This window comes from Musa acuminata, chromosome BXJ1-8 (genome assembly GCF_036884655.1).
Source record: "Musa acuminata AAA Group cultivar baxijiao chromosome BXJ1-8, Cavendish_Baxijiao_AAA, whole genome shotgun sequence".
In the NCBI taxonomy this organism is placed as follows: domain Eukaryota; kingdom Viridiplantae; phylum Streptophyta; class Magnoliopsida; order Zingiberales; family Musaceae; genus Musa; species Musa acuminata.
The window spans coordinates 41578336-41650424 of NC_088334.1; the positions used below are offsets into that span (position 1 = coordinate 41578336).

The window sequence follows — 72089 nt, forward strand, 5'->3', positions numbered from 1 at the left end:
CTTATTGGATATCCAATAAGCCCATGAATTATTGGATCCTATGAATGAGATCCAATAAGAGCTAATAAGATATTATTGAGTAAAGACCCACTAATCTAAGAGGCTTGGGTAATTGGGGAGATCCAGTACCCAATAAGGCAGGATCCATTAGGGTTAACTGGGGACCTCTATAAATAGGAGAAAACTAAAGGCCCATAGGCTGAGGCTTCTTAGTGGTCACCTCCTATTCGTCTCTCCCATTCTCCTCCTCAGATAGTAGGCATGGAGATTTGAGGAGCGTCATCGTAGTCCTATTGTGTCGATCATCACTAGAAAGGAGGATGCTTGACCTCCTTCATCTTCTCCAACAGATCTATAGAGATTTAGGGATATACGATCTCCCTAGTTAACACAACTATCTCACACGTGATTTTCTATGTCATGGGTTTTGCGCACCAATCTTCGCACGACGATGAACACCTTTTGGAAATTTAGAATTTTTATTTTTCTATTCTTCCGCTACACATATGATGTCACATCTAGATTTTCCTATAATCTAGTACCTGAATTGGTACAAAACCTATCTCGTCCTCTCCAGGCCCCTTTAGAACCCAACGAACAACGCCTTGTAGTCAACGGTCGCTTCTTCTCACTACTCCAATATTTGATTCCACTCACCATCTTATGCTTCCTTTAGATTGCAGTCCTCCTTGGTAGTCATCATAACCGCCTCGATGAGCTCCGAGCTATGTATCTTCATCGTGTCTAGCTCCTAGGTAAGCCATAATAGCTCATCCTCCATTACACAGTTATGGCCTTGGACTTCCTTCAATTATTTAGCGAGGTTGGCCAGGTGCTACTTAGTGTCCTCTAGTTGACATTTTAGATCAATTGTCCGAGCCTCCACCTCGATTACAATAGAGGAGGCTCACCCTTTCTTCAGCTTCTCAACCTTAGCTTAGAGGTCGTCAACCACAATAGACTACTAGTGAATGACGATGCCAACATCTCGAACATGATCAATGAGAGCCATCACATAGTGGTGATACTACAAATAAAAAATGAACTAGTTAGTGAAGCAAAGCCGAAGGAACTAGTTGCAACCTAACTTACCACAACTTCATTTCAGTAGCAAGTGTCGATCAGAAATTTGAGGGGCGAGTAGTAGAGCTGCTTTGCCAACCTTGAACATAGGGGCCTATGACAATACTACTCCATAGTCACATCTTCACCCCACACCTTCTGCATCTCCTTCAAACCTTCTCATCGGGGTTGCAATGGTGCCTCCAAGGTTCAGTTTAGATAGTTGGCCATCTACAAGGTCGTAAGGAGTAGGGGCTTCATATTGCACAGCTCCAGCATCAACCATGACCTGCTCTCCTTTTTCGTTGAGCCCAACATGGAACTTTGGCCTCCTAGAGGCACTAGTGCTGTAGTCAGGGGAGGCTCCATTTCCCGAGTTGACTCTTTGGGCATGTCACCCTCTTGAGAGTACAAGGTCTTATTTTCTATAACCTTGTGTTTCTTTTTTATTTGGTCACTACTACCATAATGCGTAAATTGAGGTAGATCCAATGCCTCTATCAAAGGCTCGTGGGTGACCCTCGTGATCGAACGGGGCTCTGCTGTGCTCGACGAAGAGTTGGTCTCCTTCCTTTTTAGGGCGTGTAGATTCATACCTATAGAGGATCCAAATCATAAAGTTAAAAATTAAAAAGCAAGGTCAAGTAAAGTGAGGGAAGGTTTAGGTCATATGCCAAGGAGACGAACTAAGACTCATGTCAATCAGCTAATCCTCATCCATCATTCGAACTACATTGGAGGAAAAAAGTATATCCCTCAATCGAAGCACTTGATCTCTCTCCTCATCCGATAAGAAGACAGGGGTGTTATTAATACAATGTGTTGACCAGGTAAGGTTGAATCCCCAGTCTTGACTTGAACTCGAGAGAAAGAACTACTCCTTCTAACCCTTGTTATTAGAAGGCGCATCACTAACCTTGAAGCCCCCTCGAGTGAAAGTAGTAGCCACTTCTCTTCTTGCACAATTGAAAATAAGTGACAAAGATGGTGTAGGTCAGAGTAATGTTAGCACGTAGGCATTCCCCGATGAACACCTATCAGATAGTGCCACAAGTTGGTCACCATTTAGGAAGGTGATATTCTCCACCATTGAATGCAAGACACTATTATTGGGTGGAAAGAAAGATGAAGGCTCATCTTGAAGGCATCACAAGATAAGCAGAAAGATCATAGAGCAAGATCGAAAGGGTGCTGATTGAGTCAAGGAACTTGCAGGTCAAACTCGCCCAAGATACAATACTTAGTTTTCAAGCAATTCAAGAGAGGTGGCAAGGTGGGAGACGCTCCTAAGGAGGCCCTAGTGTCACGGCTTTAGCTGGAATTGCCTAAGACATGAGGCATCCTTGCAGCCAAGATGCGAACTTAGCTTGTGTTGCCTAAGTCATGCTTCGCCCTTGTGATATTGCTCCGCAAAGATCAGCCCACTTGCAACCTCTCGCAGGTCCCGAAGGACCTGTAAAAGAGAAAGTTGATTAGTTCGAAAGAACGAGCGACAGACAAGTCCCGAAGTCTCACGAAAAGGGGAAGATTTACAAGTAATTCAGCAAGCACCTTGCGTACACAAGTAAAAAGAGAGAGAGAGGGAAAACAAGGGCTTTAGAAGGTTGAACGAATGGTTGCAAGCCCACAAACAGCTGCTCACTGAGTCCTGGGCGCGACAACAAATTCCTATCAAGGCAACATGCGAACTTGCGAAGGAGTGTTCAATGCCCGGTACTATACCGAAGCCCCATCTAGCCTTGTGCCACCTGAGGGGTTCCAAGGGGCTAAGATGGCTGACACTTTGGTGAGCGAAGGTAGATTCCAGAAATCAGCCCGCGGCACACGAAAACAGAGTTGTTTTGGGCTATTTTGGGGCTGTTTTGCTCGGTTCGATGAGCGATCATTTTGTAATGCTGTAGCTTATTCGAACTTATATTTTTACAAGCAAAATGACTCAAAACCAAGACAAAATAGGCTGCCAAGTAGCTGTACATGTATATGAGAGTGACGAACAGTTCATTGAACAGAGTTGTTGCGGGTGCGCGATGACCGTTCGTGACATTCTCCCCCACTTAAACTGTTGACGCCCTCGTCGACGCTTGTTTGTAGTTGTTGATGATTGCTTCTTCATGTCGTAGGGCGTCTTTAGGCTCCCAACTAGCTTCAGTTCGGGGAAGCTTTCGCCACTTCATCAAGTATTCTGTCTACTCAGCTCCATTGGGTAGCTTTATCTTGTGGTCCACCAGGATGGTTTCAATTTGCTTCTCGTAGGAGGCTATGATGGGAGGTAGCCGAGTTGGAACACTTCGGGAAGCATCTTGCGGATCCGAGTGGTAGGCTTTTAGGTTGCTGGCGTGAAGAACGTTGTGAATTTTGAACCACGCCGGTAGTTACAACTTGTAAGAGACATTACCTACCCTGCTGATAATTGGGAAGGGCCCTCCATACTTGCGCACCAATCCTTTGTGAAAGAATTGGAGTGATGCTGGTTGGAGCTTTACCAACACCAAATCGCCAACTTTGAACTCTTGTGGTCGCCTTTCCAAGTCTGCCCACTTCTTCATCTTTTTTGTCGCATTCTCCAAGTAAGCCCGCGCAATATCTGCATTTCGATGCCACTCATTTGTGAAGTGGTAGGCTAACGGACTACTCCTAATATACCCAATTACCATAGTGTGCAGAGTCGACGGTTGTTGTCCTGTAATGATCTCGAAGGGGCTCTTGTCGGATGCAGAGCTCTACTGCAAGTTATAGGAGAATTGGGTAATGTCTAGCAGCTTCACCCAATCTCATTGGTTGGCACTCACGTAGTGCCGAAGATATTACTCTAGGAGCGAGTTTATCCTTTCAGTCTGGCCATTTGTCTGGGGGTGGAGGCTTGTGGAGAAGTATAACTTTGACTCCAACAATTTGAATAGCTCGGTCTAAAATCGTCCCAGGAACTGAGCATCTCAATCACTGATGATATTGTACGGGACTCCCCAATACTTCACCACATCCTTCATCATCAGCTTGGCCGCCTCTTCTACTGAACAGTGTAGGGAAGCAGTAATGAAAGTTACATACTTTGAAAACCGATCGACCACCACGAGTATCGATCCGAGTCTCCCTATGAGTCGTAAGCTTGATATGAAGTCCAAGGAAATGCTCTCCCATGGCCTTTTCGATACGGGCAATGGCACCAAAAGTCCCACCGGCTTCGCTGCTCCACCTTGTCTTATTGGCAAGTAAGGCATGTTCGAACATATTCCTCCACATCAGTCCCTATCTTCAGCCAGTAGAAGGCTCTCTCCACGAGAGCCAATATTCTGTGAATACCTCGGTGTCCAGCCCAAAGGGAATCGTGACACTCTCTTAAGAGTTCACGCCTTAAATTGTCCACTCGGGGAACATAAACCCTATTCCCTTTTATGTAAATGAGTCCCTCTTGGATCCAAAATTATCATGCCTTGCCTTCTTTGATGAGCTGCATCAGGATAACTGCCTGGGGGTCACTATCTGTGCCTCCGCCCTCCAATTGTGCGACATTCATGCGCTCCACTTTCTAACTCAATGCATCGGCCGCGACATTTACCTTCCCAGGCTTATATTCCATTGTCATATCAAATTCAGCCAAGAAGTCCTACCATCGTGCTTGTTTTGGGGAAAGTTTCTTCTGTGTTTGGAAATAACTCAGAGCGATGTTGTTTGTCCTCAGCACAAATCGCGATCCGAGAAGGTAGTGTCGCCAAACTCATAGACAGTGGATTAGCGCTGTCATCTCCTTCTCATGCACTGGATACCGTCGCTTGATCTCGTTGAGCTTGCAGCTTTTGTAGGCCACCGGATGACATTCCTGCATGAGTACTCCCCCAATAGCAAAGTTTGAAGCATCTGTATGGACTTCAAAATGCTCCCCATAGTCTAGCAAATTGAGCACTGGTTCTTCCATAACAGTAGCCTTCATATCTTGGAATGCTCTTTCACATTTGTCCGACCACTTCCAAGGCTGCTCCTTCTTCAGTAACTCCGTCAGTGGAGTTGCATGCTTCAAGTGCCCCACTATAAAGCGTCGATAATAGTTGATGAAACCAAGGAAGGATCTCAACTATGACACCTTCTTTGGAGTTCGTCGTTCTGCAACCGCTTGCATTTTTTATTTATCCATGCGAATGGAACCATCACCGATTCGATGCCCCAAGAATAAGATCTTCGTTTGGGCGAAGTAGCATTTCTCTCTTTTTACGAACAAAGTGTTCTCCCTGAGAACCTTGAAAATTGTCTGAAGTGGCTGAACATGCTCCTCGAGCGTTTGGCTATATACGACGATATCGTCTAAGTAGACGACCACGAACTTGTCCAAATACTCCTTGAATAGTTGGTTCATGAGAGTGCAGAACGTGGCCGGAGCATTGGTTAAGCCAAAAGGTATCACCAAGAACTCAAACGCTCCATACCTGATCACGAATGTAGTCTTCGCTTCGTCGCCTTCAGCAATGCACACCTGCCAATACCCTGACCGAAGGTCGAGTTTCGAGAAATACTTAGCTTTGCCCAACTGGTCGAACAAGTCCGCGATGAGTGGGATGGGATACTTGTTCTTCACTGTCACTTTATTAAGGGCTCGGTAATCGACGCATAATCGGAGGCTCTCATCTTGTTTCTTCTGAAAGAGAACTAGAGCTCCGAAAGGTGCTTTAAAGCCGCGGATGAGACCACCGCTTAGCAGTTCACCTAACTGCTTTCTGAGTTCGGCCAACTCTAGCGGGGACATGCGGTAGGATGGTCTCATTGGAGGTTTCACTCCTGGCTCCAGCTCAATGCTGTGATCCACGCCTCTGCGTGGTGGAAGAGTCTTCGGCAACTTGGGTGGCATAACGTCATTGAACTCTTTCAGGACATTCGCCACCATAGCAAGTTCTTGAATGACCTTCTCATTGAGTGGCTCTAGCTTCATAGCAGCCACGAATGTTAATTCACCTTTTCACACCCCTTTCTTTAATTGTAATGCCGATATGTGTTGGGGCTCCTTGGTTCCTCTCCGAGAGATGGGAACCATGCAGGGGTTATCACCTCCCATCATACATAGGGAATTCAAGAATGGCATTGACACCAATTTTGCCGCGTGTATAAACTCCATTCCAAGAATCACTTGGAAGTCATCTAGTGGCACTGTCATCATGTTGGTGTTCCCGCTCCATGTTTCGATTTTGATGGGAACTCCTTTCGCCAACCTAGAGATTCGCCTGGCCTTCGAGTTCACCGCCTTCATTCGGCTTGGGCTCTTCTCCAAGATCAACCCAAGTCGCTGTGCTTCTCGATCGGCTATGAAGTTGTGGGTAGCGCCCGTGTCCACCATTGCACGGGTCGTTTGGCCATTTAGCTTGATGTCCACATACATCAGCTCACTACTTCCTACTTTTTGTAGCTTTGTCTTCATGTTCTCCCCCACTTGACCCCGCATGGCATTCAACAAACGCATTGCTCCCATCTGGGATCATTGTGACTCCTCGTCATCACTGCTGGATTCAGAACTGCTCGAACTAAGAGCAATAGCTTTGCCCTTGTCCGATCGGGGGGGTGGGTGGATGGAAGCCGTCAAAGCATTGAGTGTCTATTTTTGTGGGCACTCTCTCACCATGTGCAGTCCTCCACACAAGAAGCATCCTTCATGTTTTGAGGCCTTTCCTTTCGAGTTTGGCCCTTTGTGGGCACCCTTCTTCTTTTGTTTGCCCTCGAGCTCCTTCTCTCGAGAATGTTTTGGAGGGCGATTGCCTGAAGATCGTTTCCTTCTCCCTGGGTCTTTAGAGGAAACAAAGTTGGTGAGTCTTTCTGCAGTAGCAATTGCCCCGACTACATCGGTAACATTCCTTCGATTTAGTTCCTGTTGAGCCAATGGCTTCAAACCATTGAGGAAGCTGAACAACTTGTCCTTCTCGGACATGTCCTGTATGTCCAGCATTAGTGCAGAAAATTATTTCACATAGTCTCGGATGGTGGTACTTTGGCGAAGTTGTCTCAACTTCCTTCTTGTGATGAACTCTGTGTTCTCCAGTAGGAATTGAGTTCTCAACTCCCGCTTCAAGTCCTCCCATGTGTCAACCCGACACCGACCTTGTTGGATCTCCTACCAATGGGTTCGCCACCAAAGTTTTGCTTCTCCGTTCAGATACATTGTTGCTATAGAAACTTTGGTATCTTCAGAATCGGGCCTCATAGCTCGAAAGTATTGTTCCATGTTCAACAGAAAGTTCTCGAGCTCTTTGGCATCTCTGGCCCCTCCATATCCATGAGGCTCGGGTGCCCTCAAATTTTGTGGTGGTGCAACGCGGGTGTTGCTTCCTCCCGCATTTAGTGCTCTAGTGAGCATACTCACCCTTGAAGTGAGTTCCGCCATAACTTCCTATAGGTGTTGCACGGAGTCTTTGGTGTTATCTGACAGTCAGTCGACTAGGGTCTCGACCTTGTCGATCCTGGACTCCGCTTCCTCTTACGAGCTCTCTACCCCAACAAGCCTTTGTTGGCCATGGCAGAGTTCCTCCACGCTCGCTTCAAGAACATCCAAGCTGGTTTCCGCCATTATGAGTCTCTCCTTATGACTCTTTTTCCCAGTTGGCACTCCAGATTGCGCCTCCTCCGCTCACAGAGAGTAGCCAACTTCTCACTCATCATGTTCGCTGCCGCGCTCCTCTTGAACGGCTCCAACAGCATGAGAGCGAGTGTGCACATGCAGCCCACCTGCGGCTGCTTGGGGCAAGGGTCTGGCTTGCCCCGTCTTGCTTGATTCGCCATGATGCTTTGCCATGGCGAAGTTGCGAAGTTCTTTCGCTGCTTGCTCGAAGTGCTTGCTCTCTTTGATACCACAATGTCACGGCCTTAGCTGGAATTGCCTAAGGCGTGAAGCACCCTTGTGGCCAAGACGTGAACTTAGCTTGCATTGCCTAAGTCGTGCTTCGCCATTGCGATATTGCTCTACAATGATCAGCCCACTTGCAACCTCTCGCAGGTCCCGAAGGACTTGTAAAAGAGAAAGTTGATTAGTTCGAAAGAACAAGCGACGGACAAGTCCCGAAGTCTCGCAAAAAGGGGAAGCTTTACAAGCAATTTAGCAAGCACCTTGCGTGCACAAGTGAAAAGAGAGAGAGGGGGAAAACAAGGGCTTTAGAAGGTTGAACAAATAGCTGCAAGCCCACAAATAGTTGCTCACCGAGTCCCGGGCGCGACAACAAGTTTCCGTCAAGGCAACGTGCGAACTTGCGAATGAGTGTTCAACGCCCGATACTATACCGAAGCCCCATCCAGCCCTATGCCACCCAGGGGGTTCCAAGGGGCTGAGATGGCTGATGTTTTGGTGAGCAAAGGCGGATTCCAGAAATCAGCCCGCGGCACATGTTTTGGGCTGTTTTGGGGCTGTTTTGCTCAGTTCGGTGAGCGATCGCTTTGTAACGCTGTAGCTTATTCAAACTTATATTTTTACAAGTAAAATGACTCAAAACTAAGGCAAAACAGGCTGCCAAGTAGCTGTACATGTAGATGAGAGTGACGAACGGTTCATTAAACGGAGTTGTTGCGGGTGCGCGACTACCGTTCGTGACACTAGGGGCAATGCTGAGATCTCCTGAGGCCTTGAAGACTCTAGATTGTGGAGACTAAGATGAAAGAATGAGTTCTACCGCATAGGAAAAAGGAGATTTATAAGAAAGCTATCGATCTCTCTCCTCCTTTAATTAAGAAGTTGATCTCTCTCTCTTTCCTTCTATCGTTGAGACAAGTGTCGTTTCATCGGTAATCCCTAAGAGACACTAATAGCTAAGGGATTCAAAATCTACCACGGTGGAAGAATGACTTCGAAATCCATCATAGTAGGAGGACCCAAAACCCATCATAGTGGAGAAAGAACTTTGAAATCAGACCTAAAATCCATCATAATGGAGGAAGAACTTCGAAATCTACCACAGTAGGACCGAAAATCTATCATAGTAGAGGAAGGACTTTAAAATCTACCATAGTGGAAGGACACAAAATTCGCTATGGTGGAGTTAAAATCCACCACAATGGAGGGAGGCCTTAAAACCCGCAAGAGCAGAAAAAAGACAAATTCGCTATGACAAAGGCATAGAGCCAAATATGCCCGATGCATATGAGTCGGGAATGTGTCTGAGGCATATGAGTCGGGAATGTGCCCGAGCCAAATAAGGCCAACCTGTGCCAAGATACATTTGCTACCACGAAGACACATGGCCGAATATGCCTAAGGTGTATTAACTGGGAAACTTGACCTAGGGCCAAATGTGCCCGAAGCATGTGAGTCAAGAAACCTGACTCACGCCAAGATAAATCTATTATAGCGAAGGTGCAGAGCCAAATGTGCCCAAGGCGTGTGAGTCGGGAAACTTGATCTATGCTAAGATAAATCTATTGTGGTGGCACAGGTCCAAATGTGCCCGAGGCATGTGACTTAGGAAACCCGACCCATACTAAGATAAATCCATTACGGTGAAGGCATAGGGCTGAATGTGCCTAAGATATGTGAGTCTGGGAAACTCAACTCACGCTAGGATAAAACCGTTATAGCGGAGGCACAAAGCCAAATGTGCTTAAGGCGTGTGAGTTGGAAAACTTAACTTACGCAAAGATAAATATATTATGATATAGGTGCAGGGCCAAACCTCCCAAGGCACGTAATTCAGGAAATTCAACTCACGCCAAAGTAAACCCATTACGCAGAAGCATATGATAAAATGTGCTCGAGACGCTCGAGTCAAGAAAACATACCTGCGCCTACGAGTGTCTCCTTTACGCTATAGAGGAACAGGTTGACAATAAGCTTCTCTAGGTGAATTGAACATCGCTCTTTGGACCCCTCTAACATAAGCTCAGAAGCACGCCTTGGTTGGGAGACAAATGATAAGGAATATGGTGACCAATCACTATTTGACACATATTGCCACATGTAGATTAGCATGGAAAGAAACAGTCCCAATCACCCTCTACTTGTCTGCCCCCATAGACAATAGTCTAAGGGAGGTCGTCCGAGCCTATCTCCCCCCTATCGCCCATATGAACAAAATGTCAAAGGAGGATGTTTGGGCGATTGTAGGTTGTCCCCTCCATAAACCATGTATAAAAGCTAACTTCTGGCACCAAACTATGAGATCATTTTTTTAAGAAAAACTTCAGAAAAGATGTTGGACTAACGTAAACACCAAACAGATCAGGTCAGAAAACTTTTTCTAACATCGGTCTTAATATAGTCAACGCCTTAAAAACTTAGAGTCTGTTAGAACCCTTACAGATTCTAAACTTGGGGTTGATCTCTTTAGGGGATTGGCCTCCTTGGAACTCTATAGGGGTTCCTCCCTCCAAGTTGCTACTCAAAGGCTGCAGAAAAGATTCATCTATTGCTTAAGAAAAGAGAAGGAATACATGGCTATTTATAGGGCTTCTAAACCCTAACTCCTAATAGGACTCCTACTTAAGACTCTTACTTCTAACCAACTCCTAATAGGACTCCTACTCAAGACTCCTATTCCCTTACAACTCCTAATTCTTCTCTAAGAAAAAACCTCCTACATGAATGCCCCTCTCAATTAGGACTCTCCTAGCTAGAGTCCTAAAAGTTTTACATGAATGTCCCTCTCAATTAGGACTCTCCAAGCTAGAGTCCTAACAGACCCGCCCTCTTCAAATCAGCCTTGTCCTCGAGGCTGATGATTTGTGAATTCTGGGAATTTGATCTTCAAGTCGTCATAGTTCTCCCAAGTGGCATCTTCTATTGGTAGGTTCGCCCACTGTATTAGCACTTCATTAGTGGGTCGTCGTCGTCGAGTCACGATCCATTGATCAATAATAGCACTTGGCTGGGTCTGGAGTTCTCTTTGGGTAGTCATATTTGGTGGGTGGCTTTGGGCTGTCTCCAAGCACCTATTTAAAACTTCCGTCTAGTTGTTGGTTTGTGGGTGATATGTCATACTCCTTTTCAATTTAGTACCCTGCATATGGATTAACTTTGTCCAAAATCTGCTCTTGAAGATGCAAGTAGAATTTGTCACAAGCACAATGCGTCCCTTATAGCATAATTCTTTTGAGTCCCGATTGTAATGAGCCACGGAGCTTGGTGCTTCCTCTAATTTTTTTTTTATCTTACTGGTCTCCGAATCTTCCTACCATTCTATCTTAATATCCTCAAGGAAGTCGCTGGTTGGAAGTAAAACAATAAAAAATTCAGCTTGCTCAGGTAGCTGCGAAAGCGCATCTGCAACAACATTCTCTTTCCACCTTTTGTAAGTTATTTCATAATCAAATCCAAGAAGTTTTGTTACCCATTTTTGCTACTCGAGGGAAGATATCTTCTGCTCCAAGAGATATTTTAGGCTTTTATGGTCGGTCTTGATTTGAAAGTATCGCCTGATCAAGTACGATCTCCACCTCGTTGCTACATGCACAATGGCGAGCATCTCCTTATCATATGTTAATATGTTTTGATAGGGGGGAGACAATGTCTTGCTAATGTATGTGAGTGGTCGACCATCTTGCATGAGAACGTCTCCCATTCTATCTCCAGATGCATCGGCCTTAATGATGAAGGGTCGGTTGAAATCTGGTAGCGCTAGCATCGGCGTCGTCGTTATGGCTGCCTTAAGTTTGTCGAAGGCAGTGGAGGCTCTGTCCGGCCATTGGAAGACATCTTTTTCCAGTAAGGAAGTAAGTGGTGCACTGATCTTTCCATAGTTTTTCACGAACTTATGGTAGTAGCCTATTAAACCCAAAAAGCCATGTAGCAATTTTATGTTCCTCGGGGTAGGCCCATTTTGCATTGCTTCAATTTTGAAGGGGTCCACTGTCACACCTTCCTCTGATATGATATGCCCAAGATATTTCGCCTTTTGTTGAAGAAAGTAAAAATTTGTAGTGGCCGTTGTATGTTCAAAAGGCGGTTTTCGATATGACTTCTTCATACACTCGTATTTGATAATACCCGGATCAAAGGTCCAGCTTTATGAAGATTTGTGCTCCCTTTCATCTAGCAATTCATCTGCTATTGGAATAAGGTATTTGTTCTTGATGGTTATGTCATTGAGAGCTCGGTAATCAACGCATATTCGCCATGTTCCGTCCTTCTTGTGTACAAGTAGCACCGGTGAAAAGTAGAGGTTGCAACTTGGCCGAATAACTCCTGTTTCCAACATCTCTTTTACAATCCTTTCTATTTCATCCTTCTGGAGATGTGGATACCGATATGGTTGAGTATTTACTGGAGATTTGACTGGAAAAATTATTATACAATGATCATGCCGACGAGTAAGAGGTAGGTTGTGCGACTCGTCAAATATATCTGAAAATTCAGCAAGCAAAGGAAATAGGTTTGGATCTTCAAATTCTATTGGCTCTCCTTTAATTCGCTACTCAAGTTGTACCAAAAAACCCCTACATGCTTTATGCAAAATCTTCTCCATTTGTTGTGTGTAAATCATCGTTACGTCACCCTCACGTTTCCCGTGCAGTATCACTTGTTTCTCCTTACTGTAAAATTTTATAATTAGTTGCATAAAATTCCAAGAAATATCACCTAATGTCATCAACCATTTAATTCTGAGTATGGCCTCATGATCATCAATAGGGAGGAGGAAGAAATCTACAATTATCTCTTAGTCCTGCAGCAATAGTTTCACCTGCGGGCACCTATGATCACACTTCAAAATCCGTATGTTGGCGACCTTAACGACAAACCTACTGCAATTCTCAATAGGTAAGTTCATATGGACAGCAACCTTACTGTTTAGGAAGTTATTAGTGCTGCCCGTGTCGATGAGAATAGTGATCGGTTGTTGTTTGAGAAGGCCTCCAACTTTCATCGTTTGCGGGTTTGAGTAGCCAGCTAGTGTATGTACCGTAACTTCGGTCGGTTGTGGCTCTTCTTCTACATCTTTTTCTTCATGTTCAAGGCTCTCTTCTGAATGTTTAATGACCTCTTCTTCTATCGATTCGATCATAAGAAGTCCTCCTTTACTACAGCGATGCTCATGGCTCCACAGCTCGTCACAATGCCAACATAACCCCTTCGCATATCGTTCCCGAAGCTCTTCTCTTGTTAACCTCTTTGGTGTAGGGACTTGGTTGATGGTAGGGGGGGCTAAGGGCTTCAATATTACTGGTTGAGAAGTGACCCTAGTCCTTCAAGCTTCATGGTTCAATTGCTCCTCTTGATGTCGTGCGAAAGAGATGACTGTCATAAGCGTATACGGTTGTCGCGCTTTAACTTCTCCTCGGATCTCCGGCTTCAAACCCTCAATGAAGGTCCTCAATAGCTGTTTTTGAGACCAATCATGAGTTTGATTAGATAACCTTTCAAACCTGGTTTGGTACTCTTGAATGGAAGAGGTTTGTCGGATCTTTGCTAGTTGTCCGTCAATATTCTCGTAATCGGTTGGTCTGAAGCGGATCAGTAGTCCTTCTTTGAATTGTCGCCATGAAAGGACTCCATAAGTATGTTCAAACTAGTCAAACCACTGTATAGCATCCCCTTCAAGATATATAGCTGTAATTTTCACCATAGATGCATCCGCGATTTTATGGTACCGAAAATATCGCTCCGCGCGTGAGATCCAACCAATTGGGTCTCCTTTTTCCCATCTAGGGAAGTCCACTCTCATGCATGGATAGTTGGGGTTGGTCATAGAGCTTCCCCTCTCTTGGAAGTCATATCTTTGGGCTTGGTGTGATTGGGCAAAGCTCTCTCCTTGATGTGATTTCTTCGGGCTTAGTGGTCGGCCCAATCTGAGTTCGGTAAAGAGCGTCCGAATCTTATCCTCCATTCGCGCCTCCAAGGCTTCGAATTTAGCATTGATTGCCTCCTTAGATGCCATAGTATATGCCTCCAAATCTATGATGTTAAGATCTCTCTTTTGTTGTTAGGTTAAAGGCATGTATAGGTTGAGAGAAGTGATGGTCGAAAGGGTTGGTGGATCGGTGGATGTAGGCTACGATTTAGGCTTGTTTTGTGGCAGTTTTGGGTGCAGTTTGAGGGTATGGTTTAGTGGAGTTTCAGGGCTGTGGATGAAAGTTTTGGATCTGTGGTAGATGGCAGCAAAGGTTTGATAGAAATCAGTGGAAGTTGCAGCAAGTATGTTCTGTCTTATAAGAGTAGAATTGTCGTCGAAGAAACAACAGTTTCTCGACGTAATTTCCACCAAAAACTTAAGAGAATTAAGGAGGGAATTGATAGCAAAATCACAGTTTATATGACAGCAAGGATATCTAATTTAATCCAGAAAATTTCAGTAGTATAACAGCAAGGAAATTGGTGCAAGTTACGATTGCAGAATTATCGTCGAAAAATTTCAGCGGGTTATGATGAAAATTTGCAACAACACAATCATTTTTAGAGATGAATTCCTTAATATATCAATCTTAGATGGAAGCCAAGATGATCTATGAAGTGTATAAGAATTTTCATTCAAAAAAGATTGCAACAATATGCCGTTGAAATTTTCTGCAGCACAGATTTTTAAGTATAGCAGATTGGACGTAAAAGATCAGTAGTTTATATTGAGAATTTTTTGATGAAACTAAAGGGAAATCCATTGTTAGGAAGTGTCAAAGCTATCATAAAAATTTCGTAGAGATTTGGATAGAAACAATATAGTATCAAGATCAAATAAACAGTGCTATGCGGTTGAAATTTTATAGTGCAGATTTTCAAGTATAGTAGATTAGACGTAAAAAATCAATGGTTTATATTGAGAATTTTTTGAAAAAACCAAAGGGAAATCTGCTGTTAGGAAGTGTCAAAGATGTCATAAAAATTTTATAGAAATTTGGATAGAAAAAGCATAGTAGCAAGATCAAATAGATGTGCTATACGGCTGGAATTCTGCAATATATCTTTCGTCGTAGAGATGAAAACATTGTGACGAAAGGTTTATGCAGCAATATAGGAACAATTTTTTTTTTGGATTTTTGAATAAGGATAACTAAATTACAGCAGCAGTAAGGTAGGAAACCAGAACCTGTTGCAATTCACGGGGAGATCAAAGGATGATCCACGGTGGTGGAGATGATGGCAGATTCGGCGACGATCTTTTAAGCAATTGTGGGAATTGCTTTGGGCGGTTGTGGAGGGTTGATGGATGGCTGTGGAAGGACAGCGAGACGCCAAGAACGCTGCTCTGATACCAGGTGTTAGAACCCTTGCAGATTCTAAACTTAGGGTTGATCTCTTTAGGGGATCGGCCTCCTTGGAACTCTATAGGGGTTCCTCCCTCCAAGTTGCTACTCAAAGGCTGCAGAAAAGATTCATCTATTGCTTAAAAAAGAAGAAGGAATACATGGCTATTTATAGGGCTTCTAAACCCTAACTCCTAATATAACTCCTACTTAAGACTCTTACTTCTAACCAACTCCTAATATGACTCCTACTCAAGACTCATATTCCCTTACAACTCCTAATTCTTCTCTAAGAAAAAACCTCCTACATGAATGCCCCTCTCAATTAGGACTCTCCTAGCTAGAGTCCTAACAGAATGTCCCTCTCAATTAGGACTCTCCTAGCTAGAGTCCTAACAATTTTGCATGAATGTCCCTCTCAATTAGGACTCTTCATGTTAGAGTCCTAACAGAATCACCTCGGAACCACTATAATTTTTAGGTTGATTTTGTGGACATGTATAAGTAAATCCATCCATCCATCCATCCGTCAATGTAACTTCAAAATACATATTTATTATCTCACCACTATCGTAAATAAAAATAACATTTCAATAATAAATCCTAGGTTTTTCTATTCATAAGTGATTTTATATATTTTTTAAAATTTAATTAGAAATGTCTGATTCTTTGAACTGAGTGTAACCACACTGTGTCTCAAACCTTTGTCACAAATGATCATAGGACAAAACAAATACTTAGAATATGCAGAATATCCATGCATTATATCAATATAACTCAATAAATCTATAATATGTATACATTATATCTCAAACTTATGCCACAAATGGATAAGAATATCTTAATACAAACTTTTGCCATAAATGGTCATCAGAGTATAGGACAAGACAGAGACCTATAATAAAATAACACTTCCACACTACTTTCCTAGAAATGAATGGTGTCAAGCAAGAAAATTATAGGAAAATAAAATGATATAAAAATTTTCTGGACAAATCACTCGCTCTCTTTATTAATTTCATTATGTACTTCCTGACCAAAATAGTCCAATCCATCGATCCAATCAATCAAGTGGTTCATCAGACAGAGGCCAGTTGGTTGCCTGCACACAGAAGGGTCATGGCTAGATTCTCCTGTGCATCTCCCACTGGTGACTGATTGGTCCCACTTTGAATTACTTGTAATAACAAAGAAGAAGAGACAGTAATTAAACACCCTTCTGCCAACCCAGTCAACTTCTGGATTGAGATGGATAACAAGGCATGAATGGTGGTGCAGAAAATTCTGCATGCAGACAAACCCAATCATCAGAAAAGACACAGAGGAGGGCAGCTGGTGTAAGGTGAGGCTGCCCTTCATGTGGTTGACCTCGAGGACCGGAAGAAGGCCACAAAATATTTGATATGAGAGCACTCCATAAGCAATGAAGACAGCATGTGACTTGCTCCGTTCACTGTACATATCCAAGACTCGAGTGGTGACAAGTTCGATCACATCGATGCTTTTATTTGTCTCACTACAGGAAGAGTTAGGAGGTGGTTGAGTGATGATTGAAACGATACTATCTTTCTGATGCACTGTAACTCCCAAGTTTGAAGCATGTTTTGCAGATGAATTTAACCCATAGGAAAACCAGTAGAACCGGAAGAGGAAGGAGGAGGAGTAATGGTTGTGGACTGCTGTGTGCAAAATGGAGTACTCTTTCTTTGCCATCTTTGTTGATTAGTAAGCAGAAGATTAGAGCAGAGTTTACATGTAAGCTTTCTCAAGCTCTTTTACCATTACCATTGACCACGACCTCCTCTTCATCCTGAGTTGTAGCATTCTTTTTCTTCTTCTTCTGTGTCGCCTCTTCTTCTCCATCTATCCGATCTAGACTGAAGTTTCCCGCGGCCATGTCGATCTCTGCTACTGCCATCTGCTCCCTAAACTTGGCATAGATGTCGCCCTTGTAGAAGTCCTTGGTCCTCCAGACCAGTACCAGCGACACCAGCGCTCCGAGCACCGTCACCGCCGTGATTATGATGAACGAGAGTTTGTAACACTCGACGCCGATGCAGGTCAGGTCGGTGCCGTTGGGTCCCCTCACGCCATTGTTCTGCTTCAGCGCCTCCCTGTCGTACAAGTATCCGGCCACCCTCACGTTCAGTATGTAGGACCCGATCGGGCTGGCGACGCCGCCGAAGTTGTAGAGCGTGGAGTAGTATTTTAACCCGAAGATCTCCGATATGATGGCGAAGAGCAGTGGCCACTGCGCGCCGAAGCAGAACCCGATGACCACCGAGGCGAAGTATAAGGAATTCGAGACGCCGAAGGCGATGAGGAGATGGCCGACGCAGGACAAGAGGAGGACTGCCGTGAGCATGAGCGGGCGAGGGAACTTGTACTTGGTGAGGAAGATCTCAGAGGCGAACCCGGACGCCACTCTCCCTGCGTAGTTCCAGATGCTGATGAGCGAGACGAATGTGGCGATGCTCCGCTTGGGGTAGCCCAGCGACTCGCCTATCTGGCCCATGTTGTCGATCGCCGTCAGCGTGCCGCCGACGCCGCAGATGGTGGCGAAGAAGAGGATTATCATGTCGATGCTCACCAGCGCCTGGAGGATGGAGTAGTCCTCGCCCCTGTCGGGCGGCCTGAACATGTCTCCCACGCAGGAAACTACATGGTTCTTATGTTTGGTGCCGGCCGTGGCGGTTGTCGGAGGACTCTGTTTGGACTCTGGGAGCGGCAGCGGCTCTGGTGGCGACGGCTTCTCGACGGTGATGGCGAGTGGCTGTGGGTTTTGCAGATCCTGCTTCGTTTGCTTGAAGACTCTGAACTCCTCTTTAACGACGACCGCGAGGGGGAGTAAGAGGAGGAGCATAACTACGGCAGCGCTGATGCCGAACTCAGAGTGGGAGAAGGTGACTTTATTCTCGATGACGATCGCGATCAAGAGATAAGTAGCGAGAGCGATGGAGATGTAGAGGAAGCAAAAGAAGGGCTTGGGCGTCTTGCCCTGCGTTTCCACCTTCATGATCCGAATGGTGTGGACGAAGACGATGGAGATGGCGGCCGGGAGCCAGGCGATGAGCAGAACAAGGGACTTGGAATCGTCGCCGTAGATGGCATAGTAGAGCTGGGTCATGATGGCGCCGCTGAGGCCGACGAAGCCCTTGAGGAGGCCGAGCACGATACCGCGGCTCTCCGGGAAGTTCTTGACGCAGGTGACGAGGGCACCGGTGTTGGCGAAGGTCTGGGAGTTGGCACCGACGCAGATGTAGAGGCACATCAGCCAGACGTGGGGAGGAGCGGTGCGGCCGGTGATGGCGAGGTAGATCATGAGGTAGCCGAAGAGGTTCATGCCGGCGCCCATGGCGAGGACGACCCAGGGCGGGGTGACCTCGTTGATGAGGCCGGAGAGGACGCCGACGTTGGCGCCGAGGTCCTTGAAGAAGGACAGCGTGTTCAGCGTCGACTGGTCGTAGCCCAGCGACGACTTGATGTCCTTGGAGTAGATGCTGAAGATGTAGGTGGCACCGGCGGCGGCCATGATAAGGAACGAAGAGAAGAGCATAAACCACCGGCCGCGCACCACTCGGACGGCGAACCTACATGGATCCAGCTTGAGGCCATCGCCGTCGCCCGCGCCTCTGCAGGAACCACCGGCAAAAACCATACCCCCTTTCTCTCTCTGTATCTCAAAGTCTCTCTGTCTCTCGCTCTCTCTCTCTCTCTCTCTCCTCTCTCTCTCTCTCTCTCACGCACACACTGCGGCGTGGCGGGGTGAGGAGGGAGAAGCAACGAATAGCCTATATAACAACGGGGGAATGGATAGGCCACAGGGAAAGGAGTCTGAACACCATAGGTGTGCTTTGACGCCGTGAGAGAAGAAAGATATTGGTGTTGACTTCGATGACACTGGTGGCAAGCGTGACACGAAGTAAATGTGGCTACTGCTGGGGGTTAAACATCAGAGTGTACGGTCGACGAGGGTCCAAATCTGATGCTTCACAGCGTGCATCTCACTACTCTCTGAGCATATCTTCTTTTATCTGATTCATAAGACACCGAGTTTTGCTATGGTCATATCATTTCTCTTTCTAGAATACCCAATTCAATGCTCCCAGCTGAACCTTCTGACGCACTTAATTCCTTCTCTACAGGTAGGAGATGACCACAAACATGTCATTTCCTCCGGGAAACATGTAGCACCATACTGCCGACCTGGGATCTGTATGCACCAATAGGTTGACGAACGGTGGATCAGTGTTCAAGTCAACTAAAGTTGTCGCAGCTCAGCACCAAGCGACCAGTTTGTCAGGGAGCCACAAGTGTCTTCTAACGGAAGGGATTCGGGGAAGAAGAAGGACCTTAGGTTAACCCATCATGCCATTGGTGGGTTGCAGTGTGGCTTGCAATGGAGATAACCTCAATAGAGACACCTATGGTCCAGCTTTGGACCAGTTGACCGCTGTGATGTGAGAAGACTACTGACGCTGGTGATGTTGGGTTAGTCCACGTCTATGCATAATAGCTACAGTTCCTTTGTTTCACATGACTCAGAGAGAGAAGCAAAGCAGTGGTTTGGCACACTTGCCTACGGGTCGAATATGAGTACTTTCAATATGAATCCAACCTACATCGTGCATCATATGACACCATATTAATATACACATCTCAACACTTAGAAATAAGATAATATGAAGCTAATAATGTAGATCACGAGAGGATCATTTAGCTTATTGTTATTTTTGAGAAAATGCAGGAAGACTTCTTGCTGTACATAATGATAATGTTAAATTTTGATCATTAATTTGATCTAGTAAGATTGATTAGATCAGACATGTGTTTCGTGTACTATCGTATTCAAAAAATATATATTTAAGTATTCATAATTTGAACGAAGAAATCGTATCTCGTATCTCATCTTACGATTGAACATGTTCGTAACTTATATTCTGTTTTCTATAAAATATTATATGTGAATTTATTTAATAAAATATCTTTGACGATCAAAATAATATGCATCCACAATAATCTAAAACAAATAACTGTTTATATAATTTATTTTAAGTAAAAACATATGTGATAATATAATATTATTCAGATGATCGTCGATTAAATAACAGAAGATACTCTTTTTAGATGTGATATGTTCTTGTTAGTTCCTTATAATAACAATAGTTGACATGATGTAAAATTTTATACGTCCGAGTCTTAATTGATCAAAAATAATAATGATATCAGATAAGTAAATTAACTCATCTTAGCTTTGCGTTGGTCATTGTTTATGTTTGAGTGATCTGCTAGGAAGGATTAAAATCATCACCATTATCGAGTCAAATGACCTCAAATCAATCAAAAGAACACAAGAATAGTAGTGATACATGAGGTTCTCTTTTTCTATGCAGGAAACATTTGGATCTTAATGCATGAAGCAAGACTTAGGTCATCAAATGAGAAAGAAATCAATCAAGCTACTACATATGAATCACTTCATACTTCGACAGCATGGTGAATGGAGTTGTCTAGGAAGTACAGGATGTTAGATATTTAGATACCAAAATATGTTTATAAAATATTATAATAGAAACATAAAGAAAACTAAAGCGGAAACAAAACTAGGTAACTCTGGCCATTGTTATCAATAATTTCAGTAATAATTTTTTTTTGATATTTTGGTAACCAAAATTCTTATTTATATAGATTCTCCCAAGATATTTATTATCACTAACTCATAACGTTCAAGAATTAATTTAAATTTATAACGTTTGGACCATAATAAAATTTTTTAATAATATTAAATAAAATATTTAATAATAATGGTTATATTTAAAATGAAAAATTGAAATATTTAAACCATGACAAATTAAGAAATTGATTATAATGAATGATGAACTTAATGAGAACCATTATATTATTATTAAATAAAATATTTAATAATAACGATTACATTCGTCCACTTGGTTCATATATTTAGCTTAATAATTTGAATTAATCTTTATCAAACAATTTTCTTAAGAAATAAATACATGAATCATAGCGACAAGTCCTCTAAGAGTGAGTATTATCATCCATGTATCACGATATTTTTAGTTTCTTAATTTTAATGTGGTAATATTACTTAATGAATAAACCTTATATTTATTCTTGGTCTAGTACTAATATAGTTTCTTAAATTAATGTACACATGAATAAGAAAATATCATAATATATATAAGAGTTTCAATATAATTACAAAGTGGAACCAAGTCTCATTTTCTCTACATGATCCTTGAATTTTAGAGGTGGCATGTCTTTAGTCAAAAGATCAGCAATCATCAATTTAATGTTAATATGCTCAATGACCACTTTCTTTTCTTTTACATATTCTCTTATGACTAAATAATTAATGTCAATATGTTTACTTCGACTTCGATTTTTATTATTTTTAGCCATAAAGACAACTGCTAAATTATCATAGAAAATTCTTAATGGCCTAGAAATAGAATCTGTGATTCTAAGCCCAGAAATGAAACTCTTAAGCTACACACCATGTGAAGTAGCCTCAAAATAGAAGCAAACTCAACTTCTATGATAGAAGTAGTAGTCAAGGTCTGCTTAGTATTTCTCCAAGAAATAGCTTCACCAGCCATCATAAAAATATATCTTGATGTTGATTCACGAGAATCAACACAATCGGTGAAGTCTAAATCTGAGTAACCAATCACATTCAGATTGTCTGTATGTCTATATATAAGAATATAATCTTTAGTTCTTTGTAGATACATCATCACTTTCTTTGCAACTTTCCAGTGGTTCATACTTGGATTACTCTAATATCGGCCTAGCATCCCCACAATAAATATAATATCAAGTTTAGTACAAACCTGAGCATACATAAGACTTCTTACGACAAAAGCATATGTGATATTTTTCATTGATTCCCTCTCAAGGTTGTTCTTTGGGCATTGGTTCAAATTGAACCTATCACCTTTCACAATGGGAGCAACACTTGGTGAACAATCCTTCATCCGAAATCTTTCTAAAAATTTATCGATATAGGTTTCTTGTGATAGACCTAAAATACCTTGAGGCCTATCTCTATGAATCTTAATACCAATGACATAAGATGCTTCACCCATATCCTTCATGGCAAACTTAGTTTCCAACCTTTCCATAATTCAAATAATTTAATATATATATATATATATATATATATATATATATATATATATATATATATATATATATATATAACTGTCTTTAATGCTTCAGTCCATAAAAACTTAAGAAGATTGAAGTTGCTAAGCATACTCCGCACCATGTCTAATAATGTTTGGTTTCTTTTTTCGACAACACCATTTTGGTTTGGAGAATCAGGCATAGTGTAGTAGGCAACAATCCCAATGTTTTTGAAGAAACTTAGCAAAAGGACTAGATGCTTGTCTATTTTCAGTATATCTATCATAATATTCTTCACCTATATTTGATATCATAATTTTAATTTGTTTACCACATTGGTTCTCAACTTCAACATTAAAAACTTTAATAACATCCAATGCTTTATTTTTGTTATGAAGCAAATAGATATACGTATATCATGAGTAATCATCTATAAAGGAGTTGAAGTATTTTTGATCATGTGTATCATGTGTTGACAATATATATCAATATGAATGATCCTTAATATGTATGAATTTCTATTGGCACTCTTTTTGGACTTATTGGTCTATTTTCTCTTAATACAATCCACACAAGTCTTAAAATTAGTAAAACTAAGAGTACTAAGTACCTCATTATTAACTAATCTCTTAATTCTCTCTATAGAGATATGTCTTAATCTCTGATGCCATAACATAGATGAATCCTCATTAATATTACACCATTTAGTGCCAGCATGAACATGCATTGAACTTTGAGTGTCATCATTTTGTAAGAAAATACGATAAAGACCATTAGTCAAAATATATTTTTTAACATAATTAAATTTATATAATAAACAAAATGATGTATCTTAAAAATTAAAGGAATATCTAACTAGTACTAGTTTGGAAACAGAAATTAAGTTTTGTAAAAAACTTAAAACATAAAAGGTCTTTTCAATTTTAAAACAAAACCACTACTTAAAGTTAAAATGCATGTTCCAATTGCCTCCACATGTGAGTCCATCTTATTACCTGATAAGATGTTTTGCTCACTTCTCACTAGCTTTCTTAGGTTTTGTATACCCTATAAAGAGTTTACAATATGGATTGTTGATACAAAGTCAATCCACCATGTGTTAATATTAATAGTAACCATATTAGATTCATAACACACAAATAAGATTGATTTACCTTTCTTTTCAAGCTATTATTGGAATTTTGTATATTCCTTCTTCATATGTCCCTTTATTTTATAAAAGAAACACTTTGCTTCTTTCTTAATATTAGCTTGGAGTGGTATTTTACCTTTTCCCTACTAATGAGCTTTTTGATTGACTTGATTTTTGTCAGTTTTATTCTTCGCACGAGTAGTTACCATCAATGCATTCTCACCCAGTTCCATCACTAGCCTATCTTCTTCTTGAATACACATAATCATTAATTCATTGATTGATCATTTGTCCTTATATGTGTTGTCTGAAATCTTAAAAGTCCCATATTGAGGTAGAAGGGTATTCAGAATATAATACACTATGAAGGATTCTGACATATTAACCTCGAGTTTCTTAAGTTGAGCCGCAATATCTCACATTTGCATTATATGCTCACGCACACCTTTTATGTTAGTGAGTCTAAGGATGAGAATTTTATTTTTATGGTATTTGCTAGTGCCTTTTCCGATGTGAGAATTGCTTATCGATAGCTTATAGCAAGTCTCAGACTTTCTCATGCTGGTTAATAGAATCACGTATGTCTACAGTTATCTTAGTTTTGATAAATATCATGCTGAGTCGATTGGATCATTCCCATCGCTCATATAACGCCCATCGCTCATATAACGTGACCTTAGTTGGAGTGTTGATATTAGTGACTGTAGGTGGTTCGTCTTTCCTAACAGCATAATCAATATCCATTCACCCTAAATGGAGGAGAACCCTCTCCTTCCATATTTTATAGTTATCACCCCTAAATTCGGGAATATCATATCTAATATTAGAGAAATTAATAGTTTGAGAAACCGTATAAAATCAAACATATTTATGTTAAAATTTAAGACTTAATAGTTTAAATTATATATTTTACTAATGTAAAACATACTAAAAGATGAATCTCATGACATAAAAATTATTTGTGGGCTAAATTTTTAATTCAAATAGATTCAAATGATTTTTATGATAAAATTATTAAATTATATTCTAATTCATAATCCCTGTGGATAAATTATGAAAATAATATGATATTTTATCTTAATTAATTATATGAATATAATAAAAGATCATATGGGATAACAATTATTATATTAAATATAATCAGTCATATGATGTCTAATTACTTATGTGATCCTTATTTTAACTTTATATATAATTTAAATTAATTAAGGATACTATGACTAATTTTTAATTAATTAAGATTATATGGATCACTAGACATTTTGGACATATAAAATTGACTCATAAGCATGAATTAATATAATCAAATATGCATAAATAATATGAGTATTTTACTAACTAAAAATATTAAAATGTTATATCCTCATGATTTTCAACATGAAATATATCAAGAAGTTTCAAAAAGAAACCAAAATCAAATCATATTCATGATATAAAAATGAAAACTTTTTCATATCAAAGTAGAGGTCAATTGGATCTTATACCAATTGTTAGATATTTTGATATCAAAATGTGTTTTAAAACATTATAATAGATACATAAGAAAAACTAACGAGGAAACGAAATTATATACCTCCAACCATTGTTATCAAGAATTTAAGTAACAGTTTCTTCTTAATATTTTGGTACTTTTCGGCTCAGAAATCTCACTTTAGATGGTGGAAGAAATCTTTTAGACTTAAAAGAGATGTTGTAAAAGAGATATTGAATCCAGGGACCAAAATCCTTGTTTATATAGATATTTTTCCATCAAGAACATTTATTATCACCAACTCATAACGTTCAAGAATTAATTCAAATTTGTAATATTTAGATCATAATAAAGAATTTTAATGATATTAAATAAAATATTTAAAAATAATGATTATATTTAGAATAAAAAATTAAAATATTTAAACCATAATAAATAAAAAAATATTATAATAAATAATAAACTTAATGAGAATGATTACATTATTATTAAATAAAATATTTAATAATAACGATTACACATCAACCATATAGAAGAAACATTAACATGGTCAATATATGTCACCGCAGGAATCTCGCTCTCTCTCTCTCACAGGATTGGATTCTACCAGATACACGTTCTCCACAGACAGCATCACCTCACATTACTCAAGAACCGAGGGTGACTTGTTCCACCACCGCCTTTGTTGGCTCATCTGTCACACCCACTCCTCCTTCCCTTCCCCACCATGGCTCATCACCATAAGGGCTCATCTGTCACACCCACTCCCCCTTCCCTTCCCCACCATAAGGGCATTCCAAAATCAAAGGAAGACTACCAAGACAACGCATGCAAAGATACTCCTTTTTGTGTCTGCCATCTTCCTTCTAGTCTCTCGTATCCTCTCATCCTACCTTCGCACTGCACCTTTCATGTTGGACTAGCTTGGAGGAGCTAAATAAGTACATGAAGAGTGTAGATACAAAACCAACCTTCATTGTTTCATTGTCAATCCTACAAATATATTGAACTTATGAGTTGTTTCAACTCTATTCATTTCTTATTTCCATCATTTAGGCCAAGATCACTACTCTGCCTCCACAAAAGCTGGAGTTGGTGTAGGTAGTCAAAAAAGTTGGGGTTCCAATCGGATAGGCTCCACAAAAGATTGGGAATTGGGAGGGGATTCTATATGGCTAGTGGATGGATAACTTGCGGTTGACTTGGGTTTGGAAGATGCTATTGCTTTCAACCAAAGTTCCTAAAAGAGAATATTGTGCTTTCGAGGCAGGGAAATGTCTTTAATGCTTATGAATTGGGAATCTTGTCCATCACTTATCAATTCTGCCCTCTCTCTTTCCAACAAATATTACAAATTAAAGGATGAAACTTTCCTAACATTAAACAACATAAAAAAAAGTTTTAAAGATGAACTTATGTAAATATTTATATATATAATAAGAATTTATTATATTTTTATAATATAATCACCTTTCCCCCTTTTTTGACCTTCCTCTATATTATACTGTTTATCCACATGTAAATTAGGTGAAACATTTGATCTTTTTGCGTTCAAAGTCAAATTCATTGACCTATTGCAAGCATAGTGTTCTGTAAGAAACATGATTTGGTACCTAATATAACTTTATCCCAATTGAAGATGTTAACAAGGTTAAAGATCTTGACTGATTCTCGAGACCAAGTTTCATATTTTTAGTAAAAAATAATCTTGATCAATGATAAACTTACTATAATATTTAAATAATTTTGTATTGATCATGAAAGAATATTTTGTAAAGCATGAAAGGACACCTCACCTGTGGAGACTTTGCAACCACAATGGTTGACGATAGCTAGAAGGATGAAGGTGGGGTATGTATGAGGGAGATTATGAGCATCCATGAAGCTTATATGTGAGATTATAACAATAATTTAATTTGAATTTTCTATTCCAAAAGTATTTCTTCATGTTGTAAGTTGAGAGGTTGAGATCTCTATCTCAAAATAACCACATTCTTACTAACTAGCTTAGGAAAACATTTTCATATATTTCCATGACTCAATCTATACCATCATAATTATTGGTCTAATGATTCAAACAATCATGTGCTACATTTATTGTGCTCATTCAAGAAGAGGGTGATAGCATGAATAAAATGCTTACATGATGCCAAAGACATAAGAAAGATTTGCTTCCTTCATGTGAACCATATCTTCAAAAGCAATGACAATTTTTTGTGGGGTCACACTCTGATTCATGAAAGCAGTGATGAGCCAATTTAGGTCATAATCAACTCTTCTCTATCTCAATCACACTTTTGCAATTATTAGATTTTTGCTGACCAAACTCCACCTTTTGTCAAAAGGCATTTGACATCTCAAACATCGACTGCTACAAATGCTTAGCAGCACAATCAGGGAAATTTGAACATGGGCTGCTCTGAACAGTAATGCCTTTGCTTCCCTGTTCTCTAGTTCACATCATGGATTAAAAAGAAAGTACAACAAGAGGTGATCAAGACATCCATTGTGAAGGACCTCCAAGCTAAGTCAAGATCAAAGCTCAATAATTCACTCTCAACAGTTCAGGGTTTAGCTTTTCCATTCATAGATCACAGATGATAATAACAAAGAGCTCACCATATGAGGCTACAACTTTAAGGTGTAGAATCACATTTATTTACTGTGATGGCATGAACACAGAAGAGACTGATAATTGGCACTCAAATTTTCAAAGACAAGGAGGACCTCTACTTGATGAAAATAAATATTGATTTACTGTATATTCTCATCGCATAAATAAAGAATTGATTTACAATCTATCTGGTGTTTGCTATTGTCTTAAGCTGCATAGAGTGAGAATATACACAAGTACAATTGCAATACTGGTCCACAGCAGATTGGCAAATGCAATTTGTGATGATCCATTGACATCCAGCTGCCCGGCATTCAGGTACTGGTTCTTACCAGAGGATGATGCACTGACATTGACAGACAGAGAACCTGAACACAACATAAAGGTTTGCATTATTCTGAAAAGGGATCATGAAGGAAGGCGGGGACTTATAGGTGATCAGACTTACAATCATAATTTGTCCACCCTATGCGCTGATTGGCCAAGTCATAAACAAATATCTTATCCTTTAGAACAAGGTCTGGAAAGAAGAAAGCAATGCTTTGGTTAGATATGGAACATGGATCAGAAATGGTACATGTGGGTGCTAAACACAAGGCAATAGCAGTACTTTTTCTGCCGGATAAATTTATTCATTATTCCATTTCTATGGTATTTAGCTGTGAATTTTCTGCTGCAAACAATTCCATGTGCAAAATCTCAATGTTCTACATCAAGATATAAAGAGTGGTGACAATGGATAATCATGCTAGTAAGCCTAAATCTCACAGGTGTCTTCTAATCATGCTTTCTGGTAATATATCTTGAATGGCCTTGCAGAACGATATAGCCATAAACATGAAAAGAATAGCAACCTAGTTATTGTGTGTGCCAGAGGCAGCTGCATCATTAGAATCTGAAATCATGACGAGGATGCACAAAATGTCGGCATTGCAAGTTTTTACCAAACATGGTAGTAGACATAATAAATTTTGGAAGTATTATCTAACATGATCCATTGTTGTTGTTTCAATTGATGAAATTGGAGTAGGTATATAAGCTATTAATTAAATTTACAGATGGATAAAGTTTACAATTTATCAGACAATTAATAAATGTGCTGAATATGATGCTGCTAATATTTAATCAAACAATACAAATGATAAGTCTGAGAGAATGATCCAGAGAAATTAAAGCTAGAAGCTTTGATGCCTTTACTATTAGTTCAAATAGGAAAGACTGATATTATTAATACTCACAATTGCAGAAGTGGATTATTATGTTGTGTATATGCTGATAAAAAATGGCATTACTGTGCACAAGCTATAAGAAGATTAAAGTTTCTATAAACAAAGTGGACATTAAAAATGAATGCGTTATACTCGTGTGCTATCCTAAAACTTCATACTATTCTATAGAACAAGTTTGGCATACATTAGCATTTAGCAATCTGTTCCAGAAAATTCAAAGGAATATAATTGCTAAGGGCAATCATGAATGCAATACTAGCAAATACGTATCCCACCCAACTGACATGTTTAGTTTACTAACCTCCTAGGATTGTTATTCCTGAGCCCTGGTTCTTTTGCCAGCCAATACACCATATAATAGAATTATCCTGCACACAGAAAGTTGATTGTATTCCATCATATACGTTTAATAAAATAATGAGTTTCTGGGACATTATATAAATATTTTTGTCATTGCTATACAGTAGCTCCTCTTATGGACAGAGAATAAGGATTTACCAATTACCAGTATCTAAATGCATATCTTCGTACCAGTACAATATTGTTCATTTTATTATATTTTATTGTTTAATTCAATTATACCAGAGAGTATAGATCAGTGTACCACCTGGTATACTGGTACCTATCCGATTGGTTATAATGGGGCCAATCTTCAAATCCTTTAAAGAGATCTGGAAAGATACTTACAACGGAGCCTTGCTGCAATAGGTAATCCTCAGGCTTTAGTGGCATGGATGCACCACCCGCGAATTTCAATGTAACAGAAGGAAATGATTCATCAACACTGGAAATTTAAAGAAGCATTAGGATGTTAAGAATTTGAAAGCAAAGCACCACAATATTATATAAGTTCAATTGCTCAAAAGACAGTATCAAAGTTTGGGGTGTGGGATAAACCTGCTTAAAGTAACAAAACACTCATTTCCCCTGGAAGGAATCGAACGCACAGATGATGAAAGAGAAGAAATTATCTGCAAATAGGAGAACACACAAATATGACATCAACAAACAAATAAAAGTGTAGTTTACAAAAGAAAGTCTTTCATGCTTTTTCTTATTAATAATTTTTCTACATCATGATTTTTATGATTAGAAGTGACAAGTTAGCTTACAGCATTAACAAAAGGATCATAAGCCTGTTCAGCAAGGTAAGTCAATGTGGTTCCCGAGTCAATGATGGTTCCTTGTGTGTTTGATGTTGCAAACACTGACGGTTCAATAGATAGTGTTTGCCCGTTGACAGCAATACTCTCCAAATTCAAGTTGTAATGAGACCTGAAATACAAACCAAGGTGGTCAGTATACAATAACAACAACAACCAAAAGTTCTTCAAAATAGCAAGAGAAAAAACATTCAAGTAATTGTGGTTTCAAACATCCCAAGGAAAATACATGTCTGTGAATAAAGAGCACAAAATATATAGCATGAATTGTATGATCTGCATAGAAGGATCAGTTGGAGGACACAGTTTTTACGCAAGAATTTGTGCACCTTTTAACATTCTTGAGTTCTCAAAGAAAAATCAGGAATTTGGACACTTTCCATTTGAACATTCACGGAGTCAATTAATTAAGGTTCATATCGCAACAAACTATGATCTCTCTAATGTCAAAAAGGAAAAAGCAGCAGCTAGCTCAAAACTCTTACTTTGGCTTTTTCCTACCAGAGTTATCAGGACACATATTACAAGGAAAGACCAATCAACAAAAGAATGTACTTCATGTCATAATTTGAAGCACGGTTCATAAGTTCTCAGAAGCTAAAAAAACTGGCCCACATTCTTCCTCTTTGCTGCTGCAGTACCTCCATATACAGGATTATATTCCACCTCAGTATATTAAAATTTTTCCATCTTCTACAAAGCTCTTGATCTCCAACCTCCTATCCAAAATCTCTTCCACCAATAATTATTATGTTTGTAAAAGTTTCCATATCATGCAGCTAACTCGAAGCAACAACAAGTTACCAATGTAATCTGGTTTTCTTTTAGTGGCTGCAAATCTGGTTTAATTTCAATTTAATAAATAAAAAACAAACAAATGTTGCAGTATGAGAGATAAAAGTGTTATCCACATTGCACATATTAAAATACTATATAAAATCCCACGGTAGGTTGTTTGTAAGCCACTGAGAAGCTAGATTATATGTTACACATGTGGAACATCTAAGCAAAAAAGTTTCTCGGAAAGGCATAAATATACCCAAGTATAAAAGAAAGGAAATATGCACTGATGGCAAATTGACATTGAAAAGGATGGTATTTCTGAGAAAGGAAGCATTTCAATAATTATAGGATGTCACATCTGTACAATCCCAATATATTAGTTTTAGTGATCTTGACCAGAATATTGCAGTCATTCGTTTTATTCATTAGCATTAAACTGTCATATCGAAGACCACTTACTGTGAGGGAACAAGTGGGGTATAGACAATACCCGGTTCTACAATCTCTCCAAGAACCAATATGCCTCCACCATTTTCTGACCCCTTCAAGCAATGAGAAAAAACTTTAGGGGCGACACCAATAGAGGATAGCTGCGATATGACAGATAGTTCATGCTGTCCGAAACCAAAAATCCCGTCAACTGCCCTATCTGACTTCATCAAGTCTCCAGATTGTGAGTTGCTACATCTGTTCAAATGGTAATTCACAATCTGTAAGTAAGAAATCAAATTCCTATTTTCAGCTCTAAGTTACATCAGCTCAAACTAAAGGAAGAAAAACATAGTGTTACACTTGTCAGCAAAGAAAGAATAAAGACAAAAACAAATGGCTCTAGATGTAAAGGAGAGAAGGTGACTAATAGATTACTAAAGACAAGAATCATTTATCAATTCAGCAAAGGAGAGAACTTGACTAATAGATTACTAAACACAAGAATCATTTATCAGTAATGAGTCATGTTACCACAAATGAAAGAAGAAGCCATTTATTTTCAGGGATGAGAGTTCCACTATTAACAGAAATTTATATTCTCTTATGATAGAATGATGTACATGAATTTTTATGGTGCAGAAATAGAAACCAATTCTTCCTCAATATCAAGGCAAAAAAACCACATAAAGACAATAAAGTGAGGGTTGCAAATCTTTCCCTAGACTAGAAGTTTTCAACATAAAAAAAGAAAAATCTTTTGCACATCAAACAGCTGCAATGATATATAAGATGTCAACCTATGAAAATTGAATCTTGGTAATAAATTTACCCAAAAACAATTGTAGCTGAAGAATTCACAATCTGCTCATTTCCCAAAACTGTATCAAAGTATATAGTATCAGATACATAAAATCCATTGGTGCCACTCCCATCACCATACTGGAATGAGTAACTGCAAGGAGAGCTTGAAGAATCAGAAGTTGAGCACAATGCCTCTCCGGTTTCGAGGGCAGAGGTGCACCGGTCATCGGAGCAACTTATTCGTGACGATGACACTGACTTGTCAGGGTCAAAGAACTCCAGCTGGATCTGCAAACGTGCAATGATAGTTTATGTAACCAATCCTCATTGGAGTTCTGAAAAAGATATGACACCTTAAGATTGATGGCTCAAAGACTTGTCAAGCTGACATGGATTACTCCATGTCATTGATCCATAGAAATTAGAAATAGATCTTACATTCAGCCCACTGGATGTTGGGCACCCATTGCACGGATTGCATGTCACCCACAAGATATCGCTTCCCGTATCAATCTGTACATAAAATTCTTTTGCTGGGTTCCCCAGATCCACGCGAGTAAAATAAAGCCTGCAATTACATTGTTAGACTCAGGACAACTTAAATGCACAAAAAAGAAAAGAAAAAGTTTTATATACCACCACCGAAAGAACCCAACAACGTTCTTTATTTTCTTTTTGGTGGAGAAAGCAGAAAAGGAAACCAAGAAGTTTCAGGACAGGAAAGGTGGAACCAAAATAAGTACGTACGGATCATTTATGCCACAGAAAAACGTATTTTGCAGATAGATAACAACAGATTTCCCAAAAAAGAGCCAATTTTCCGCTGCACTTGCGTTAGAATAGCAAGCTTTGGATCAAATTCCAAGGTTCAGACCATTCTAAAACAGCCACAAAGCGCATACCAAAGGCAACAAGATCGAACTTTGAATCGATTTCAGCCACAAGAATAAAGAATCCGCAAAAAGATTCCTGAAAAGAAGAAAGCGAACAAAAGCAACAAAGCAGAATTTTTCGGAACGAAGAAAGATACCCCACGGTGAAGGGGTTGGCGGATCCCTCGACGGGGAAATCCACCACGCCTGCGGCAGCAGACGCCGGCGAGGAGGATGCGCCAAGCAGGGACCGGCCGTGGCGGGCACGGTCCCGAGCTCTGAGATGCTCCAGTCCGACCCCTCTCGTCGGCAGCGCCCTCTCCAGCCTCAGCTTCGCCGGGAATCCCGCATCCGCCCAGGCCGAGTCGGAGGCGGCGAGCGCGGTCACCGCCCAGGCCGCGATCAGCAGGATCGCCGGCGGTCTCCACATCTCCCTCTCACCCACCTACCCTACTCGCAATTCTTCTCTTTTCAGAATAGCAATCCCTCGAATTCTTACAAACGAAGAGTCGACAAGGAGGAGGAGGAGGAGGAGGAGCAGAAGGAAAGGCAAAGGGAAAGGGATTACGTGACCCGCTGCTCGCATTTATACGCCTCGCTTCGCCTTCTCCACCCTCTCTCCTCTCTCTCTCTCTCTCTCTCTCTCGCTCTTTACCCCTTGCGGACTCTTACCTTTTTCTTTCCTTTCGAGCCAATCAATGTCAATGATGGCTGTTATTCGAGCCCCCAAGGATGACTGGAATACCACACGAACCGATGACGTGTCGATCCCTGATTGGCCGCCCTCGTTGAAGCTTTTAGTAAACGGTCCATTTCTTGTGGGCTGTCCGACCTCCTGACGGGCCCACCAAAGCAGCCGTGTTTGATTAGGGCCTGTTAGCGGGTAAAATTCGAATCCGTAGCAAGATTCGGGTCGGGTTTGGAACCAGGATCCGCATCTGATCTGGTTAAACTATTCCACCCAAATCGGAGACATTTTGTCCTAAATTTCGGATCGGATGTTGGTTATCGGACTCCATCCACATGACTTAGCACTGTACCTCCTGATCTCATTCCTTGTGTCACACAAAGTACTACTACTACTACCTTTAAATTAGACCATGCAATGATGTGTGGGAATGGTGGTGGAGGAGAACTACATGAACTCGAGCAGTTTCTAACCTACCTTTATTACTTTATGGATTTGGTTGATTAATTAATTAGGGTTTGGCCAGAGAGAGAGAGAGAGAGAGAGAGAGAGAGGATCCATTTAATAATACACCATAAAATTAGATTAATTATCAATTAAGATGAATGTATTGGATAAGGATTAAGCTCCATTTGTACAAATCTTGAAGTAGAGAGGATCCAAGCCATCATAATCCACAGTTCTATTTCACATACCTTTTTTTCTAAGGACAGCTAAAAGACAAGTCACCAAATAGCTTTCTTGTAGGCTCATCAAATGGTCGGAAACAAAACAATTGCCAGTCTTTTAGGCCATCCATTATTTTCTCCAGGATTATGTTTTCTTGTGGATTGCAATTTCCTAACTGTTAACCTACTTGATGTTACATGGAACAACACATTGTCAACCCTACGATCTCATTTTGAGTCAAAAGTCATATCTGCTTGCAAGTCATTTAGGAAATGAGCTCAGGATTAGTTCATCAACAAAGCACTGCTTTCTCCAATAACTAAATCCCTCCACTTCAACTTGATTGTGCTGATTTAAATCAGCAAACACAAAGCATATATCTGTATATATATGTGCATATACGAAGAAAATGATGGGAAAGGTAACAAAAGGGATGCGGGGAAAGAAAGATCCCAGTGATCACCTGACACTCCATTATTTCATTTTTACTGCATGCAGTTTAGAACTTTTGACTGCATCTCGTGATCCAATGCCTGAGGCAAACATTTGGATATGAGGTTATGAGAAAGGAAAAAAAAGGTTCCACCAGCTTTTACATGACCACTTTTGGGAGGAGAATTATTTTACACGAAATGATGCAATGGCAGATGGAAACCCAACTCCAGAATATTTTGTACACCATCTCATTCATCTCTAGAATTCAAGAGACAGCCAAAAGAACTGTCAACAGGAGAATACTAATCTAAATGATTGGGTGAGATGTGTTCCACTTTATCTGTGACTATGTCATATATAAAATACAAAGAAAATCTCATGATGCAGAAACATGACCTTTCTTATTTGTTTGAGTAAAAGGCTGTTATTTTGTGCATGCCACAAGTTGTATTATAAACTCAAAACCCAATACATTCTGAAGAAAATTATCCTAAAAGCACCTATTTTTGAACTCCTAAATATTGTGGAAAGTTATGGAGGAGATGTCATTCATAATGTTGCTCTGATTATTTCTTCTCCTGTTGATACCTGACACCATGTTTTGAATAGAAATTTCTTCGAGAGACGTGTGTAAGCTTTGATGATAATGCTGTATGAAGATTCCAAGAACCTTGAGAAGGTCATCATTGTTGTCAAATCACATAATTGAGTGATCCATGGAACAAGAAAGTGGATCTGTTCCACCAAAAAATAATTTGGTCCAAGGAGAGGATAAATATGTGTGCACATAATAATGTGTGGTGAGGAAGATGACTTGTGATTTGGGCATGCATTTTTAAGCCAACTTGACTGGGTAAAAGCTGAAATTGATGGTTGCTTAAGAGAGATGGCCAATTGAATTCTGAAGCCAAGAATTGCTTTCCCATCAGTTCATCCATAACAGGCCAAACTAAGGATTGTTTGTAGTAGGCCACTCCAGCTCATGAAATAGTGAACACTGAAAGAGAAGGGACTGTTTGATTTGTCCTTCATAAAGCTGAAAAACAAACTGCAGGATTCTGTCAATTATGGAGGCTTTTCACTCGTCCTAAGTACAGGATTGGAGTACAGAAACTTAGTCTTATCCTTCCATTCATCAGATTGTTTTTTGATCCAAAACTTCTTTTCTTTTTAGAATTATTCAAAAGAGTACTGTTTTTTTTTGGTACACTTCAATTTTTTTCAGCTAACTTCCGGTACAGATAGAAATCTGTGTATTCTCTGAAAGGATGCAGAAGAAAGTTGAAACACAAGTTGAAGAAGATTAATAAAAAGAAAACAAGATGTCTACATGATCAAAACTATGCTGATCTAGAAACTATGAAGGGCTGCTATTTCTGATTTATAGGTCATAATCAACTTGGGACATCCAAGGGGAAGTTTGACTCAAAGAAAACCTTCTATCTTATGTGTCACCAATGCTGAGATGTCAATCTTGTCAACCTCTGTTCTACCAAATTCTTGTTCTTTGCTAGCTGTTGATGGTAGCAGTAGCTTGACTCCAGCTATGAAATGAAGGCTTCCAACATGAATGACATCTAGTTTGCCAAAGCTAATGGATACCTGCATGAACAACCACCATATGAAGAACTTGACTGAGGCTTTTTGCATGTAACATGATTTTATATATCTTTTTTATTACTACAAAAAGATCTAACTTTTGGTTGAGAATTTTATTAGAAAAATAAGTTTGGTATTCAAGTCAGGACTTCAACCCAGACTTCCACTAGCAAACCATTCTTTCAACTAAAGAGGAATTTAATTGAAAGTAGACTTTCTGATACATGGATACTAGTAATCTTACATGAAAGATTTGGGTACTCTTGCATTATTCATCTGAAAAGGATTAACCTAGATACAACCTTACTTGTGTCTCAAAGGGTTTATAAAAAAAAATAAATTGATTAGTTCAGAAAAAGAGTTATGAACAAATCCTAACATCTCATAGTTACAAGTAATTTAGTATATATTTGATGTGTAAGAGAGAAAATAATAATAATAATAAGAACTTTAGAAAACAAATGAATAGTTGTAAATCCATAAATGATTACTTATCAGGTGTTAGGCGCGTTGGTAGGTCTTGTAAACTTTATATGCGAACTTGTGAATCTAATCTTACCCTCCATATATATCTTCATTAGTACAAAGAGTAAGTTGCCCTATGTTGGTAGTCCACCATGTCAAGGTTAATATGCAAAAGCAACCAAGCTTGGAGCATTATTTTTCCCTTAAATCAAATTATAATTATGATAAAATTAGAGCTCTAATCATGAAAAATATTATGGTAATGATGATTGGTTAACAATCTAGAGTGGCCACCATAGCCTCTATAGTGTTTGGTCTCGATAGTAAGTTATTTATATGATATCTACGATGTCTCTAATATGAATCTTGATGTTGGTGATAATGCGAGCAAGATCGCCTATGTTGGGATTATCATTATATAATTTTTAATATTAATATCCAAATGCTAATATTAATAATTTTTAAATTTTTTTTAAAATATCCTATGATATTATCTAAAAACACAAGATTATCATTATATAATAGAAATCACTACCCTCATTTTCTATCCCATTTTCTTGATTTATATTATCGCTAACTCCTCTCACATGTCTTATATAAGAAATATTATTATTATTTTTTAAAACATTTTATTTTTTTGATTATATTTTATATTTTTATATACATGTTTCATACATAAAAATTTGTAAGATTACATATATTCATTTATTTTATTTATTTAAATAAAAAGATGTATTTATTTTTTAATACATATTAAAAAATATTAGAAGGATAAATTTTATTACATAATATTTAATGAACTTTTAAAATATAATCTTACCAAATAATATTTATGTCAATGTATATTTAAGATACAATTTTAATCTATTATTTATCAAATACTTAAGACATTCCAATAACTATATATTCACTCAAATCTTTTTCGTAAGTATATATTAAAAATATAAATATATTTCCAAACATAATCACAACACAATCAAACATACATATCGTAAACGAACGTACAGTGAAGAAAGGAGAGAGAAGGACTTGTCTCTCATGCGAGGTGTTAATTGAGTGGGAGAAGAAGAGAGAGAGAGAGAGAGAGAGAGAGAGAGCAGAGAAGCAGTAAAAGAGAAAAGCAAAAGGAAGAAAACCAGGCCTCCTATCTTCTCCAACTCCACTTCTTGGTACCAGAGAGAGAGAGAGAGAGAGAAGAGAGGAGGAAAGCCTCGACTTGTTGCACATCCTCCTCCAGGGATAGATTGGGGGTATTTATAGGTTATTAATCTATAGCCTGCATATGTTGTGTGAGCCTATTCATTCGTCAAGCTTAATTATATGTGATATCCTGAAAATATCGAGAAATCAAAATTTATATTCCACATCCTGTCCACGTCAGTCCAAAGCTGATCTTAATGTGAATATATATATATATATATATATATATATATATATATATATATATATATATATATATATATATAATCATTAAAAAGGGCTTTGACTTGACTTGCGTCTTCTAGAATAATTTTGAATTTCGAGCTTGTACCTTCTCAGCATCCATAATTTTACACCAATACTTTCGATGGTACTCTTTTGTTGTATCATTATTTACACATTTATATTTTATCTTATATGATATGTTACATAAAAATATAACTAATACACATCATAAAGACTCATACATGAGTAGTAAGCAAATATTTATGGGTGAAATGATTTGAAAAATAATTAAAATAATAATATATTTCTTAAATTATAATGAATCAAATAATGTTTATAGTGTTTGATCCATGATAAATTTAAGTTTTTTTTGGTTGAATTGATCTTCAATTTCATGCGTGTTAATCATCCTAAGCCAATAGAAAACACATTATTGGTTTAAAAATTATCAACAAAAGAACTATATGTCTTAATAAATTTATGTTGGATTCAATTATTATCAAATCTAATTATAAATATTAATCAATTTGACTTAAACTTATAATTATTCAATTTTCTAACTTAGTATCAGATAGTTATTCTAAATGAGTGAAAATTTTTAAAACAAGATATGTAGCTGAATGGATAATATATTATCTTTAATTTGTAATTTAATAAACTTACATCTTTGGATTGAATTAATGTTCAATTATATATATATATATATATATATATATATATATATAACCTAATTAATTTGACTCCTCATTAGGTTTTTATATTATAAATCAAGAGACAATTCTTTACGAGCTTATTGATACCTCTCCCGTGTCATCTCTATCAATCCCTTTGTATTCACTTATTTTTTCACTATTCCTCCCCACCCCTTAGGATATCTTTGCTCGGACGCTAGCGAACCGTGTCGCCTCCTCCTATCTTCGCCAACTCTTCTTAGTTCCAAAGAGAGAGAGAGAAAAGAGGGGGATAAAGTCTCTCGCTATTAGAGATGTGGAATAGTATGTGTACTTAGGACTCATGACATGACATCCTCCAAGGAAGGGTTAAGGGTGTTAGATATTTTTGATACTAAAATATGTTTCTAAATCATTATAATAGAAATACAAGAAAATAAATGCGGAAGCGAAATAGCGTACCTCTAGTCATTGTTGTCAAGAATTTTAATAACGATTTCTTCTTGAACTTTGGCACTTCTCGTCTCAGAACTCTCACTTTAGATGATATAGGAAATCCTTTAGACTTCAAGAGATATTGAGCCCAAGGACCAAAATTCTTATTTATATAGATGTTTTTCCATCAATAATATTTATTATCACCAACTCATAATGTTCAAGAATTAATTCAAATTTGTAATGTTTGGACCATAATGAAGAATTTTAATGATATTAAATAAAAAAATTAATAATAATGATTCATTTAGAATGAAAAATAAAAATATTTAAACCATAATGAATGATGAAGTTAATGAGAATGGTTATATTATTATTAAATAAAATATTTAATAATAATGGTTATATTCTCCCACTTGGTCCATACGTTTAGCTTAATAATTTGAATTAATCTTTATTGAACAAATTTCTTAAGAAATTAATACATGAATCATAGCGATAAGTCCTCTGAGAGCGAGTATTATCATCCATGTATCACGATATATTTAATTTCTTAATCTTAATATGGTAATATTACTTAATGAATAAACCTTATGTTTATTCTTGGTCCAGTAATAATATATTTTCTCAAATTAATATGCATATGAATGAAAAAATTTTATAATATATAAGAGTTTCAATATAATTACAAAGTGGAACTAAGTCTCATTTTCTTTACATGATCCTTCAATTTCAGAGGTGACATGCCTTTAGTCAAAGGATCAGCAATCATCAATTCAGTGCTAATATGCTCAATGACCACTTTCTTTTCTTTTACACGTTCTCGGCTAAATACTTAATGTCGATATGTTTACTTTGACTTCCACTTTTATTGTTTTTAGCCATAAAGACAGTAGCCAAATTATCGCAGAAAATTCTTAATGGCCTAGAAATAGAATCCATGATTATAAGCCCAGAAATGAAACTCTTAAGCCAAACATCATATGAAGTAGCCTCAAAACAAGAAACAAACTCAGCTTCCATGGTAGAAGTTGCTAGTCATAGGTGCCCAACAAGCCAATCATGTGAGTGATGACACGTATGACTTGATATAGAATCTTTTTGCTTATTATATTTTGGCGTATATCACTTTATAACTATTGCATAAATGCATACATATATTGTGATGTCCTTGAATTTGTGCAATGGGAATCGGATCGTGATGAGATCACGATAATGAGATCGATTCACCTTTAAACACATATCCTAAATAATCCCGGTCATAGGTTACTCGAGAGGGACATCGTGATAACCGGACAGACTGGTGTGCTGTATACCCGTCCATATGATGGATGCAGCTGGTCTCATAGCTGCTCGTGTAGGGACACTAGGGATATAGTACAGGTGCTCATTGGAGAATGAGTTCACTGATTGATCCGCTTATGGAATGTTGGATGGTTGATGATGCCTTATTGTCAGACAACGATTCCATAGTCCTAGTGGTGTATCTGGTCCTTAGACTTGAGACACCAAGGATGTCCTGTTTGAGTGCTCCACTCTTTGATACCAGACTTATAGGTTTGGCTGTCCCAGATCTAGTACAACTAGTCATTGGGAGTGGTAGTCGACCTTACGAGGGCTATTGAGTGTCGATAGAGGATCATCCACTCTCGGCGTCATGAGAGGAATATCTCATATGTTCTTGATCAAACAAATCCCTGGCTAGGGTCATTCGGGATGAGAGAGAAAGAGTTCTCCGGGAGAATCCGATTAGAGCAAGCTTCGAGTAGAAACCGTATGGGTCTGACAACACCATGCTCGATATACGGTCTCTGGGATATTAGATGGATGAGGGATTATAGGTACACGGTAACTGAGGACAGACAGGTCCAATGGATTGGATTCCTTTGTATCGTTTGGGGACTATGGCGTAGTGGCCTAGTACGTCCGTAGTCGATGAGTCGAGTGAATTATTACAGAAATAATAATTCACTGAGTTAGAAGGAGTTCTGACAGGTATGACTCACGGCCAGCTCGATATTGGGCCTAGAGGGTCACACACATATGGTAGGCATTGCGATGAGTAGAGGTTCGGATATGAGATATCCGACGGAGCCCTTGTCTTATTGGATGCAGATCCAATACCTACTAGGGGAGAACCCATTAGGGTTTGATAGGGGACTTCTATAAATAGGAGGGATTCAGAGCCCCATAGGCTAGAGAGCTTTTGCTTGCCTTTTCTATTCTCCTCTCCATCTCAGAGCAGGCTTGGAGTTTTGAGGAGCGTCGTCGCAACCCTGCTGTGTGGATCACCGCTAGAGAGGAGGACGCTTGACCTCCTTCACCCTCTCCTAAGGATCTGCAAGGAAACAGGGATATACGATCTCCCTAGGTAACACAATCTACTCCATACGCAGTTTCATGTTTCGCGGATTTTGCATACCAATCTTCGCACGACGACGAATATCTCTTTGGGAATCGGGGATTTTGTTTTTCTTATTCTTCCGCTGCGCATGTGATGTCGCCCCTAGGATTTCCCAAAAGAAGTAGCAGTCAAGATCTGCTTAGAGCTTCTTCAAGAAATAACTCCACCAGCCATCATAAAAATATATCCTGATGTTGATTTACGAGAATCAACACAATCGACGAAGTCAATATGAGTAACCAATCACATCCAGATTGTTTGTATGTCTATATATAAGCATATAACCTTTGGTTCCTTGTAGATACCTTATCACTTTCTTTACAGCTCTCCAGTGGTCCATACTTGGATTACTCTGATATCGACTTAGTATCCCCACAATAAATGTAATATCAGGTCTAGTACAGACCTGAGCATACATAAGGCTTCGTACGGTAGAAGTATATGAGATGTTTTTCATTGATTCCCTTTCAAGGTTGTTCTTTGGGCATTGGTTCAAATTGAACTTATCACCTTTCACAATAGGAGCAACACTTGGTGAACAATCCTTCATCCGAAATATTTTTAAAAGTTAATCGATATAGGTTTCTTGTGATAGACCTAAAATGTCTCGAGGTCTATCTATATGGATCTTAATGCTAATGACATAAGATGCTTCACCCATATCTTTCATGTCAAAATTTTTAGAAATGAATTAGTTCACCTCATGCAGCAAACTCTTATCATTAGTTGTAAGAAAAATATCACCTATGTATAAAACAATAAAACATATTTTACTCCCATTGACCTTCTGGTATATGCATTGATCCATGGGATTTTTGACAAATTCGAATTAAGAAATCACTTCATAGAATTTAAAATACCATTAGCAGAAGGCTTGTTTTAAATCGTATATAGACTTCTTTAGCTTACAAACCAAGTGTTCACCAACACTAGAGGAGAAACCTTTAGGTTATTTCATATAAACTTCTTCCTCTAGATCTCCGTTAAGAAATATCATTTTCACATCCATTTGTTGCAACTCAAGGTCAAAATGAGCAACCAATACTAAAATGATATGAAGAGAATCTTTCTTAGATACAGGAGAAATCATCTCCATATAATCGATTCTCTCTTTTTGAGTAAATCCCTTTACAAGTCTTGTCTTGTATCTCTCAATATTACATAATGAATATTTCTCAGTTTTAAAGACTCACTTGCAACCAATAATCTTTACTTTATTAGGCAACTCTATAAGATCCCAGACTTCATTGCTCATCATGGAATTCATCTCTTCTTTCATGGCATCATGCTACAAATTTGATTCGTCGTAACTCATGGCTTGTGAAAAGGTTTCAAGATTATTTTTGGCTCCAATATTATAGTCAGATTATTGTAGATATATAACATAATCACTAGGAATTGCTGATCTTTTATTTCTAGTAGATCTTCTTAATGTTATACAAATATTTCCCTGAGAAACTTGTGGTTCAACTAGTTGTTCAAGAGCTTGTTATAATTCCTGAACTGCTTGATCTATTAGAATATTATCAGCAACATGTGAAATTTCAATGATTGGTTGTTCAACACCAGTTTGTACTTAAGGAGTGCTATGAACTATAACCAATCTATCATTTGATATGGAAGATTGATATTCTATATAATCATGTGTAGAAACTATGTTCCCAAAATGATCGCTCCCACCAATCATGTCATCTCCAAGAAATTTAGCATTGCTTGATTCCACAATCCTAGTTGCGTGATATAGACAATAGAACTTATAACCTTTGGACTTTTCAACATATGCAATGAAATACCCACTAATAGTCCTCGGGTCTAGTTTCTTCTCTTGTGGATTATATATTCTGATATCAGACGGACATTCTCAAATGTGTATATATCGCAAACTTAGTTTCCAACTTTTTCATAATTCAAATGGTGTCTTTTGGACAACGTTGGAACTCGGTTTAATATATATATACAACTGTTTTTAGTATTTCAGTCCACAAGAACTTAGGAAGATTGGAGTTGCTAAGCACACTCCGCACTATATCTAATAATGTTCGATTTCTTCTTTCTGCAACACCATTCTGGTCTGGAGAACCAGACATAGTGTATTGGGCAACAATCCCATATTCTTGAAGAAACTTAGTAAAAGAACCAGGTGCTTGTCCATTTTAAGTATATCTACCATAATATTCTCCACCTCTATCTGATCTCACAATTTTAATTTGCTTATTACATTGGTTCTCAACTTCAGCCTTAAAGACTTTGAAGGCATCCAATGTTTCATTTTTGTTATGAAGCAAATAGATATACATATATCTTGAATAATAATCTATAAAGTTGATGGAGTATTTCTGATCGTGTGTGTTCATGTCTGGACAACATATATTAGTATGAATGATTTCTAATATGTCTGAACTCATATTAGCATACCTTTTGGATTTATTGGTCTACTTTCCCTTAATATAGTCCACACAAGTCTTAAAATTAGTAAAATCAAGAATACTAAGTACCCCATCATTAACTAATCTCTTAATTCTCTCTATGGAGATATGTCCTAATCTTCGATGCCATAACATAGAAGAGTCCTCATTAATATTACACCTTTTAGTGCTAGCGTGAACATGTATTGAACTTTAAGTATAATCATTTTGTAATACAAAATGATAAAGATTAAAATATTTTTCCCAACATAATCAGATTTATATAATAAACGAAATGATGTATCTTTAAAATTAAAGAAATACCTAACTAGTATGAGTCTGGAAACAGAAATTAAGTTTCGTGAGAAACTTGGTACATAAAAGGTCATTTCAAATTTTAAGGCAAAACCACTACTTAAAGTTAAAATGCATGTTCCAATTACCTCCGCATGTGAGCCATCTTATTTCCTGATAAGATGCTTTGCTCACTTCCCACTGGCTTCCTTAGGTTTTGCATAATCTGCAAAGAGTTTGCAATATGAATTGTTGATATAGAGTTAATCCATCAGGTGTTAATATTAACATTAACCATATTAGATTCATAACATACAAACGAGGTTGGTTTACCTTTTTTTTCAAGCTATTATTGGAATTTTGTACATTCTTTCTTTATGTGTCCCTTCCTTTTATAAAAGAAACACTTTGCTTCTTTCTTAATATCAGCTTGGGGTGGTATTTTATGTTTTCCCTGCTGATGAGCATTCTGATTGGCTTGATTTTTATCAGTTTTGTTCTTCCCGTGAGTGGTTACCACCAATGCGCTCTCACCCAATTCTATCACTAGCCTATCTTCTTCTTGAACACATATGGTTATTAATTCATTGATTGATCATTTGTCCTTATGTGTATTGAATGAAATCTTAAAAGACCCATATTGATGTGGAAGGGTGTTCAGAATATAGTGCACTAAGAAAGATTCTGACATATTAACCTCGAGTTTCTTAAGTTGAGCTACAATATCTCGCATTTGAATTATATGCTCATGCACACTCTTTATGTTGGGGAGTCTAAGGGAAGAAAATTTTATTATTAGGGTACTTGTTAGTACCTTTTCCGAAGTGATGAATTGCTCATCGATAGCTTGTAGCAAGTCTCGGACTTTTTCATGCTGGTCAACAAAACCACGCATGCCAGTAGTTATCTTAGTTTTGATAAACATCACGTTGAGCCGATTGGATCGGTCCCATTGCTCATATAACACGATCTCAGTTGGAGTGCTAGTATTAGTGATTATATATGGTTTGTCTTTCCTAATAGCATAATCAATATTCATTCACACTAAATAGAGGAGAACCGTCTCCTTCTATATCTTATAGTTATCACCCTTAAGTTCAGGAATGTCATATCGAATATTAGAGAAATTAACAGTTTGAGAAATTGTATAAAATCAATTATGCTTATGTCAAAATTTAAAGCTTAATAGTTTCAATTACATGTTTTACAAATGTAAAACACACCAAAAAAAAAAATGAATCTCATGACATAAAAATTGTTTGTGTGCTAAATTCTTAATTCAAATAATTCAAATGGTCTTTATAATTAAACTATAAAATTATATTCTAATTCATAATCCCTATGGGTAAATTATAAAAATAATTTGATACTTTATCCTGATTAATTATATTAAATATAATAAAAGATCCTATGGGATAATAATAATTATATTAAATATAATCAGTCATAATATAATGTCTAATCACTTATGTGATCCATATTTTAACTTTATATATAATTTTAATTAATTAAGAATATTATGACTAATTCCTAATTAATTAAGATTATATGGACCACTAGACATTTTAGATATATAAAATGGACTCATAAGCATAAATCAATATAACCAAATATGCATACATAATATGAGCATTTTACTAACTCAAAATATTTAAAAGTTATATTCTCATGATTTTCAACATGAAATATATCAAGAAGTTTAAAAAAGAAACCAAAATAAAGTCATATTCATGGTATAAAAAATGAAAACTCTTTTATCAAGGTAGAGGTCAAAGGGCTCTAATAGTAAATGCTAGATATTTTTTATATCAAAATATATTTCTAAATTATTATAATAAAAATATAATAAAACTAATGCGGAAATAACTATTTCTTTTTGAACTTTGATACTTCTCGGCTCATAACTCTCACTTTAGATGATGTAGGAAATCTTTTAGACTTCAAGAGATGTTGAGCCTAGGGATCAAAATCTTCGTTTATATAGATGTTCTCCCTCAAGAATATTTATTATCATAAACTCATAACGTTCAAGAATTAATTCAAATTTATAACGTTTGAACCATAATGAAGAATTTTAATGATATTAAATAAAATATTTAATAATAATGATTCATTTAGAATGAAAAACTAAAATATTTAAACCATAATGAATGATGAAATTGATTATAATGAATGATGAACTTAATGAGAATGGTTACATTATTATTAAATAAAATATTTAATAATAACTGTTACAAGCGGTATTTATAGACTATTCATCTATAGCTTACATGCATTGCATGGGCCCATCCATTCGTCAAGCTAAATTATACGTGCCATCCTGGTAAAACCAAGAAGTTAACTTCACGTTCCGTAGCTTTTCCACGTTAGTCCAAAGCTGGTTTTAATGTTAATATTAATGCAAGTCCTTAGCTGGGAATCTTAAAAAAATTATATATATATATATATATATATAATCATTCGAAACATATCAAACTAGATCCTTATTTATTTTATTCATGATAACATCCAACTTTGACTACTAAGGAGGAGGAGACGGAGGGAGGACGACGACAGTAACAGTTCATTTATTATGGAGCCCAAGTAGCAGCAAGACTCATTGAAGCAGCAGTATCACTCCAAGAGGTCTATTTAGGAGCTAGGTAAACTCCGATGGCATCAATCATGGCGCCCACATGTCCAAAGAAGCCAATGATCTTACCCGAGGCTACAGGAACGGAGAAAGGTGTTCCGCCACAGGTGCCGAAAGGTCCATAGCTTTTCTTGTTGGTCCTCAGCGTCAGGTTCCTCACCAGAGTGATTCCCCACATCGTATCCACAGACCCCTCGACGCCCACAAGATACTCGTCCTCTTGCAGAGGAATCTAAACAACGAGACTTTCCGTCATCGAGGTACAACCAATCGATGGTGTTAATTAGGAGGAAGATGACGAGGAGGACGAACCTCATAGAGTTTGCCCCGGTGCCGCCGTAGCGCTTGATCTCCGTCTGACCATAACGGGTGACGGTGATCACGATGCCGTCGATGGCGTCTCCGGCGCGAATCTTGATGTTGGTGATGCGGTAGGCAGCCGCTATATCCCATGCAGACCCTCCGTCGCCACCCCACGCCCCCACCTTGATCTCTCCCGCCTGCACGCATGGACGACACCATCACGTTATATGCCACCATGCATCAAAACCTTGCGACACAACTTGCGCAGCAGGAAATGGGTAAAGAGAAAGAACTATTTGCAGATATGGATGTGTGTGTGCACAACAAGAAGAAGATGACGATGATGATGCACACCCTTCCTCTGGTAAGGGATGGGGGTATTTATAGCGGCTTCGTGACCTACACCCCGGGGTGTACGTGTCCACAAGTATGCCCATAACCATGTTCCTCACATCTCGTGATCGTGGTACGTCGGGCTTTTTATATCTTTGGAAGTGAGGACAAAAAGAATAAAAGAAGACAAGGGTATTTATGCCCACAAAATATGTTCCCACACTTATTCAAAATAAATCCATTAAAAATTGACTTGATGGGATTCCGCAAGTGAGAAATGTATGCCCACAAAACAGGTTCCCACACTTAGTCAAAGATAAATCCATTAAAAATTGACTTGACGGGATTCCGCATGTGAGATATTTATGGCCACTAAACATGTCCCCACACTTGGTCAAAAATAAATCCATTAAACATTGTCTTGATGGGATGTCGCATTCGAGTTTGTTAATGTGAATATGTCAGCTTCAATCAACTCAAGGAAAATATTTACAATGTATAGGACGCATCATTGATACTTCTTTGCTGCTCTTTCAGCTGCAGCTTCATTGGAACGGAAGTTTTTGCCTTGGTGAACCTCCTTAATTAACAGGGCACATCAATTTGTCCTTAATTAACAATGAAAGCTCCCTTGTTAGATGCTTACTATCAGAATATTTTTGTCCTGAGTGTTTTATTTGTCAGGTTGTCTATTTGTCAAGCTCAAGCAATGACCAGTGAATGAATAGCTAAACTCAGCTTATAATGATCATATAATGATCGATGCAACAACAACACCTCCACCCCCTACCGTCGCTTCCGATGATTGGTCCGCTCTCGATCTGCTCCGGTGCTTGCGCTTGCACCGAAGTCGACAATGCACGTTTTCTCTATGCGATCTCCTAATGTGCTCTGCAGCAAATCTACTCTATCACCTCATAGATCTGATCTTTCTCTATTAGATCAGTTAGAGCTAGTCCCAGAAAATTTATCAAAGAATAATTTTGACAACCCAACAAAGATAATAAAACAGAAAAAATAAAAGCGGTAAGAATACCATATTTACATGATTCGGTCAATTGACTTTGACCTACATCCACAGACGAAAGAGGAGCAAATCACTACTATAAAAGGGACAATTACAAATGCCTTAGGAAGATGTTCCTAAGTCATAAAACACTCGAAAATACTAAACAAAAAAAACCCAAAGTATAAGCCCAAACTATTTAACTGAGTGTGAACTTAAACCCAAAGCAAACACTTAGGTTTTTCTTATGGTGCCACTTGTGGTGCATCTGACTTCAAGGCCCAAGCCCTTATTTATAGTTCCAATAGGAGATAACAAATCTGATTTTCCCGATATGGGACTATGGGACTTGCCAAACTAACAAATCTCCACCTTGGCATGTCCCAACAAAACTTGCTCCACCTTCTTCACAAAAGCCCCAATAGGCAATCACCAACAATGAATACCAACCAAGTCCAAGCACTGCTTGAACTTGTAAACCGAAAGAGGCTTCGTAAGCATATTAACTAGATTGTCCCAACAAAACTTGCTCCACCTTCTTCACAAAAGCCCCAATAGGCAATCACCAACAATGAATACCAACCAAGTCCAAGCACTGCTTGAACTTGTAAACCGAAAGAGGCTTCGTAAGCATATTAGCTAGATTGTCCTTCGTATGAATTTTCTAAACAAGGACCTTTCCCTCAGCAATAGTATCCCATTTGCATCCAATAATTTTCTTACCCGAAGGCGGCTTCACAAGAGCCCAAGTTCCATTCCGATGGAGAGATTCAATTTCTTCATTCATCGCAATCAACCACTTAGTGGAATTATCATAAGAAACTGCATCTGAGCAGATAGTAGGCTCACCAACTTCACTTGTTTCTTCTGCAACAGACAAAGCATATGCAACCAAATTTGTATATCTTTGTGGTGGTCGAATGTTTCTCCGTGGTCTATCCTTGGCTATGGAATATTGCTCTTCCTCTGGATCATCTGCGTTAGTAGACTCGGGACAATCTACTGGCATTCTTTGAGTAGAAGAGTTCAACTTAAAAGAATCTGAACTACTAATCTTAAGCTCCACCAGCTTCTGCGCACTATCATTTGTACAACTAGTAGAATCCTCTTTGGAAGATAACATAAATAATTCATCAAATGTAACATCTCTACTGATTATAAATTTTGGAGATTTGAGATCAGAATATCATAATCTGTATCCTTTCACCCCAGAAGCATACCCAAGGAAAATGCACTTTTTAGTTCGAGGCTCTAATTTTCCTTCATTTACATGCATGTATATTGGACACCCAAAAAATTTTAAATCAGAGTAATCAGCAGGAGTACCTAACCAAACTTCCTCTGGAGTTTTAAAGTTAAGTGCTGCAGAAGGAGTACGGTTGACAACGTAACAGGCCATATTAATCGCCTCTGCCCAAAAGTCCTTTGTCAACCCTGCATTTGAGATCATACACCTCACTCTCTCCAAAAGTGTTCTGTTCATACATTCGGCCACACCATTTTGTTGAGGCGTCATCCTAACAGTGCGATGCCGAACGATTCCTTCATTTTTGCAAAATTCATTAAAGTCACCTTCATAAAATTCCATGCCATTATCTATTCGAAGCCGCTTAATTTGTTTACTTGTTTGCTTCTCAATCAAAACCTTCCATTGTTTAAAGGTTAGAAAAATATTATTTTTATGCTTCAGAAAATAAACCCAAACTTTCCTGGAATAATCGTCAATGAAAGTCAACATATACTTGGTACCACCCTTAGATTGAACATGAGCTGGACCCCAAAGGTCTAAATGAATATAGTCAAGAGTACCTTTTGTTTTGTGAACTGCCGGAGAATTGAAGCTGACTCTTTTCTGCTTTCCAAAAATGCAGTGTTCACAAAAATTCAGTGGCCCAGTACTCTGTCCACAAAGTAGACCCCTTTTGCTCAATATGTTGGGAAATCATGGGGGGCGACATCATATGCGCAGCGGAAGAACAAGAAAACAAAAATCCCCGATTCCCAAAAAGATGTTCGTCGTCGTGCGAAGATTAGTGCGCAAAATCCGCAAAACACAAAACTGCGTATAGAGATTGTGTTACCTAGGGAGATCGTATATCCCTGTTTTCTTGCAGATCCTTAGGAGAGGGTAAAGGAGGTCAAGCGTCCTCCTCTCTAGCGGTGATCCACACAGCAGGGTTGCGACGACGCTCCTCAAAACTCCAGGCCTACTCTGAGGTGGAGAGGGAGAGGAGAATAGGAAGGGCAAGCAAAGACTCTAGCCTATGAGGCTGTGAATCCCTCCTATTTATAGAGATCCCGTGTCAAAACCCTAATGGGTCCTTTTCCCTAGTGGGTATTGGATCTGCATCCAATAAGACAAGGGCTCCGTCGGATATCTCATATCCGAACCTCTACTCATCGCAATGCCTACCATATGTGTGTGACCCTCTAGGCCCAATATCGAGCTGGCCGTGAGTCATACCTGTCAGAACTCCTTCTAACTAAGTGAATTATTATCTCTGTAATAATTCACTCGACTCATCGACTACGGAAGTACTAGGCCACTACGCCGTAGTCCCCAGACGATACAGGGGAATCCAATCCATTGGACCTGTCTGTCCTCAGTTACCATGTACCTATAGTCCCTCATCCATCTAATATCCCAGAGACCGTATATCGAGCATGGTGCTGTCAGACCCATACGGTTTCTACTTGAGTCTCGCTCTAATCGGATTCTCCCGGAGAACTCTTTCTCTCTCAACCCGAATGACCCTGGCCAGGGATTTGTCTGAGCAAGAACACATGGGATATTCCTCTCATGATACCGAGAGTGGATGATCCTCTATCGACACTCAATAGCCCTCGTAAGGTCGACTACCACTCCCAATGACCAGCTGTACTAGATCTGGGAACAGCCAAACCTATAAGTCTGGTATCAAAGAGTGGAGCACTCATACAGGACATCCTTGGTGTCTCAAGTCTAAGAACCAGATACACCACTAGGACTACGGAATCGTTGTTTGACAATAAGGCATCATCAACCATCCAGCATTCCGTAAGCGGATCAATCAGTGAACTCATTCTCCAATGAGCACCTGTACTGTATCCCTAGTGTCCCTACACGAGCAGCTATGAGACCAGCTGCATCCATCATATGGACGGGTATACAGCACACCAGTCTATCCGGTTATCACGATGTCCCTCTCGAGTAACCTATGACCGGGATTATTTAGGATATGTGTTTAAAGGTGAATCGATCTCATTATCGTGATCTCATCACGATCCGATTCCCATTGCACAAATCCAAGGACATCACTATACATATGCATTTATGCAATAGTTATAAAGTGATATACGCCAAAAATATAATAAGCAAAAAGATTCTGTATCAAGTCACACGTGCCATCACTCACGTGATTGGCTTGCTGGGCACTTATGACTAGCAATCTCCCACTTGACCTAAAGCCAATCACCTATGTGTCTGATCCCCATCAGACCCCTGTGACGCTCAAAGACAATCTGAGACAATGGCTTTGTTAGTGGATCTGCAATGTTATCTTCGGATGGAACTCTTTCCACTGCTACATCTCCTCGGGTCACGATCTCTCTGATAAGGTGGAACCTCCTCAGAACATGCTTAGATTTCTGATGAGACCTAGGTTCCTTCGCTTGAGCAATTGCCCCATTGTTGTCGCAATATAGGGAAATCGGCTCCTCACTATCCGGCACGACTCCCAAATCTGTGATGAACTTCTTCAACCAGACTCCCTCCTTTGCTGCATCTGATGCAGCAATGTACTCCGCCTCTGTGGTCGAGTCAGCAGTGGTATCTTGCTTGGAACTCTTCCAGCACACTGCTCCTCCATTCAAGGTGTACACATACCCTGAATTCGACTTGCTATCATCGACATCAGACTGAAAACTTGAGTCAGTGTAGCCTTCAACCTTAAGGCTATTACCTCCATATACTAGTAAAAGATCCTTAGTCCTTCTCAAGTACTTAAGGATACACTTTATTGCTTTCCAGTGCTCCAAGCCTGGATCCGCCTGATACCTGCTCGTGACACTCAGAGCATGCGCTATATCAGGCCTAGTACATAGCATGGCATACATGATAGACCCTATTGCTGAGGCATAAGGTATCATATCCATGTTCGCCCTTTCTTCTGGAGTCTTTGGGGACATACTCGTAGAAAGCGATATCCCATGTCTCATCGGTATGAGACCTCTTTTGGAATTTTCCATGCCAAACCTTTTGACAATAGTTTCTATGTACCTGGACTGGGACAAGCCAAGCATCCTTTTGGATCTATCTCTATAGATTCTAATCCCCAAGATATAAGATGCTTCTCCTAAGTCCTTCATGGAGAAGTGTCTAGATAACCAAGCCTTTATTGTGGATAGCATTCCTATGTCATTCCCAATGATGAGGATGTCATCCACATATAACACCAAAAAGCTAATAGCGCTCCCACTTACCTTTCTGTATACACAAGGCTCATCTTCGTTCTTAACGAAGTCATAAGATCTGATTGCCTCATCAAATCTTATGTTCCAACTTCGGGAAGCTTGCTTTAGTCCATAAATGGATCTAAGCAACCTACACACCTTATCTGGGCAGTTCTTGGACACGAATCCCTCAGGTTGCATCATATACACCTCCTCCTCCAGGTTCCCGTTGAGGAATGCGGTTTTCACATCCATCTGCCAGATCTCATAATCATAGTGTGCTGCAATAGCCAATAGAATTCTGATGGATTTTAGCATTGCTACGGGTGAGAAAGTTTCGTCGTAGTCAACACCTTGCCTTTGACGATACCCCTTAGCCACTAGCCTTGCTTTATAGGTCTCTACCTTTCCATCTACTCCGATCTTTTTCTTAAAGATCCACTTGCAACCGATGGGTACAATACCTTCGGGTGCATCAACTAGGTTCCAAACCTTATTGGAGTACATAGAATCCATCTCAGAATTCATGGCTTCTTTCCACTTCCCGGAGTCTATACTCATAATAGCCTCCTCGTAGGTCTGAGGATCAATATCCTCTACATCCTCTGCTCTAATATGTCCCACATATCTCTCAGGAGGATGGGATACTCTATCAGACCTGCGTAAAGTTGAAACTTGTGTATTAGATACCTGAACAGACTCGGGCTGTAGAGTGGTGCTTGAGCTTGGTTCTCCAACCTCGCTCAATTCTATCATTCTCCCACTGTCTCCGTCAAGAATGTGTTCCTTCTCAAGGAACACTGCTCTCTTAGCTACAAAGACCTTTTGGTCCTCGAGATGATAGAAGTAATACCCACAAGTTTCCTTGGGGTATCCCACAAATTTACATCGCCCTGTCCTTGATTCTAACTTATCGGGGTTGTGTCTTTTAACATGGGCAGAGCAGCCCCAAATCTTAACTACTTTAAGATCAGGCTTCTTCCCTTTCCATATCTCATATGGTGTAGACACCACCGACTTAGTTGGAACTCTGTTCAGAAGGTAAGCTGCGGTTTCTAGGGCATATCCCCAGAATGAGATGGGTAGGTCAGCGAAACTCATCATGGACCGTACCATATCTAATAATGTACGATTTCTCCTTTCAGAGACACCATTGAGCTGAGGTGTATAAGGAGGTGTCCATTGGGATAATATCCCATGGTCCTTGAGGAAGTGAGTAAACTCTGTACTTAAGTACTCACCTCCTCGATCTGATCGAAGAGTTTTGATACTCTTTCCAGTCTGGTTCTCCACCTCATTCTTATACTCTCTGAATTTCTCAAAGGCCTCGGACTTGTACTTTATTAAGTACACATATCCATACCTTGAGAAATCATCAGTAAATGTAATGAAGTAGGAGTAACCTCCAATGGCATGAGTTGACATGGGTCCACATACATCACTATGTATGAGTTCCAACAACTCAGTGGCTCTCTCTCCAGTTCCACTAAATGAAGAGTTGGTCAGTTTTCCACGAATGCAAGGCTCACAAGTTGCATATGACACATAGTCGAATGGATCTAGATATCCATCATTTAGCAACTTTTGAATCCTTCTTTCATGGATGTGACCTAGCCTATAATGCCACAGGTATGCACTGTTCAACTCATCTCGTTTCCTTTTGGACATATTTATATTCATGATATGTGGAGTGGTGTCTAACATAAATAAACCATTATGCAATGTTCATTTCGTGATGATCTTATCATCTAATAATATCGAACAACCATTGTTCTCAAAAACAAATTTATATCCACTAACTGTTAAACATGAAATGGAGATAATGTTTTTGATAATAGAAGGAACAAAATAACATGCATCTAATGCAATAAAAGCTCCACTAGGCAGATGTAGGGCGACCTCGCCAACAGCTAAAACAGCAACTTTTGCTCCATTACTCATCTTGAGGTCCATCTCGCCTCTCTCTAGTCTCCTAGGCCTTGCCAGAACCTGCAACGAATTACATATATGATAAGCACTACCGGTATCTAATACCCATGTGTTATCATAAGAGTCTGACAAATGGAGACCGATCATGAATGTACCTGAAGCTTCATCAAGCTTTTGTTTCGCCCTTTCTGCAAGGTACTCTTTGCAGTTTCTCTTCCAGTGCCCATCTTTACCACAGTGGAAGCACTGGCCTTTGTCCTTTGTTGGGTCTTTCTTAGCAACCTTTGCTTTACCTTGTTTGCCCTTGCCCTTTCCCTTCTTAAGGGACCTTTCTGCTTTCCTTTTCTTTCTGGTCTCACCAGTGTAGAGAACTGGCTTCTCTTTCTTAATAGTACTCTCTGCCTCCCTCAACATATTGAGGAGCTCTGGGAGAGTCATCTCAAGCTTGTTCATATTAAAGTTCATTATGAACTGTGAAAAGGAATCTGGTAGGGACTGAAGCACAATGTCCACACACAAGTTATCCTCTAGGACCATTCCTAGACCTGTGAGTTTCTCTATCCACTCAATCATCTTTAGGACATGGTTCTGAACCGGTGTCCCCTCAGTGATCCTAGCGCGGAAAAGGCTCTTGGATATCTCATATCGTTGAGTCCTTCCCTGTTCCTCAAACAATTTACGGACATGTAGGAGAATGGATCTGGCATCCATCTTTTCATGTTGTCTCTGTAACTCTGGAGTCATAGAGCCCAACATATAGCACTGAGCAAGAGTGGAGTCATCAATGTACTTCACGTAGCGAGCGATCTCATCCTCGCTTGCCTCTTCTTCGGGCGTAGGCATCACTGTATCAAGGACGTACACGATTTTCTCCGCTGTGAGAACAATTCTCAAGTTACGGAGCCAGTCCGTATAATTTGGACCAGTGAGGCGGTTGACATCAAGTATGCCACGTAAGGGATTTGAAAGCGACATTTTCTGAAAATAAAGATGTAGCAAAAATGAATAACATGCAGATTTTGCAAGAAATAAACTATCAAGATATGGACTTCTATCTTAATATGCTCCCACTATTTTACTAACGAGTCACGCGACACCCTCAGCACGTGAAACGGAAGTCTCCGGCAGACTTCTAGTGGGGATCAGGATCCAATCAGCGTCTTAGTGTAACCTCGAGGGACTCGACCAATTACACTAAGCCTAAAAGGTAGACAACTCTTGCCGATCACAACTCCTTGTGATTCCCGTCCTTTTCGGCCTCCGAATCACCATGGCCTCGAGGGACTCGACCAACCATGATGCTCGGTTAAGTCAACACCTTCGTTACAAGATGAGTCTGATTTGATGATATACCCTCGAGGGACTCGACCAAGCATATCATGCCCTCAGGTCACCGGTGACATCTCTATGTCGTAAGCAAGATAGCGAATCGCGATATAGGTGAGTCTCGAGGGACTCGACCAACTCAACCTACACCGGGATTCGGTTCCTACTCATAACGATGGAAGGCCACGTGGGTCAATCTAATTGCCTCACGTTTACCGACTTAATATTATCGAGAGATGTTTCTATGATTTGGTCTCCTATTATGACATGTCACACATGTACATATTTAATATATATCTACATCGCATGCAAATATATATACATATCTAGTATGTGTATAAGCAATCACACCAGATGATCATGGACCACAACCTAATATGATTAGGCCCGAGCCAGTAGGCCTAATCACTCACATCAAGATCTATGTGTGCAACGGTGCATCTCCATGCCTTGTGATCGTCCATCTCGTCCTCGTTGGTTCCGTCGACATCTTGATGCATCTTCATGCATCACGATCGTCCGTCTCGTGGGTCCCGCTATGGCTTCCACGCTCCCGCTGCGCCTCCTCATGTGATTACAACTTAATCATAGGCACGTAGGCCCGACAATAAACGAGAAATATAATGGAGGTTCGCAGACCTCAATAATAATAATCACAAGTACACACATCACACGGTCCATGATCATCCGTCCACTCATCATACATCACATGTATAAATAATCGTCATTATGTAGGACTACTAGATAATAAAAATAATAATCAACTAAACCTTTTAATTAATTAATATTTTCTGAAATCAGGGATATATAGGGAATTTCTCAATTCCTAAGGGTATTTTCGTAATTTGGACAAAAGACAGAAACTGGAATTTCTCAAATTCCGAGGGGCAAAATTGTCTTTTGCGCAGAAAACCCTAATACCCTTTCCCCTTTTCGCTGCTGCGCCGCCGCCGCCGCCACCCTGCTGGCGGCGGCCTGTGCGGCGAGGGCGAGGGCACTGCCCTCGCCTACAGGTGGCACGCCCGCTGGGGTCGCTGCCGCTGCAGGTGGGCGCCCCCGCGGGCGCCGCCGCCTTCGCGGGCGGTTCTGCCCGCGAGTCAGCGCCCGCAGGTGGTGCTGTCTCGCTGGCGGCCGCCCCTGCGGGGTTTTTGCCCGTGGGAGCAGCGGCCACAGGCGCCGCTGCCCTGCGGTGCCTCAGCCCGCGCTGCTGCCCCGCGGCGCCTCTGCCCGCGGGCTCAGTGGCCGCAGGCGCTTCTACCGAGCGGGCTCCCAGCCCCGCCGGCCGCAAGCCTGCTGCAAGCAGATCGCCGGCCGGCTACTGCAGGCACAGCGCTTGCGCATGCGCCGGCGCTGTGCTGCCTGGCTGCGGCTGCGGCTGGCTGCAGGCATGCAGATCGAGGGCAGCAACTGTTGCTGCCCTTCCTTGCTTTTACGTGAACGATTTTGACGTCAATATTCTTCCTAAACACAACACACGCAGTTCAAAAACCAATCATTCGCACGAACAACCTGGCTCTGATACCACTGTTGGGAAATCATGGGGGGCGACATCATATGCGCAGCGGAAGAACAAGAAAACAAAAATCCCCGATTCCCAAAAAGATGTTCGTCGTCGTGCGAAGATTGGTGCGCAAAATCCGCAAAACACAAAACTGCGTATAGAGATTGTGTTACCTAGGGAGATCGTATATCCCTGTTTTCTTGCAGATCCTTAGGAGAGGGTAAAGGAGGTCAAGCGTCCTCCTCTCTAGCGGTGATCCACACAGCAGGGTTGCGACGACGCTCCTCAAAACTCCAGGCCTACTCTGAGGTGGAGAGGGAGAGGAGAATAGGAAGGGCAAGCAAAGACTCTAGCCTATGAGGCTGTGAATCCCTCCTATTTATAGAGATCCCGTGTCAAAACCCTAATGGGTCCTTTTCCCTAGTGGGTATTGGATCTGCATCCAATAAGACAAGGGCTCCGTCGGATATCTCATATCCGAACCTCTACTCATCGCAATGCCTACCATATGTGTGTGACCCTCTAGGCCCAATATCGAGCTGGTCGTGAGTCATACCTGTCAGAACTCCTTCTAACTAAGTGAATTATTATCTCTGTAATAATTCACTCGACTCATCGACTACGGAAGTACTAGGCCACTACGCCGTAGTCCCCAGACGATACAGGGGAATCCAATCCATTGGACCTGTCTGTCCTCAATTACCATGTACCTATAGTCCCTCATCCATCTAATATCCCAGAGACCGTATATCGAGCATGGTGCTGTCAGACCCATACGGTTTCTACTTGAGTCTCGCTCTAATCGGATTCTCCCGGAGAACTCTTTCTCTCTCAACCCGAATGACCCTGGCCAGGGATTTGTCTGAGCAAGAACACATGGGATATTTCTCTCATGATACCGAGAGTGGATGATCCTCTATCGACACTCAATAGCCCTCGTAAGGTCGACTACCACTCCCAATGACCAGCTGTACTAGATCTGGGAACAGCCAAACCTATAAGTCTGGTATCAAAGAGTGGAGCACTCATACAGGACATCCTTGGTGTCTCAAGTCTAAGAACCAGATACACCACTAGGACTACGGAATCGTTGTCTGACAATAAGGCATCATCAACCATCCAGCATTCCGTAAGCGGATCAATCAGTGAACTCATTCTCCAATGAGCACCTGTACTGTATCCCTAGTGTCCCTACACGAGCAGCTATGAGACCAGCTGCATCCATCATATGGACGGGTATACAGCACACCAGTCTATCCGGTTATCACGATGTCCCTCTCGAGTAACCTATGACCGGGATTATTTAGGATATGTGTTTAAAGGTGAATCGATCTCATTATCGTGATCTCATCACGATCCGATTCCCATTGCACAAATCCAAGGACATCACTATACATATGCATTTATGCAATAGTTATAAAGTGATATACGCCAAAAATATAATAAGCAAAAAGATTCTGTATCAAGTCACACGTGCCATCACTCACGTGATTGGCTTGCTGGGCACTTATGACTAGCACAATATGCTCAAACCTTTTTCGCTCATATGACCCAAATGTATATTCCATAATTTGGTGATGTTAGGGCTTAAAGCCGGAGATCCGGGGAGAAGTTAAGGCGCGACAACCTTACACGCTTATGGCATCCATCTCTTTCGCATGACTTCAAGAGGAGCGATTGAACCATGAAGCCCGGAGGACTAGGATCACTCCACGACCTACAATACTAAAGCTTTCAGCCCCCCCTACTATCAACCGAGTCCATGCACCGAAAAGGTTAACAAGAGAAGAACTTCGGGAGCGACCTGCGAAGGGGTTATGTTGGCATTGCGACGAGCCGTGGAGCCGCGAGCATCGCTATAAAAAAGGTAGACTTCTTATGATTGAACTAGTAGAAGAAGAGGTCATTGAATATCTAGAAGAGAGCCTTGAACATGAAGAAGAAGATATGGAAGAAGAGCCACAGTCGACCGACATTATGGTATACGCACCAGTCGGCTACTCAAATCCGCAAACGATGAAAGTTGGAGGCCTTCTCAAACAACAGCCGATCACTGTTCTCATCGACACGGGTAGCACTAATAACTTCCTGAATAGTAAGGTTGCTGCTCGGATGGCACTGCATATTGAAGGTTGCAGCAAGTTCGATGTAAAGGTTGCCAACGGCAGAATCTTAAAGTGTGACCAAAGATGCCCGTAGGTGAAACTATTACTACAAGACCAAGAAATTATCACCGATTTCTTCCTCCTACCAATCAATGACTATGAGGCAGTGCTTGATATAGAATGGCTGACTATACTAGGTGATGTCTCTTGGAACTTTTCTAAATTAATTATGAAATTCTACTATAAGGGCAAACAGATCATCCTACGCGGGAAGCGCGGAAGCAACGTTACCACTGTTTCGACCCAACGATTGGAGAAAGTTTTGCACAAGGTAAATGGTGGCTTTTTGATGCATCTCCAGCCACAACCAGAAGAGAAGAAAATAGAAATTGAAGATCAAAATCTTGCCCAATTACTTACTGAATTTGCCGACATATTTGCTGAACCATGCGGTCTTCCTCCTTCTCGGCAACATGACCATCGAATTCCAATCCTTCCGGGCAAGCCACCAGCGAACACTCGACCGTACCGATATCCTCACCTCCAGAAAGATGAAATTGAAAAGATCGTAAAGGAGATGCTTGAAACAGGGGTGATTCGGCCAAGTTGTAGCCCCTATTCGTCACCGGTGCTACTTGTACGCAAGAAGGACGGAACTTGGCGGATGTGCATCGACTACCGAGCTTTAAATGACATCACCGTCAAGGACAAGTACCCAATACCAATGGTGGATGAACTTATTGATGAATTAAAAGAAGCTCGAGTCTTCACGAAGTTGGACCTCCGATCCGGTTACCACCAAATTCGGGTATGTGACGATGACATTCCAAAAACTACATTTCGCACACATGATGGCCATTATGAATTCTTGGTAATGTCTTTTGGACTCACTAATGCTCCTTCAACCTTTCAAAGTCTCATGAACGATATTTTTCGGAGCTTTCTTCGTAAATTTGTGCTGGTATTTTTCGATGATATTCTTGTTGGGAAATCTTAGGGGGCGACATCACATGCGCAGCGGAAGATCAAGAAAACAGAATCCCCAATTCCTAAAGAGATGTTCGTCGTCGTGCGAAGATTGGTACGCAAAAATCCGCGAAACATGAAACTGCATATAGAGTAGATTGTGTTACCTAGGGAGATCGTATATCCCTGTTTCCTTGCAGATCCTTAGGAGAGGGTGAAGGAGGTCAAGCATCCTCCTCTCTAGCGGTGATCCACACAGCAAGGTTATGACGACGCTCCTCAAAACTCCAGGCCTCTTTTGAGGTGGAGAGTGAGAGGAGACTAGGAAAGGCAAGCAAGAGCTCTCTAGCTTATGGGGCTCTGAATTCCTCCTATTTATAGAGGTCCCCTGTCAAACCCTAATGGGTCCTCCCCTAGTGGGTATTGGATCTGCATCCAATAAGACAAGGGCTCCGTCGGATATCTCATATCCGAACTGTTGAATCTCGGATTTTGATGATGTAATCAATTGGTGGGTTAATTGATCTAATCCATATTATTGAGTTAAGTGTGCAGGATTAACTACGATAACCAGAAAACATAAAGCAAGGATACCGGAGTCGAGCTCGATGGACGTTTAAGAGACCGAAGAATCATCGGAGATGCTGCCGGAACCATCCGAGAAGAAATCGAGAACGTGTCGGAAGTTCGCCGAAGAAATCGTCGGAGGCTCGTGGAGATCACCAAGAAGGCTCGGCTACTCGTTAAAGTCATCACAAAGATTGGGAGCTTGCAGGGAGTCCGTCGGAAGAAGTTCGTCGGAAAGCTCGCCGGAACAAGACTCGACGTTCGCGGTTAAAAAACTTGCTTAGGATGTTTTTTTTGTGTTATGTAGTTCACCTGTAATTAGGATTAGGATTAAGAAATAATCCTATATCCTGGTTAGGGGCCAACTAGGCCCAAAGTCAGATTTGGTTTGGGCTAAAATTAAGCCAAACAAATGAATTGGAGAGCCAGGCGGTGGCATCGCCTGGCTCGGCGGTGAAACCGCCCAGCACCCGAGTGCTGGGCAGTGACACCTCCTTGGCTGGGCGGTTGCACCGCCCAGCACCCGAGCGTTGGGCGGTGGCACCGCCTGGCTGGGCGGTGGAACCGCCAGCACCGGGAACCCTAAGAGAATTCAAATTTTGGAGCCCAAAATTTGAATCCTCTTGAGGCCTATAAATACCCCTCAAATCTCAACTGAGGTTACAACTTTTGAGAAGCATTTTGATTGAGAGAAAAGTCTTAGAAAGTCTTAGCAAGTCTTGTTTTCAATTTGCTAGAGAGTTCTCCTCCTTCTTTCTTATTGAAAATTTGTAAGAGGTTAAGCTGCTTGTAAAAGGTTGTAAGAGGGGTGTTTACCCTTCCATTTCAAGAGACTTGCTAGTGGAAGGTGGGAGCCTCATCGAAGAGGGGCCTCGCAAGTGGAGTAGGTCATTTGACCGAACCACTCTAAAAATCGGCGTAATCTCTGGTTTACTTTTTATTATTGTCATTTACATTACTGCAAATCTTCTTACTGCTTTAGTTCCTTATTACTCTTGCTGCGCAACTTTAAGAACACGCCTTCAAGTTAAATTTCTCAAGTTTCGTTCTTAACGTACGAAAGATTTTATTAAAATCGAAGTTTTAATCCGCTGCACTAATTCACCCCCCCCTCTTAGTGCCGCTCCGATCCTAACAAGTGGTATCAGAGCAAGGTTATCTCTCATATTTGGTTTAATACCCAAGAGAGATGGCTTACTCCGGCATGCAAGAGGGCCATTCTATTGCACGACCACCTTTGTTTAATGGGTCGGATTACACATATTGGAAGACTCGCATGAGAATCTTCCTCATTTCTATGGACTTTGAGCTTTGGTCTATTGTCGAGAATGGATTTCAAAAATCTTCTCTTCCGATGAGCGAATGGAATGAATCGGAGAAGAAGGTTTTTGCTTTAAATGCAAAGGCTATGAATGCCTTGTTTTGTGCATTAGACAAAAACGAATTTAATCATGTTTCAATGTGTGATTCGGCTTTTGATATTTGGAGAACTCTTGAGGTCACTCATGAAGGCACTAGCCAAGTGAAAGAGTCCAAAATCAACATCCTTGTGCACTCTTACGAACTTTTCCGAATGAAACCAAGTGAGTCCATCGGAGACATGTACACCCGGTTTACGGATGTCATCAATGGACTCAAAGCTCTTGGTAAAGATTTTACTAACTTTGAACTAGTAACTAAAATCTTAAGATCCCTCCCTAAAAGTTGGGATCCAAAAGTTACGGCCATTCAAGAGGCCAAAGACCTTAAAGCATTCCCTCTTGAAGAACTCATTGGGTCTCTAATGACCTACGAAATGACATGTCAAGCTCATGACGAGCTCGAAAACCCCCTTCCAAAGAACAGGAAGGATATTGCACTCAAATCACAAGAAGACCACTTGAAAGGAACATCAAGTGATGAGGACAGTGACAATGACATTGTACTTTTGACTCAAAAATTTAAAAAATATTTAAGAAAGAACAAACTTAAAAATAATGTAAAAAATAAATTTGAACAAAAGAAGGACCAAGTGATTTGCTATGAATGCAAAAAACCGGGACACTACAAGAACGATTGTCCTCAAGCCAAAAAGAGGACATCAAAGAAGAAGGCGTTCAAGGCAACGTGGGATGATTCAAGCGCATCCGAAGAAGAGGAGTCCAACACCGAGCAAGTTGCTCATTACGCGCTAATGGCGTTAGGAGAAGAGGTATGTGATTTATTTAATGAAGATTTATCTTTTGAAGAACTATCTATCGCTTTTCATGAATTATTTGATGAATGTAGAACTGTTAGCAAGAAGTTAAGTATCTTAAAGAAAAAGCATGCTTTGCTACAAGATAAGTTTGATAGTCTTCAAACTCCTCCATGCTCTAAGTGTGAGCACTTAGAAGCAATAAAAAATGAAAACTTGCTTCTTAAGGAAACCTTAAACAAGTTTAAGGTTGGTAGCAAAGGATTAGATATGATCCTTGCACACAAGGGTCACATCGCAAATAGAAATGGAATTGGATTTGTAAAAGGATTACATCAAAATCCTACTACTTTCATAAAAGGACCTACATTACATGTTTCCTCTTATATGAAATGCAACTTTTGTTGCAAATCCGGACATATTGCCTACAAATGCCCATTTAGGAAAATTAGTTCACAAAAATTAATATGGGTTCCTAAAGGAACTATAAAGAATTCAATAATAAATAACAAAGTTAGTGGGTCAATTTTTGAGGCACCCAAAATCAAATGGGTACCTAAAAATCATGCTCTTTTGTAGACAAACCCACAAGCTAGGAGCAAGAGATGGTATCTCGATAGTGGATGCTCAAGACATATGACTGGAGATCCATCTCATTTCTCTATGCTCACTAGCAAAGAAGAAGGGTACATTACCTTCGGAGACAACAACAAGGGCAAAATCATTGGCAAAGGAACTATTGGTAACAAATTTAATTTTTCCATTGATGATGTCTTACTAGTTGATGGATTGAAACATAATCTCTTGAGTATTAGTCAACTATGCGATAAAGGTTACATCGTTAGATTTGAATCAAATATGTGCATTATTGAAAAACCAAATCATAACATGACTATGATTGCTTTAAAACAAAATAATGTCTATACCATCAATCTTGATGAACTAAGTAATGAAATGTGCTTCTCCGCCGTAAATGATGATGCTTGGCTTTGGCATAGGAGATTAGGCCATGCAAGCATGAAAACAATATCTAAGATCTCATCTCAAGAATTAGTACGAGGAATTCCAAATATAAAGTTTATTAAGGACAAAGTATGCGATGCATGTCAACTAGGCAAACAAATAAAAACAAGCTTCAAACCAAAAAATCAAATTAGTACTACTAGACCATTACAATTGATCCATTTGGACTTATTTGGACCAATTGATACAACAAGTCTAGGTGGAAGCAAATATGCCTTTGTGATTGTGGATGACTACTCTAGATACACTTGGACCTATTTCTTAGCTCACAAAAGTGATTGCTTCAAGTGTTTCTCTAAATTTTGTAAACTCACTCAAAACGAAAAAGGCTTCATGATTTCATCAATTCGGAGTGATCACGGTGGTGAATTCCAAAACCGTGACTTTCAAAATTTTTACGAAAGTAATAGGTACAATCACAACTTCTCAACTCCAAGAAATCCTCAACAAAATGGAGTAGTTGAAAGGAAAAATAGAAACCTACAAGAAATGGCAAGGACTATGTTGAATGAACATAGTTTACCTAAGTACTTTTGGGCCGAAGCTGTAAATACGGCTTGCTACATCATGAATAGAGTCCTAATAAGACCATCCTTATCCAAAACTCCCTATGAATTATGGAATAACAAAAAACCAAACATCTCCTATTTTAAAGTTTTTGGTTGTAAATGCTTTATTTTAAATGAAAGGGATGCTTTAGGAAAATTTGATGCTAAATCCGATGAAGGCATCTTTCTTGGTTACTCTTCCGTTTCTAAAGCTTTTCGGGTTTTTAATAAAAGAACTTTAGTAATTGAAGAGTCTATTCATGTAGTTTTTAATGAAATTTCCGATTTAAAGAAAAATGATTTTGATGATGATCTTGGTTTTGATAATTTGAATTTAAATAAACCCTCTCCTCAAAATAGCCTTTTGAATGCATCTTCTTCCGAAATTTCTTTACCAAAAGAATGGAAGTATGTAGATGCTCATCCAAAAGAGCAAATTATAGGAGATACATCAAAAGGGGTTCAAACTCGTTCTTCTTTCAAAAATTTCTGTGCTAACGCCGCTTTCCTTTCTCAAATTGAACCTAAATGCATTGACGAAGCCTTAAAAGATGATTTTTGGATCATTGCAATGCAAGAAGAATTGAACCAATTTGAGAGGAATGAGGTATGGAAGCTTGTTCCTAGACCAAGTGACCACTTAGTCATAGGTACTAAGTGGGTCTTTAGAAACAAGCAAGACGAAAATGGTATCGTGGTTAGAAACAAGGCTAGATTAGTGGCCAAAGGTTTCAACCAAGAAGAAGGTATCGATTACGAAGAAACCTTCGCTCCCGTGGCTCGATTAGAAGCCATAAGGATGCTCCTTGCCTATGCTAGTAGTAATAATTTTAAACTATTTCAAATGGATGTTAAAAGTGCCTTCTTAAATGGTTTTATTTCCGAAGAAGTATATGTCGAACAACCTCCCGGATTTGAAAATACTCTTTTTCCTAATCATGTATTCAAATTGACTAAGGCTCTCTATGGCTTGAAACAAGCTCCTAGAGCTTGGTATGAAAGGCTTAGTTCCTTTCTTATTTTAAATAATTTTACCAAAGGCAAGGTTGATACTACATTGTTTATTAAACATTTTGAAAATAATTTTCTTATTGTGCAAATTTATGTTGACGATATTGTGTTTGGCTCTTCGGATGAATCACTATGTGAATCATTTGCCAAATGTATGAGTCTTGAATTTGAAATGAGTTTAATGGGTGAATTAACTTTCTTTTTGGGATTACAAATCAAACAACTTAGTGATGGTATATTTCTTAACCAATCCAAATATACATTAGAATTGTTAAAACGATTTAACATGGATAGTTCAAAAGCAATAAACACCCCTATGAGTACTGCGACTAAGTTAGATATGGATGAAAATGGTGAAAGTTTCGATCAAAAAACATATAGGGGAATGATAGGTAGTCTACTGTACCTCACTACGACTAGACCGGATATTATGTTTAGTGTAGGACTTTGCGCTAGGTTTCAATCTAATCCTAAATTATGTTATCTTAAGAGTGTTAAAAGAATATTTAGATATCTTAAAGGAACTCCAAATTTAGGATTGTGGTATCCAAAATCTGAAAAATTCGATCTAATAGCTTATGCAGATGCCGATTTTGGCGGATGCAGGATAGATAGAAAAAGTACATCCGAAACATGCCAATTTTTAGGACATGCACTTGTTTCTTGGACTTCCAAGAAACAAAATTCAGTCGCACTATCTACGGCGGAAGCCGAATACATTGCTGCAAGTGCATGTTGTGCACAAGTCATTTGGATGAAAAATACATTAGAAGACTATGGAATTCACTTTAAAAATATTCCCATAAAATGTGATAATACTAGTGCCATATGTCTTACTAAAAATCCAATTCAGCATTCTAGAACTAAGCACATCGACGTTAGGCATCATTTCATACGCGATCATGTCCTTAACAATAATGTTGTTCTAGAATTCATTGACACAAAGCATCAATTAGCAGATATATTTACAAAAGCCTTTAATGAAGACCAATTTGAATTCATACGAAGGGAATTAGGCATGCTAAATTGTCCCTAAGATGAACTTCACAAAAAGGACTCGTTCTTTTCCCTTCGTTTATGAATTTGAATTCTTCCTTCTTCAATTCAAAATGATCCATTAAAGTATAAATTATGATCTTGAGGGAAGAAGCTAAACAAAAGGAAGGAAGAAAATTTTTTTTTCTTTCTTTCTTTCCTCCGCGTGATGCTAGCGGTGGCACCGCCAAATCCGGCGGTTGCACCGACTGACGCTCGGGCGCCAGGCGGTGACACCGACCAGTTTGGCGGTGACACCGACCGAGTCACCCTTTTAACCCGAGGGGTTAGGGCAGGCGGTGACACCGCCCCCAACTCGAAGAAAGACCTCTCAAAACCCTCTCCCATTCCCTCTAAACCTCATTCTAATTTTTAGAAACATTGGAGAAGGATTCTTGGTGGTCCAAGCTTTCCATCTCTCAACATAATCTCCATGAGGTAACACTTGAAATCCCTCTTTTCTTTTCTCTTTCTCTTGCTTATTTTTCACAATTTCATCATCATGTTGTCTAGAAAATGGCTCCTAAGAGATCAAAAGGAATAAGGATTGAAGGAGATTCATATAACCATGACCTTTTTAGATCAAAAGAGGTAGCCCTTAGCTTTCCAAAATTTGAAACACCATGTGTCCATAAGGGAAAATACGTTGATTTGGATGAACTAGAGGACTTAGAACCCATTAGGTGGTTTGCACACCTAGAAGCTCTACCTCTACTACAAATAGATGAACCAATCTATCCACGGTTAGTGAGATTGTTCTATGCCAACCTATATGAAGACAATGATAGCCTAAGCACTTACATTCTAGGAACACCCATTAGAATACTTGACAGCACCATTTGTGAGCTAATTGGCATAACTGAAAAAGATAGGGGATGTTATTTTAAAGGTAAATGGGACGTCAAAAAAATAGGAGCAACCTATTCCGAAGCCGTGAAAACAATTTTTGCAAATCCAAACCTTGACTTCCTACCCAAGAGCTGTGAACACTTAATGCCTTTCAACTCTAAAATTCTTCATCACATTATCATAAGCATCATATTCCCCAAACAATTTCATCTTGACGAAGTAAGTCAACTAGAGATAGGAACCATGTATTGGATTATGACCGGTCAGCATAATTGTTTTGGGTACTTGATTCGCCAACACATGTAGGAAATTATAACTAAAGATACTATATTACCATATGGGAGGTTAATCACTAGAATTCTTCATGCCTATGACATTTGCATTCCACCCGATGAAGAATCTATTCAAAATGATCGATATAACATAATAAATAAAAACCTGCTGAAAAAACTTAGGTGCACTTTTAGTAATGGCATATGGGTTAGGCAGCCTAGAAGGACGGATCCAATTCCTACACAAATAGAATAACCCGAAACACCAATTCTTATGGGAAATGAATCTCCTCCTTCTAGTCCCTTTGGAGCAGCACCTTCAGCTCCTGTTTCCTCCACTGAAGATATCATTATGGCGGAGCTATCTCAGATCAAATCACAGCAAGAACAAATTCAGAATCAACAAGTTGAAATTTTGAAGACACTACGACAGATGAATGAAAAAATAGATATCATGTATCAGCACTGTGGATTACCTCCTAAGGATTAAATTGATGTATCTTTTTATTCTGTTCTGTTTGCTTTTAAAAACAAGTTCATGTTTGTCATCGATTGTACGATAACTGATCTTTCCTTTAGATAACTACTGTCTTAATCTGCATAGATGATGATGTCTTTTGGATAAACTATTTCTGGCAAATTTGAATGATGATATTTGATAAATGCTAAACCTTTTTCTATGATCATCAATTAGCTGGCTTGTCCCTTTTTGTTGATGACAAAGGGGGAGAAGTGATGACTTACACCAGAACGATAGCAAGACTAATATGAATTACAAAAACTTGTGTGATATGAATGTCTTATATGACTTGCAAATCCTTGAAAATATCACAAGATTGATATCATGAAATTTATATTGAAAATCTTTATCTTCTGTCATAGCAAAATTCGTCCCGTATCATTTAACTTATGATTTTCATCGAAGTTTCGTACTTACTATTGTTTAATGAGGATAACGATAAGTTCTACGATTAGAACTTATCGGGTTATGCTTGAATCCAATGGGATGGAATTCAAGTGTTTTTTATCTTCTCATAATATGACATATAGATAGGGGGAGTTATGTTTAACTCCGTCATCAATTGATTGTCATCATCAAAAAGGGGGAGATTGTTGAATCTCGGATTTTGATGATGTAATCAATTGGTGAGTTAATTGATCTAATCCATATTATTGAGTTAAGTGTGCAGGATTAACTACGATAACTAGAAAACATAAAGCAAGGATACCGGAGTCGAGCTCGATGGACGTTTAAGAGACCGAAGAATCATCGGAGATGCTGCCGGAACCATCCAAGAAGAAATCGGGAACGTGTCGGAAGTTCGCCGAAGAAATCGTCAGAGGCTCGCGGAGATCACCAAGAAGGCTCGGCTACTCGTTAAAGTCATCACAAAGATTGGGAGCTTGCAGGGAGTCCGTCGGAAGAAGTTCGTCGGAAAGCTCGCCGGAACAAGACTCGACGTTCGCGGTTAAAAAACTTGCTTAGGATGTTTTTTTTGTGTTATGTAGTTCACCTGTAATTAGGATTAGGATTAAGAAATAATCCTATATCCTGGTTAGGGGCCAACTGGGCCCAAAGTCAGATTTGGTTTGGGCTAAAATTAAGCCAAACAAATGAATTGGAGAGCCAGGCGGTGGCACCGCCTGGCTGGGCGGTGACACCTCCTTGGCTGGGCGGTGGCACCGCCTGGCTGGGCGGTGGAACCGCCAGCACCGGGAACCCTAAGAGAATTCAAATTTTGGAGCCCAAAATTTGAATCCTCTTGAGGCCTATAAATACCCCTCAAATCTCAACTGAGGTTACAACTTTTGAGAAGCATTTTGATTGAGAGAAAAGTCTTAGAAAGTCTTAGCAAGTCTTGTTTTCAATTTGCTAGAGAGTTCTCCTCCTTCTTTCTTATTGAAAATTTGTAAGAGGTTGAGCTGCTTGTAAAAGGTTGTAAGAGGGGTGTTTACCCTTCCATTTCAAGAGACTTGCTAGTGGAAGGTGGGAGCCTCATCGAAGAGGGGCCTCGCAAGTGGAGTAGGTCATTTGACCGAACCACTCTAAAAATCGGCGTAATCTCTGGTTTGCTTTTTATTATTGTCATTTACATTACTGCAAATCTTCTTACTGCTTTAGTTCCTTATTACTCTTGCTGCGCAACTTTAAGAACACGCCTTCAAGTTAAATTTCTCAAGTTTCGTTCTTAACGTACGAAAGATTTTATTAAAATCGAAGTTTTAATCCGCTGCACTAATTCACCCCCCCCTCTTAGTGCCGCTCCGATCCTAACACGAACCTCTACTCATCGCAATGCCTACTATATGTGTGTGACCCTCTAGGCCCAATATCGAGCTGGCCGTGAGTCATACCTGTCAGAACTCCTTCTAACTTAGTGAATTATTATCTCTGTAATAATTCACTCGACTCATCAACTACGGACGTACTAGCCACTACGTCGTAGTCCCCAGACGATACAGGGGAATCCAATCCATTGGACATGTTTGTCCTCAGTTATCGTATACCTATAGTCCCTCATCCATCTAATATCTCAGAGACCATATATCGAGCATGGTGTTGTCAGACCCATACGGTTTCTACTCGAGTCTCGCTCTAATCGGATTCTCCCGGAGAACTCTTTCTCCCTCAACCCGAATGACCCTGCCAGGGATTTGTCTGAGCAAGAACACATGAGATATTCCTCTCATGATGCCGAGAGTGGATGATCCTCTATCGACACTCAATAGCCCTCGTAAGGTCGACTACCACTCCCAATGACCAGCTGTACTAGATCTGGGACAGCCAAACCTATAAGTCTGGTATCAAAGAGTGGAGCACTCATACAGGACATCCTTGGTGTCTCAAGTCTAAGGACCAGATACACCACTAGGACTACGGAATCGCTGTCTGACAATAAGGCATCATCAACCATCCAGCATTCCGTAAGCGGATCAATCAGTGAACTCATTCTCCAATGAGCACCTATATTATATCCGTAGTGTCTCTACACAAGCAGCTATGAGACCAGCTGCATCCATCATATGGACGGGTATACAGCACACCAGTCTGTCCGGTTATTACGATATCCCTCTCGAGTAACCTATGACCGGGATTATTTAGGATATGTGTTTAAAGGTGAATCGATCTCACTATCGTGATCTTATCACGATCCGATTCTTATTGCACAAATCCAAGGACATCACAATATATGTATGCATTTATGTAATGGTTATAAAGTGATATATGCCAAAATATAATAAGCAAAAAGATTCTGTATTAAGTCACACGTGCCATCACTCATGTGATTGGCTTGCTGGGCACCTATGACTAGCAATTCTCGTTTACCGCCCTTCTCTTAAGACTCACTTTCAGCATTTACGGATTGTTTCGACGATCCTTTGGGAGAATACTCTTTTTGTTAAGCAACTAAAGTGCAGCTTTCTTCAGCAAAAAGTAAAGTACCTTGGGCATATAATATCAGAAGGAGTGGCGGTAGACCCAACAAAAATTGAGGCAATGCAAGGCTGGCCGAAACCTATAAACGTGAAATTACTGCGGGGGTTCCTTGGACTAACGGGCTACTACCGAAACTTTATTAAGGACTATGGGAAGATCAGTGCACCACTCACTTCTTTACTAAAAAAGATGCTTTCCAATGGTCGGACAAAGCCTCTGCTGCCTTCGACAAACTTAAAGCAGCCATGACAATGACGCTGGTGCTGGCGCTACCAGATTTCAATAGACCCTTCATCATTGAGGCCGACGCATCTG

General features: G+C 39.7%; 2 protein-coding genes and 1 long non-coding RNA gene across 4 annotated transcripts; all 3 read right to left on the reverse strand.

Moving 5' to 3' along the window:
- Positions 1 to 16873: 16873 nt before the first annotated feature.
- LOC103994629 (uncharacterized) lies at positions 16874 to 18942 on the reverse strand. The gene has a single exon (XM_009415020.3). It carries the CDS (start codon positions 18845 to 18847, stop codon positions 16955 to 16957), a length of 1893 nt encoding a protein of 630 aa, XP_009413295.2. The 5' UTR covers positions 18848 to 18942; the 3' UTR covers positions 16874 to 16954.
- An 8729-nt stretch (positions 18943 to 27671) lies between these two features.
- LOC135587874 (aspartic proteinase 36-like) lies at positions 27672 to 33498 on the reverse strand. Its single transcript, XM_065079708.1, has 10 exons — positions 32991 to 33498; positions 32399 to 32528; positions 31989 to 32248; positions 31187 to 31414; positions 29894 to 30056; positions 29679 to 29752; positions 29469 to 29565; positions 29083 to 29149; positions 28001 to 28072; positions 27672 to 27920 (listed from the first exon to the last, which is right to left on the reverse strand). The coding sequence occupies exons 1-10, from the start codon at positions 33260 to 33262 to the stop codon at positions 27751 to 27753; spliced, it is 1533 nt and encodes a 510-aa protein (XP_064935780.1). The 5' UTR covers positions 33263 to 33498; the 3' UTR covers positions 27672 to 27750.
- Positions 33499 to 46790: 13292 nt separating this feature from the next.
- Positions 46791 to 47600, reverse strand: LOC135589110 (uncharacterized). Of its 2 annotated transcripts, XR_010476602.1 has the most exons (3): positions 47551 to 47577; positions 47267 to 47454; positions 46791 to 47186 (listed from the first exon to the last, which is right to left on the reverse strand). It is a non-coding gene; the product is annotated as an uncharacterized LOC135589110 (long non-coding RNA). The 2 variants fall into 2 exon arrangements; XR_010476601.1 differs by having other exon boundaries at positions 47267 to 47600.
- Between the last annotated feature and the right edge of the window lie 24489 nt (positions 47601 to 72089).

What these genes read in the sequence shown, in the direction of transcription:
- LOC103994629 (XM_009415020.3), bottom strand. Translation starts at nt 18,847, where the DNA reads ATGGTTTTTGCCGGTGGTTCCTGCAGAGGCGCGGGCGACGGCGATGGC.
- LOC135587874 (XM_065079708.1), bottom strand. Translation starts at nt 33,262, where the DNA reads ATGTGGAGACCGCCGGCGATCCTGCTGATCGCGGCCTGGGCGGTGACC. An exon ending in TCAGCTACAATTGTTTTTGG is followed by an intron (nt 31,415 to 31,988) that starts GTAAATTTATTA and finishes CCATTTGAACAG; the next exon opens with ATGTAGCAACTCACAATCTG. An exon ending in TGTTTTGTTACTTTAAGCAG is followed by an intron (nt 29,566 to 29,678) that starts GTTTATCCCACA and finishes TTAAATTTCCAG; the next exon opens with TGTTGATGAATCATTTCCTT.